The sequence below is a fragment of the Magallana gigas genome, chromosome 1 (assembly GCF_963853765.1).
Source record: "Magallana gigas chromosome 1, xbMagGiga1.1, whole genome shotgun sequence".
NCBI classification, from domain to species: Eukaryota; Metazoa; Mollusca; class Bivalvia; order Ostreida; family Ostreidae; genus Magallana; species Magallana gigas.
Window position 1 is genome coordinate 20,933,541 of NC_088853.1, and position 71,922 is coordinate 21,005,462.

The 71,922-nt window shown below is 31.8% G+C and overlaps 6 protein-coding genes and 2 long non-coding RNA genes across 15 annotated transcripts in view; 5 read left to right on the forward strand and 3 right to left on the reverse strand.

Moving 5' to 3' along the window:
- Positions 1-5,093: 5,093 nt before the first annotated feature.
- Positions 5,094-6,007, forward strand: LOC136276382 (uncharacterized). The gene is made up of 2 exons (XR_010714851.1): positions 5,094-5,225; positions 5,342-6,007. It is a non-coding gene; the product is annotated as an uncharacterized lncRNA (long non-coding RNA).
- An 11,379-nt stretch (positions 6,008-17,386) lies between these two features.
- LOC105322667 (endothelin-converting enzyme 1) lies at positions 17,387-24,428 on the forward strand. Its single transcript, XM_066088457.1, has 8 exons — positions 17,387-17,534; positions 17,966-18,069; positions 18,779-18,889; positions 20,618-20,685; positions 20,981-21,105; positions 21,373-21,540; positions 21,902-21,978; positions 22,518-24,428. The coding sequence occupies exons 3-8, from the start codon at positions 18,786-18,788 to the stop codon at positions 22,615-22,617; spliced, it is 642 nt and encodes a 213-aa protein (XP_065944529.1). The 5' UTR covers positions 17,387-17,534; positions 17,966-18,069; positions 18,779-18,785; the 3' UTR covers positions 22,618-24,428.
- A 247-nt stretch (positions 24,429-24,675) lies between these two features.
- Positions 24,676-27,456, reverse strand: LOC105331505 (cytochrome P450 3A4). The gene is made up of 5 exons (XM_066088462.1): positions 27,157-27,456; positions 26,836-26,924; positions 26,363-26,500; positions 25,589-25,751; positions 24,676-25,039 (listed from the first exon to the last, which is right to left on the reverse strand). Exons 1-5 carry the CDS (start codon positions 27,283-27,285, stop codon positions 24,962-24,964), a joined length of 597 nt encoding a protein of 198 aa, XP_065944534.1. The 5' UTR covers positions 27,286-27,456; the 3' UTR covers positions 24,676-24,961.
- A 342-nt stretch (positions 27,457-27,798) lies between these two features.
- On the reverse strand, positions 27,799-37,758 carry LOC117685410 (cytochrome P450 3A4-like). Of its 3 annotated transcripts, none has more exons than XM_066088465.1 (6): positions 37,592-37,758; positions 36,500-36,596; positions 36,047-36,099; positions 35,615-35,711; positions 35,255-35,371; positions 27,799-27,948 (listed from the first exon to the last, which is right to left on the reverse strand). In XM_066088465.1, exons 1-6 carry the CDS (start codon positions 37,663-37,665, stop codon positions 27,799-27,801), a joined length of 588 nt encoding a protein of 195 aa, XP_065944537.1. In that variant the 5' UTR covers positions 37,666-37,758. The 3 variants fall into 3 exon arrangements, 2 of the variants coding, with proteins under 2 accessions (XP_065944537.1, XP_065944538.1); XR_010714898.1 differs by lacking the exon at positions 37,592-37,758 and adding an exon at positions 37,336-37,440 and having other exon boundaries at positions 27,826-27,948; XM_066088466.1 differs by lacking the exon at positions 35,255-35,371.
- Positions 37,759-39,670: 1,912 nt separating this feature from the next.
- On the forward strand, positions 39,671-46,952 carry LOC105324300 (D-beta-hydroxybutyrate dehydrogenase). Of its 3 annotated transcripts, none has more exons than XM_066088377.1 (9): positions 39,671-40,291; positions 40,652-40,820; positions 41,017-41,129; positions 41,288-41,410; positions 41,795-41,898; positions 43,227-43,299; positions 43,857-43,889; positions 45,511-45,561; positions 46,637-46,829. In XM_066088377.1, the coding sequence occupies exons 2-8, from the start codon at positions 40,663-40,665 to the stop codon at positions 45,519-45,521; spliced, it is 615 nt and encodes a 204-aa protein (XP_065944449.1). In that variant the 5' UTR covers positions 39,671-40,291; positions 40,652-40,662; the 3' UTR covers positions 45,522-45,561; positions 46,637-46,829. The 3 variants fall into 3 exon arrangements, with proteins under 3 accessions (XP_065944449.1, XP_065944439.1, XP_065944444.1); XM_066088367.1 differs by having other exon boundaries at positions 39,706-40,291; positions 43,828-43,889; positions 46,637-46,952; XM_066088372.1 differs by having other exon boundaries at positions 39,706-40,291; positions 40,657-40,820; positions 43,828-43,889; positions 46,637-46,952.
- A 3,726-nt stretch (positions 46,953-50,678) lies between these two features.
- Positions 50,679-51,194, reverse strand: LOC136275711 (uncharacterized). Its single transcript, XM_066085515.1, has one exon. It carries the CDS (start codon positions 51,192-51,194, stop codon positions 50,679-50,681), a length of 516 nt encoding a protein of 171 aa, XP_065941587.1.
- A 723-nt stretch (positions 51,195-51,917) lies between these two features.
- Positions 51,918-71,922, forward strand: part of LOC136276472 (uncharacterized) — a 32,784-nt gene continuing 12,779 nt past the window's right edge. Inside the window, exons 1-3 of the long non-coding RNA XR_010714925.1 lie at positions 51,918-52,366; positions 54,419-54,480; positions 54,687-54,737. This is a non-coding gene — a long non-coding RNA (uncharacterized lncRNA). The remainder of the gene's footprint in view (positions 52,367-54,418; positions 54,481-54,686; positions 54,738-71,922) is intronic.
- Positions 54,839-69,258, forward strand: LOC136276320 (N-lysine methyltransferase KMT5A-like). 4 transcript variants are annotated; one of them, XM_066088089.1, is made up of 10 exons: positions 54,839-55,391; positions 56,596-56,698; positions 58,637-58,670; positions 61,141-61,176; positions 61,466-61,562; positions 63,036-63,189; positions 63,432-63,630; positions 67,054-67,128; positions 68,144-68,248; positions 68,490-68,612. In XM_066088089.1, exons 3-9 carry the CDS (start codon positions 58,641-58,643, stop codon positions 68,204-68,206), a joined length of 654 nt encoding a protein of 217 aa, XP_065944161.1. In that variant the 5' UTR covers positions 54,839-55,391; positions 56,596-56,698; positions 58,637-58,640; the 3' UTR covers positions 68,207-68,248; positions 68,490-68,612. The 4 variants fall into 4 exon arrangements, 2 of the variants coding, with proteins under 2 accessions (XP_065944161.1, XP_065944168.1); XR_010714818.1 differs by lacking the exons at positions 68,144-68,248; positions 68,490-68,612 and adding exons at positions 68,842-68,946; positions 69,188-69,258 and having other exon boundaries at positions 54,842-55,391; positions 67,054-67,143; XR_010714817.1 differs by having other exon boundaries at positions 54,843-55,391; positions 67,054-67,143; positions 68,490-68,599.

The following is a 71,922-nucleotide window of genomic DNA, read 5'->3' on the forward strand; positions in this document are numbered from 1 at the left end:
TTTTTAATTGGTTTATATTAAGACTGTAAATTAATTAATAAATCAGAAAGTTTTCAGATAACAGAAAAGAAGACGTTTAAGCTCCCGACATTTTTATCGGATCGTCAGTTACAACATCACGTGTGTTTAGAAAAAAAACACGATTAAATTGATTTGAATTTTGATTATATATCAACTGATTATTAAATATTTTTGGTGAATTTATTTCAATTTATATAAGAACAAATGAATTAAAAGGCACCCATTTACGTCGAGTTTTCAGATCACAAAAACTTCACTTCACGTTGACAGCCCCGACAATTTTCTAGGTCCATGCAACGTAAGTCGATATTTTTTTTTTAAATATGAAAAGGATCTATATGTTTCAAACCTTGTTTAGCCATGATTTATTTATTTCTAAACATACGCTATTTCTATCAAAGTCTCAGGTAACGATATCCACGGAGTAACACAGTGGCCACGGAGTTACACAGGCGGCCACGGTGCGACACGGTGCTTTTTCTTGAATTTTCCAATACACATACACGGTGTCACACCGTGTACACGGTGCGACACAGACCGCTTTCCACCGTGTTTTTTACACGGTGGGTGTCGGGATACTCGTGAGCTGTACTGTACATGTACTCTCCAATTTTGCGTACGCTCATCGTTCACAGTTTTGCACTCTCTGCTCGGCTCATTTAGCCCCTACTGTTCATAAAGCGTTCAAGGAACGCTCACGGTGCGTTCACTCGACAGTCGTTTGCAAATGATTATCGTTCGCTCACTGTTCAGGTTTAACTTATTTTTATTGCCATTCGGAATTCCGAAGTGAAAAGGTCACCATCTTAGAAAACATGCAAACAACATTAAGAATGTGTTTTAATACGGCTGGATAGTTCATTTAATACAGTGTGAATGGGGTTTTACTTAAATAGCATTATAACTAACTAATGGCAGGAAGAACATACATCCGATATGAACTGATTCGTTAAGATTCTTTGTTATATCGTTACCTCTTGTTCAATCTTTCTGACAAAATAAAACGTCGCTATGACATTAATGAAAAATTCACAAAATAACCATTTTATGTGAATATATTTTAACTATCTACAATTATGTGTCAAACATAATTTTGGAACTACACGTAATTCTATTCTTGATTTTTCATTTCACAAAAAATTACCCACACATCACTTGTAACAAAAAGAAATATAAATGTTAAACATAAGATAAGCAAATTGAAGGTACAGATCTACGTACATGTTGTTGCAAAGCAAATCAAAAATCCACCTCATAGGATTTAATATTTCCAGCACACAAGTAAGTATATTACAAAAATTTCATTTTCCTAATGGATAATATACTCCAAGTTTTTCGCTAGCACAAACTTTTAAACATTAATCAATTATCTAAATTTAAACTAAATAATATACATAGTAGTGTAAGTTTGATAGACTGCAGGATAAAACTGAATATTTTCGGTTATGGGGCACTGAACCACTTCTGACTTCTAAATCAATGACACTCACTGAACATATTCATTTATAATGACAACAGCAGGAATTTATGAAATTCTTTACGTAAGAGACAAGACTGTATGAAAAAAATGCGTTATTTATATGGCAGTAAAATGGAAAAGTAAGCGATTTCATGAACTCGGTTATTTTGATGCATACTATTCTACAGACAAATAATGAAATTCTATGTTTTTTAGCAAGTCCGTATATTTTTGTAAACACAAATCAAATAAGTTTTTAAGATATCTTTTGTAATAATTTTTTTTCATTTTTACTTAAGTTTAAAACGTTCTCTTTACTGGCAGTGAATTTATTATATTATCAAATATCAATAAAATGAGTATAGAGTATTTAATTTCAATGCTTGGCCAAATTGTAACGCATTAAATTGAAACCAACTGTTATTGCAACAGTTTGTACTAATAATCACGCACTTAAAAATTTCAATATGCATTTTTCCAAAGTAAGAGTCTGTGGACCCCCCCCCCCCACCCGATTGCTCCGAACAAATCTTCCATCTTATGATCACCGTGCGTTCCAGTGTCTGCTCTGGTCGCGTGCTGTAGGTGCTAACCGTTTATTGTTCAAAACCGCTCACGCAATTTCGTTCAACTTTCGCTCACCGCTTGTTCAGAGTTTGCTCACCGATCACACACCGTTCATGTTGGAAAATAATACATAATTTCAACATACATTTATATTACATGCAAACGTTTAATAATTCATACGTTCATAGCATAAATATTGTTTTTCCTCGGAATGAAATGCCACACTTTCAATGTTTAAAAATACAAGTGACTGTCGGATATATGTCCCTCTTCTGAAGATTTATATTCGGCAATATGGCCGACACTTCGCATTCTCATCTTTTTATTTTATGATATTAAAAAAAAAGACAAATCGTAAGTTATTTAAATATTTGGAGTAGTTGACCTTTGACATTACTTTACAATAATTGACCTAGCCTTTGAGTTGACAACACATTGTTGTGCCTAGAGGAATATAAAATATGGCAGCGTCGATATTTACCCAAGCCATTGCGGAGGTACAAAGACTTGTTTAAAATTTGATAGCAGTAAAACATGGTGCGTAGACAGAAATGCAGCAAATATTTTCAAAAACGGTTGAATGTTACATTTTGTAGAGTTCGACTATGTTGAATTGGACAAAATGAAAAACTTATTTCAAATTGATTTTTGAAGATCACCACATCTTGTGTAAAACATATTTTAGTTGATAGTTTTCAAAAAACAAAACAGTTTCTATTTTTTGTTACTGACTAGCTAAGGTAATATAAATCGGGTTGATTAATCTCACAGACGCTTCATCTTGCCACCTATAAGATTGATGAACCCGATATATTTTTGTAGGCAGTCAGTAACAAACCAAAAAAAGTAATGTTTAACTCTGTTGCCTTTTACTATTCGATATCTTGGATACCGGCATACTTTAAAAGATAATATGTACTGATTTACCTGGCCTCAGTTCTAATGTGGTAAGGCCTCAAAAATTGTCTCTAAATATGATAGGTCTCAAATAAAATATATATATATATATACATATAATACATACAGCTTACTCCACTTATATTGAAATCGCTTATTATTTTAAAATTCCGCTTATTTTGAAACAGAAACAAATCCCCAGTTGTTGCCTGTCATTTTCTTTGCACTGATTTAACGGATATAATGAAATCGACTATTTTGAAATGTCGCTTATATTGAAGCCACTGATTGGTCCCCATTGATGATAATTTGTTGTTTTTATAACGGTTATATTGAAGTACTCCCGGCTGTCGTCACGGTTGGTGACAGTGATTATGCCAGACTGACCGGCTGATATACAAAGGTGTGAATTGAAAAGTTCTCATTATGTGTTTTTATACTTCTTTCAAAAAGTTGAATTTTTTGTTTGTACGTACTTTACGGATGTATTGAGGCTAGACGTAATATGGAAACCCCACAGAAAAGAAAAACCTTATCTTTATATACCATGAAGGTTGTATGGGAGATTTGTCGATATTAATGTTGATTATAGTACATTCAAATTAGAAGACTTTCAGAATTTCCAAATTTTACACAATTAAATCAAAAATTTAAATTTTGAAAATTTTAGAGAGGTAAAACTCCGAGCGGGATTCGAACGCATGGCTTACAGATTTATAGTAAACCAACCAACTGCGCTACGCTGTTGGATGACTGAAGAAAAAAACTACTTATATAATTACACTTTATTGTTTATTTAAAAAACAAAATACGTACCAAAATACAGGTGTCCCATACAACCTTAATTTATATCCATTGGCATTGCATTTTGTTAAAAAAAATATATTTCTCCCAGAAACGTAGAAGGGTTTTATTATCAACATGAAGGGAAGAACTCTGGCAAATACAAACACCATTGGGGACCTACTGGCTGAGCGGGAATCGAATTAATTATAGTCCATTCAAATATGCCGTAAGAGATACAACAGGTACAGCTTCAAAAATTAAATGTCTAACTATTGATAAACAAATAGGTCAACAACGCATACGTATTTGTTTGTGTTTGTTTGTTATTTCAAACATAACGTTTCTTGTTTGTCTTTGTATTAGGCAATGGTTCCTATCTGGTTGATTGTGTATATTATTTTTAATTACTTTTGGTAAAGTTACACTTAAATCTTCACAAATATTATGTCACCTTATCAAAAGATTTAATTCTATGCCTTCGTAATAGATATTATATTCTTGTCACCAGTAAGACAGCTCTGCTGCGATTAGTGTAACAAAACTACTTTGCCTATTTCCCAAAGAAAAGCTATACACTCCTTTAGCTTTTAAAATAATGTATAATCGCTTTGTCTATAGGACAACATTAAATCGTTGTTCTGTTAACTGAAAATGACTTCCACGTAGCATTAGACCTGATGATAGGAGACGGTCACATGTTTCAATAAAATTTAAATTGGAAATCCCTGGTATTTGATAAATAATAATTTCGAATCGATATCTTTTATTAAAAATGTATAGTTCACGAACAAATGTTCTGTAGACATTTTGTCATTTTTAGAAAATGATTTCAAACATTTATATGTGAGAACAAATTAAGATTGACCGTTATGATGCAAACATTTTGAATGATAACCAGTACATCTTTATCTGGCATATTAAGACCATGATTTGAAACGTGATCATTTTTTTTCGAAAAATAATAATCAGCAGTCTTGTGAACGCTTTTGAATCTTTAGGATAGTTTTTAGAATTAGTCGTTATGTTATGTAAACCTAGTCGTGGTTTATAAAATAGTGAATTCTATAGATTTTAAGGAACTCCATTCGCCGTTTAATCTCTATTTGCAAGATGAAAAACTAACATAAATGAAAATAGCATAAAAAGACATTTGATACATTCACTTAAGTATCAAACCACATTGTAATAAAGTTGATTCAGTTTTGTATATACTGGTGTTTATATTTGTGTTCCTCTTTAATTTTGTTATGAATGGGTTACCGTATGTGAGTGACGAGTGTCGGGCGAGTGTGCTATTTTTAGATCGAGTATTTGAAGTGACCGGTTTGGGTGTAATGGTCAGTAGAGGGTCCGGTAACGACATCAGCCGGGTGCCACGTTTTGCAGCTCCTGTTTCAAGATATGGTGAATATCTCAAGTTAGCTTAATACTAAGTAGAAATGGGTAGCCATTGAAATTTTGGATTCTGTTAGGCGGGCACATGTTTTCCTAGCCGGTAAGGTTGTTTTGTTGTTATTTTGTACATTTCGCTGGTAATTTAGTTCTTAGTGTAATTGGTAGTATGTTTGTATGTTTATCGGGACTTTATTAGTCACAGAATGTTTTTTTCAGTGCGTAAGGGTGTTTGATACAATTACCTGAAATACAGACTGGTGTGCTAGACGAAAATTTTCCTATGGAAGGTCGTGGGGACAATTGACGAAGGTCGGGGACGCATTCTATGCTGAGTGGGGCGTGGCTTTCTATCCGGGCAGTGTCGTAGACTGGAAGCGAGAGACCTGCGAGTCCGGGGCTTTCGGTTAGGATAGCGACAAGAGGGACAGGAAATTTGACGAGGGCAGGAGCGTCTCGAGTGCATAGTGACCTTGAGTTCATTTTCAGAGAGGTTTTAAGTGTTAAAAAGCGACTGTTATTACAGGCTAATTTTCATATACATGCTTTTGAGCTGAAATTTGAAGTAATTGTAAATTCACGGTATTTTGAATTATTGAACTTTAATATTTTTTTTGAGTAAATTTTTCAACAAGAGTTTTATTGGTTGAAATAGCTTCTAAACAACATTTTGTAGTTTACTTCCATTTTATATCTGATACAGTGTGATTTAATCTTGAATTTAGTTGATAGTATCAGATATTTGTTCATTTGTTTAATTGAATTATTATTCTTTTTTTTTGTTATGTTCGAATGAGAGTGGTGTGAAAGGGGGAGTGAGAATAATGATTTGTTTTGTTTATTAATTTTTTTTTCAAATTAAACTTGTTTATTTTCTTTACAAAATCTTATTGTTCATTCAGCTGACAAAATCCAAAAAGAACTCATTACATATGGTGGCAGCGGTGGGATTGTTCTGCAATAAACTTTAATAAGAAATTAAACAATTATTGAACTTTTCTTCAAAAATCAAAAAATGTTTCAATCACAACGGATATGAATTTCTCAATTCAAACAAACATGAAAAATTCAATACAAAAAAAAAATCACTCAGCCTAAATGACAAAATCCCACCGCTGCCACCATATGTAATGAGTTCTTTTTGGATTTTGTCAGCTGAATGAACAATAAGATTTTGTAAAGAAAATAAACAAGTTTAATTTGAAAAAAAAACTAATAAACAAAACAAATCACTATTCTCACTCCCCCTTTCACACCACTCTCATTCGAACATAACAAAAAAAAAAGAATAATAATTCAATTAAACAAATGAACACATGATGTATGTGTTATATTAAACGTGGTAACAGTCATACTAATATAATAAGAACTAGACACGATCTGGTTGGAAACGGAATACCTTAATTATGTAGGAGAAGTCAAAAGAAGCCAACAAATTTTAATTTATTCCAGCACGTGTGATTTTGAGTCAAATGAATATCTGATCTAATGAAACTCTAGAAAAACTTGATTTACTATTATCTAAGATATCAGTAAAATCTGAATATCTTTAATACTCTATTGTAGTTTGAGACTAATCAATCCTTTGCCACGCACACTTCCTCAACCCTATTTGATTTACATCTCTTAAGACATATCAACTGAACTTCATTAGGAGTGTATTTGAAAAAAAAAAGTTGACCATAAAAAATAGTGGATACAAACATAATATAGATGTACAAATAATCCAGCTTACCTTTTTTCGTACAATACTTTTATCGAGTTTACAATTAAAAACTAGAGTCAGGTCTTGTTTATCTCGTTGCGTAGCAATTTCACAACATGATCGATCCAAACTTTAACCAGTCTGCATATTGTCAAGATCGATTGAGCAATGCAAAAATAAATTGAAATGCGCGGAATCAATTTACCTTTAAAAACCCATATATGCATTATAATGATAATACAGTCTGTTACCCGTCAAATGTTTAACTTGTGTAAAACATTGTATTTGAATGATTCGGTATTTCTTATTTTGGAAGTATAAATACTTAAAAGGTTATGGAGACATATATAAACAAATTCATAGATTTTGACTTTGGCTAAGCTCAAGATTTATTTTTTTTGTAAAATGGAAGAAATATAGACCTATTTTGACAATTTACGATAAAAGGTATCTATAACCGTTAATATTAAAATGCTATAAATGAGTCATACTTTGAAACACAAAATGATATGGGATAAATGCTCATTCATAAAATGTGATATATAAATATATTGAATGATCAAAATCGGTAAGCATTATATGTTTTTGTTACGGAATGGTTTTTAATTTGACGTAAAATAAGACCGATTTCTCATTGACTTATTTGTCCAAATGCTGTATGTTACGTGGGATTGTCACGGCTCTCTGCACGTGGTTTTGATATCTTAACCTGTGTACCAGTTTCATTATGACCGAAAATAATAATCAGCAGCCTTGTGAACGCTTTTGAATGTTTAGTAAAATTCTTAGAATTAGTCGTTATGCTACGTAAACCTTGTCATGGTTTATAAAATAGTAAATTCTATAGATTTTAAGGAACTTCACTTGCAGTTTAATTTCTATTTGCAAGATTGAAAAAAAATAGCATAAACGAAAAAAGCATAAAAAGACATTTCACACATTCACTTAAGTAGCAAACCACATGATGTATTTGTTATATTAAACGTGGTAACAGTCATACTAATATAATAAGAACTAGACACGATCTGCTTGGAAACGGAAGACCTTAATTGGTAGAAAAAGTCAAAAGAAGCCAACACATTTTAAATTATTCCAGCATGTGTGATTTTGAGTCAAATGAATATCTGATATAATGGAAGTCTTGAAAAACTTGATTTCCTATAATCTAGGATATCAGTAAAATCTGAATATTTTGAATACTCTATTGTAGTTTGAGACTAACCATTAATTTTCCACACACACTTCCTCAACCATATTTGATTTACATCTCTAAAGACATATCAACTGAACTTCATTGGAATGTATTTGAAAAAAAGTTGACCATAAAAAATACTGGATACAAATATAATATACATGTACAAATAATGCAGCTTACCTTTTTTCGTACAATACTTTTATCGAATTTACAATTAGAAAATAGATTCAAGTCTTGTTTATCTCGTTGCGTAGCAATTTCACAACATGATCGATCCAAAATTTAACCAGTCTGCATATTGTCGAGATCGATTGAGCAATGCAAAAATAAATTGAAAGGCGCCGTATCAATTTACCTTTAAAAACCCATATATGCATTATAATGATAATACAGTCTGTTACCCGTCAAATGTTTAACTTGTGTAAAGCATTGTATTTAAATGATTCGGTAAACACAATTAAATCATGCCAACTCATTGAAAAGCATCGGTGAATCGTGTAATTTTATCTTTAAAATTAAAGACGAAACTGGGTTTTTTTTAAATAAAAAAAATAATCAGTATCAATTTTTTGGTGGAAAAATTTGTGTCAAGAAATACATGAAACACTTTCTTAATAATTGTCAACAGTGACAACTATCGAGAAATAAACGTTTTGCATTATTAGAATCTTCCGTCTAAGCGGAAGACTGTTCTATAATTCTATTTTTTTTTCTCATTTTTTCTCATTTTTTTTTCTTTACAATTTTTGTGCAGGAGAATTCTCGGAGATGGGCCGTGTAATTTTTGTAAAATGTTCAGCATCAATTTCTTATTAACTGAAAGTTATTCCTCTAACTCGCTTTTGTAAACATCACTTCTGGTTTGGATTTTTCTGCAGTTGTTTTCCCATTTACTAATCTACTAATTTACGATCTTTGTAACTTTGAAAGGATGCAATTCATTCAAATGATTAAAGCATTTCCCTAAATGAAAAATGAAGGAATCCCAGCTGCTAGAATATTTTTAAACAAAGTAAATCTACTAAACATTGAATTACTTTCCGTAAAGTTAAGCTGAAGATTTAACATGTCGCCTTATGTTCAATTATATGCCTTCGTAATAGATGTAATATTTCTTGTCACCTGTAAGACAGCTCTGCTGCGATTAGTGTAACCAAAACTACTTTGCAATATTTCCCACAGATAAGCTGTACACTCCTCTAGCTTTTAAAATCATTTATAATCGCTTTGTCAATAGGTCAAAATTAATTCGTTGTTCTGTTAACTGAAGATGACTTCCACGTAGCATTAGACCCGGTGATAGGAGATGGTCACTTGTTTGTTTTAATGAAATTTAATTTGGACATTCCTGGTATTTGATAAAAAAAATTTTAATCGATATTTTTTATTAAAATTGTATTGTTCACGAACAAACGTTCTGGAGACATTTTGTCATTTTTAAAAAAACAATTTCAAACATTTATATGTGAGAACTAAGCAAAATTGTCCATAATTATGCAACCATTTTGAATGATAAACAGTACATCTTTATCTGGCATATTAAGACCATGATTTGAAACATGTGATCATTTTTTTTTTCGCAAATAACAATCAGCAGCCATGTGAACGCTTTGAAATCTTTAGGGGAATTTTTAGAATTAGTCGTTATGCTACGTAAAACTTGTCGTGGTTTATAAAATAGTATATTCTATGGATTTCAAGGATTTTTACCTGCAGTTTAATTTCTATTTGCAAGATGAAAAAACTACATGTTCGATCTAAAATTTAACCAGTCTGCATATTGTCGAGATTGATTGAGCAATGCAAAAATAAATTGAAAGGTTATAAAAAACATATTCATAGATTTTGAATTTGGCTAACCTCAAGATTTATTTTTTTAGTAAATGGAAGAAATATAGACCTCTTTTGACATTTTACGAAAAAAAGTTTTTATAACCGTTAATATTAAAATGCTATAAATGAGTCATACTTTGAAACAAAATGCTGTGGGATTAGGGCTCATTCATAAAATGTGATATATAAATATATTGAGTGATCAAAATCGGTAAGCATTATATGTTTTTGTTGCGGAAAGGTTTTTAAATTCAGGTTGTGTAGGACCAATTTCTCATTGACTTATTCATCCAAATGCTGTATGTTACCTGGGATTTTCACGGCTCACTGCACGTGGTTTTGATATCTTAACCTGTGTATTAGTTTCAATATGACCGACAATAATAATCAGCAGCCCAGTGAACGCTTTTGAACTTTAGGAGAATTTTTAGAATTAGTCGTTAATGTACGTAAACTTTGTCATAGTTTATAAACAAGTATATTCTATAGACTTTAAGGAACTTCACTTGCAATTTAATTTCTATCTGCAAGATGAAAAAACTAACATAAACGAAAGTAGCGTAAAAAGATGACTTCCACGTAGCATTAGACCCGATGATAGGAGCCGGTCACTTGTTTGTTTTAATAAAATTTAAATTGGAAATTCCTGGTATTTGATAAAAAAGATAAAATCGATATCTTTTATTAAAATTGTCATTTTTAGAAAACAATTTCAAACATTTTTATGCGAGAACTAAGCAAAATCACAGTACATCTTTATCTGGCATATTATGACCATGATTTTAAACATGTGATCATTTTTTTTCGAAATAGCAGTCAACAGCCTTGTGAGGAGAATTTTTTAGAATTAGTTGTTATGCTACGTAAACATTGTCATAGTTTATAAAATAGTATATTCTATAGATTTCAATTATTTTTACTTGCAGTTTAATTTCTATTTGCAAGATGAAAAAACTAACATAAACGAAAATAGCATAAAAAGACATTTGATACATTCACTTAAGTATCAAACCACATGATGTATTTGTTATATTAAACGTGGTAACAGTCATACTAATATAATAAGACCTATTTTTATTTAAACAATATTTTATTATGTAAAAAAATATTATATAATAGGATTAGGCAGCAGGCAATCTGCCTATTTGAGCCCTCTCCTTAAAAATAATAAGAACTAGACACGATCTGGTTGGAAACGGAAGACCTTAATTATGTAGAAGAAGTCAAAAGAAGCCAACAAATTTTTAATTATTCCAGCATGTGTGATTTTGAGTCAAATGCATATCTGATATAATGAAACTTTAGAAAAACTTGATTTACTTTAATCTAGGATATCAATAAAATCTGAATATTTTGAATACTCTATTGTAGTTAGAGACTAACCATTATCTATTCCACACACATTTCCTCAACCATATTTGATTTACATCTCTAAAGACATATCAACTGAACTTCATTAGGAATGTATTTGAAAAAAAGTTGACCATAAAAAATAGTGGATACAAACATAATATAGATGTACAAATAATGCAGTTTACCTTTTTCCGTACAATACTTTTATGGAGTTTACAATTAGAAAATATATTCAAGTCGTGTGTATCTCGTTGCGTAGCAATTTCACAACATGATCAATCCAAAATTTAACCAGTCTGCATATTGTCGAGATCGATTAAGCACTGCAAAAATGAATTGAATGGCGCCGTATCAATTTACCTTTAAAAACCATTATACGCATTATAATGATAATACAGTCCGTTACCCGTCAAATGTTTAACTTGTGTAAAGCATTTTATTTGAATGATTTGGTTTTTTTTTATTTGGAAGTATAAATAGTTGAAAGGTTCTGGAGACATATAAAAACAAATTCATAGATTTTGATTTTGGCTAAGCTCAAGATTTTTTTTTTTATTAAATGGAAGAAATATAGACCTCTTTTGACAATTTACGAAAAAAGGTTTTTATATCCGTGAATATTAAAATGCTGTAAATGAGTCATACTTTGAAACCAAATGATGTGGGATTAGTGCTCATTCATAAAATGTGATATATAAATATATTGAATGATCAAAATCGGTAAGCATTATATGTTTTTGTTACGGAATGGTTTTTAATTTGACGTAAAATAAGACCGATTTCTCATTGACTTATTTATCCAAATGCTGTTTGTTACGTGGGATTGTCACGGCTCACTGCACGTGGTTTTGATATCTTAACCTGTGTACCAGTTTCATTATGACCGAAAATAATAATCAGCAGCCTTGTGAACGCTTTTGAATGTTTAGTAAAATTCTTAGAATTAGTCGTTATGCTACGTAAACCTTGTCATGGTTTATAAAATAGTAAATTCTATAGATTTTAAGGATCTTCACTCGCAGTTTAATTTCTATTTGCTAGATGGAAAAAAAAATAGCATAAACGAAAATAGCATAAAAAGACATTTCACACATTCACTTAAGTAGCAAACCACATGAAGTATTTGTTATATTAAACGTGGTAACAGTCATACTAATATAATAAGAACTAGACACGATCTGGTTGGAAACGGAAGACCTTAATTGGTAGAAGAAGTCAAAAGAAGCCAACAAATTTTTAATTATTCCAGCATGTGTGATTTGAGTCAAATGAATATCTGATATGATGGAAGTCTTGAAAAACTTGATTTACTATAATCTAGGATATCAGTAAAATCTGAATATTTTGAATACTCTATTGTAGTTTGAGACTAACCATTAATTTTCCACACACACTTCCTCAACCATATTTAATTTACATATCTAAAGACATATCAACTGAACTTCATTAGGAATGTATTGGGAAAAAAAGTTGACCATAAAAAATAATGGATACAAATATAATATAATTGTACAAATAATGCAGCTTACCTTTTTTCGTACAATACTTTTATCGAGTTTGCAATTAGAAAATAGATTCAAGTCTTGTTTATCTCGTTGCGTAGCAATTTCACAACATGATCGTTCCAAAATTTAACCAGTCTGCATATTGTCGAGATCGATTGAGAAATGCAAAAATAAATTGAATGGCGCCGTATCAATTTACCTTTAAAAACCATTATATGCATTATAATGATAATACAGTCTGTTACCCGTCAAATGTTTAACTTGTGTAAAGCATTGTATTTAACTGATTCGGTAAACACAATTAAATCATGTCAACTCATTGAAAAGCATCGGTGAATCTTGTAATTTTATCTTTAAAATTAAAGACGAAACTGGGTTTTTTTTAAATAAAAAAAATAATCAGTATCAATTTTGTGGTGGACAAATTTGTGTCAAGAAATACATGAAACACATTCTTAATAATTGTCAACATTGACAACTATCGAGAAATAAACGTTTTGCATTATTAGAATCTTCCGTCTAAGCGGAAGACTGTTCTATTATTCTATTTTTTTCTCATTTTTTTTTCTTTACAATTTTTGTGCGGGAGAATTCTCGGAGATGGATCGTGTAATTTTTGTAAAATTTTCAGCATCAATTTCTTATTAACTGAAAGTTATTCCTCTAACTCGCTTTTGTAAACATCACTTCTGGTTTGGATTTTTCTGCCGTTGTTTTCCCATTTACTAATCTACTAATTTACGATCTTTGTAACTTTGAAAGGATGCAATTCATTCAAATGATTAAAGCATTTCCCTAAATGAAAAAATGAAGGAATCCCAGATGCTAGAATATTTTTTTGTAAAAGTAAACCTACTAAACATTGACAAGTATTCTGTTTGTCCTCTTAATGCCAATAAAAACTAACTAAGATTTAATGCACTTTCTTTATACTGTGTTTTCATCAATGGTCGTTCAATAGAAAATTTCGTATATTTTCTTCTTGTGTTGATAAACCAAATTAAATGTTACTTAGAGTGTAATTTCGTAGACAATATAGTATTGGGAAGGGAAATCAGCATTCATACAATTAATCTATCAATAAAACTGTTACTGTTGATAAACCACTTAAACTGATGCCAAAGAAAGAAATAACAGTTTAGCAATCAGAAAATACTGTACCACATAGGCAATAAATATACTGACCCTAGAGTCATTGAAGTTCATACTTCAATCGTCCTCAAATGCTACATGTATATGGGTATAGTCCACTAATGCATTTTCCATAGGCGGTAATGTTAACGTTAGGGTTCATAGCTCCGGCCCTAATTTTCGTTCAGCAGCGAGGGACCTCTTGAATGAAAACTCATCAAATTGTCTCTTTCCTATTAAGATTTCGTGGTTTGAAGTTAGATTCGTTATCCGGCAAAATACTTCTGTATTGAAAAACTCTGAAAATGAAAGTAAAAGTAGGAAATTTCTCAGTTTTGGAAAGGGTGTATATCGAACAATTTCAATTCTTTTCTTCAAATGATAATTCAATTTTGACACTTGTTTTTAAAATTGAAAATCCTCTTTTCTGACATGTGTCAAGCAATCTGATTTAAGATGTCCCAATAAATGTATATACGCTCTGAAAGTAAAGGGGCTATTTTGCTTAAAGGCACTACTTTGTTTTCCTACCGATTCCAAAAAATTAGTTAGAGGGATATACCCATATACAGTACAGTACAGAATCAGATTTGTCTGCCAACATATACAACTCATTTTAGAATGTTTCGTAAAAAAAAAAGGTTTTCTTCATTCTCTACAAATAGTTCAATTTGTTCAAATTAAATTGAGGGTGGCCAAATGTTCGTAGAATTTGTGGTTCTCACTCATGTACCAATTATTGACTTCCTAAATCGGGCAAGGAATGTAATTTATTTTTCAAACAATTTAAATAGGAATAAATCTTTGTAAACCACTTGAGAATTGAACAATTTATAAATTTATTCTTTCTTTTATTACTTCCTATCGGATCTTACTGTTTTTCTCACATAATTTTGATTATATTCTGTTAACGTTTTTACCAATTCAGATAGTACATATCATATGTAAACAAATCTTAAAATTTCAAATGTAATGTTTAATACATTGTAAGAATTATATGTTTTTGATATCTAGACAAATCCTTCGCCTTTAGACTACAAAAGACTTCGTTTTATTTGTTTAAAGTCGGTTACATATATAAATATATAAAGGATCTCTCATGATTTGTGATGATATATTGTCTGATTTTTTTTCTATTGCAGAGCCTTAAATATTAATCATAAATAATCGCAAATCTTTTGTTGAACTTCAATCTTTTTTTTATAAACACTATAGTTGTGAGCCGCACAACACTTTTACTAAAAGACATTAACAACGTTACAAATGAAAAAAAGGTCCAGAATAAACAAATTATTATAGGACAGCCTTAAATGCCTCACATTCATAACTCTTCACTTTTCAACTGATTAACGTTGTTATTTGTTTGATTGGACATCAATCATCCTACTTTTAATTAGAATTTAGATTTAAAATTTTTCTCTTTTTTTCTTTTCTTTTTTTTCTTTCCGAAAAAAACTACAACAGTAATTTCATAATTTGTTGCCACATGTAAGTTACACCAACCAAAGTTTATTTGCGAAGTTTTAGGAAAAACTACCCTCTGGTTCGTTTAAGGGCCCACTTAAAATACAGGTACATTTAGTTTTGGAATATGTAGGAGAATGTCATTTTTCGGAATTTGAAGCAGATTATAAATAAGTACTAACAAACAAACAATTCTCCTGAAATTGTAATATCTGATTAGTTTATGTGTATAACCTACTCAACTCTACCGTCTGGTTATAGTGAGGGTCATCTCAAAATATCAAAATGCACCAAATCTTGCTATATATTTGGATATTTTATAATTGTTTATTATTTTTGATTTATTAAAGATGATGGTTTATTTTAAACTTAACCATGTGATACGTAAACAATATATCTTGAAAGTGTAATACACCCTTGACATGAAACACGGATTTCTTTGGTTGCAATTCAAAAAATGTAGTAGTGCTTTGCTTCAAATTAGTGTCTTAACTATGTAAATGTTTTTGCAATTAGTGAATAGGTGGTGTATCATAAATATTGATGACGAAAGAGTTTAACCAACCTCAATGTACATTTCTGTGCGAATGATGGTTGTTCTTGTTTATATTGAAATTTCAAAATGTCATATCCGTGAAAATGGTGCCTAATGTTAACAGATGTTGGTTTGAAATATTATCAATTATTTTACGAGGTATTCGTATTTTATAAACGATACCCAAACTCTTCCCTGTTTTAACTCTAACTAAACTCTCCCGAATCATAAATTGTCCTAAAGGGAAACCATTACGTGTTTTGTCTGCTTGTATAATCTCCAATTTATCAGATCAATTTATGTTAAAAATACCGAATGGAATTATACCTTTCCCTTTAAAAATTCAGATGCATATATTTGACTATCAAGATGTTGACTTTCCACCCATTTTTCTTTTATAAGAATCTCAATTAAGCAGTCAATTTCACGCGATATGCTGATATCACGTGACAACATGATACGTATCATCTAGCAAAATGACATATGACAAAAGAGGTTATACTCTCCTGACCAAAAAAAAGCATAACACTTCTTTTTTAAAACGCGTTTGATTTAAGAATTATGAAATACAGCATATATGCAATTTTTATAGTTGTTCAAGGACATGTGTTGTCCCGTTATTCATAATTAACATAAATCGATGAAGTATAAAGATTGAGATTTTTTTACGAAGAATCCATACCACTAATTTAACCTGAGTATTGGTTCTGTTGATAATGATTGTGTTAATAAGATAAAACCAGAGGTCGTGAGTTCAAGCCGAGGGCGAGGTAGAGTTCCAATATGATGAATTACAAAGAACTTCATGTGGTGTCCTGGATACAGTAGTATAACCTTTATAATGTGTAACGTAAAAAGCTGAAAGAATACAAAATACAATTACAGCAATGTGACAATAGAGTAAAAATAAAATAATTTATGATCGGAACAGTGTTCCATACCTTTTTAGAACAAAAAGGGGAGGCGTGTAAATAATACAAATTTGCTAACAAATATCTCGCTAAATTACTTATAGATAATAGTTAAATCACTTACAACAAATTGTAGACATAATTTATAAGTAACACTTTCCTTAATGACAATAATCAAAAGTTGACTTATTAACCACGTGTAGTACATGTGTATAAAAACATTGAACATTTATTTTGCAGAAATTAGACACCTTGCATACAAAAGGTCGAATCAGAAGATAGCCTACATTCATATCTAATCATTTACACAATGCATAAGACAAATAAACATCTAACTTCCACTGTGGTAGGCCACAATTGCCTCGAACTAAAAACATAGATCAGAAAACATGGCTGACGAAAGTACAATGTACCTAACAAAGGCAATAACTCCAACGAAATGAAAAGAAAGATAACTCTTAAAACACAAAGGCAACACACTTCACTTATAATTTCATATCTATCTAGTTTTCGATAACGTGGTTTGACTATACATGTTTCAGAGACTTATAGATGTGTTGTATTTAGAACAGATCTCTGGACATTTTAATTCATTTATTTCTCTGAAACTATTAGATAAAGTAAAGGAGATAGAGGATGCATTCATCAAGGGAATCCTCCTTGTGTCATGGATGGATGACAAAACCAGGGAAACTGTCATAGGTCCAGAAAATTGTCCAGATGATTGGCTATCCGGACTGGATCCTGGACTCTGTTCAGCTGGATAAATACTATGAACATGTGAAATCTTGCCATATTATTAGCTTCATTATATTGCAGATGCACTATAAATTGTATGTACCCATCCTTTGAATGTGGTAATAAGAACGTCTTGATTGGCTCAATGTTGAACATTTTTGTTACGTCAAAATAGATACAATATAAATACATGCTGATAAAATTGCTTGAAATAATTATGATTTATATGTTAAATTGTCCTTCTCTGTGTGTACCTGGATTGTACGTGTTACTTGGTTTTTTAAGGGTGCACTTTGTTTTTGGTCAGTTGAAGTTTGAGTTTTAGATAATAGTTTTGATGCACGTTTTATGTACTTGTAACTAATTAGTCAGAAACTTACCCTGGATGAAAAGACCTTTTGTCAGCTATATGGAATAATTTTTAGATGATATAAAAACCCAAACTCAAATCTTTATTTAACTTCATGTGACAGGTGACCCTTGTGACTGGGGAGTTCCTGGTGAGTCATCTGAACATCAGAAGAGAGTCTGTGTTAAGGAACCACAACAAGTTGGGGACTGTCCCTGATAGATAAGAGTAAGAGATTTATTGTTTACCGTGGAATCATTAAAATTCGTTGGGGCCAATTCTCCTGGATTTTGGGGTTTTTGCTTATTTGTGGGGATGTAATTTTGTGGATGGGTCAGTTTTCCTTTTCAGTAAGAATAATAACGCTTTCAAAATTTGTTTACGTCGAGGATGTGTATTTGTGGGGGAGGGTTACCCACGAATACTACGAAAATTGAGCCACTACGAATTTTAATAATTCCACAGTAATATGTTTATTGTAATCCTTTTTTTATATTGCTTATCATATTATTTTTAAAGCTTATGTAAAATGTTAGAAAAAATGATTTTTCTCAAACAAGATACTCGATTGATCATCAATTTCAAACTAAGAGGAGATCACTTCCCAGAAAGGCTTCGAAACAAATTTTCTTATTTTTGTAAAAAAAAACCCCTATTAATGTAAATGCTACTATTTCCCTTGAAGAATATTAATCAAGTTTGGTTTATTTATGTAAATAAATGCTCGTAAATTGTTTGAATTAGATGAATGCCTTTAAGAGTTATTGTTGTTTGATATACAGGTGGCACAGATTGTCCTTCAAGACCAATTGCTACATGTATTTTCCTTTGAGAACTCTGTTTAGATTAAACTAATTTGAGCCTCTACTATGTTATACATGTAACTGAGTCATGTTCTTGGTGCCTGTAAGAATTACTGAGATGATTTGGTTTACAGGTGGCACATGATGCCGGTAGAGACCAACGCCTACTACTCACAGTCCAATAACCAGATAGTGTTTCCTGCTGGCATACTACAGAGACCGTTCTTCACCCCCTCATTTCCCATGTAAGTGAAATCATGACCTGTTTACATTTATTCGGGATTTCTTATTACGGGCCGCCGGAAGGCGGTCCGTTATTTGATATACATTTAGATATTGTTACTGCGTTTCTGCGGGATAGTTCTTGTTTAATAGAATTAATATTATGCTTATTTTTTATGAATTAAAAATAAATTTGCATGTAGAAATAGGTGTTATGCCTTTTAAAAAATATCACACATTTTTTGTTTTACTCGTAAATGAAAAATAGGTCATACTTAGTGAATTGTCGTGTTTGGCGCGTTTTTATCGAGACTATAATCTATTCGGAAAATTTCGGAGTTCTTCATTCTTTTCAAAACAATGCATCGGGATCGGTATGCGGGACATATTAAAAACCTGAAATACTAACGACCTGAATGTCATTAAATTTTATATAAATGATATATTTGAATTTCTATGTGCCGTGTCAAATAAAATGACTTTGTGTGTGTATTTATTATATTTCCACATAAAATGGGGTAGAAAATATCATGAAATGACATCCATATCAATTAGTTACGCAAAAATAATTTGAATTTACTGAAAAAATTGAACTAATCCATTTCTTTTTTATCACGTGGTTCCTTGAAATATTATAAACTAATGCATTAAGTTTTCATTCAATACGATGTAACAACAAAAAAACCAAAATGGTTTGCAATACATAATCTCCAAGAAAAAAATGATGAATTGAACTTTGTATTAGAGTAATGTAAAAATCAATGTGTTCTCCATTACTTTATCAGTTCCATCTTCGCTAGCCAAGGGTTTACGATCCGCTTCTCTCCTCTACAACGTTGTAGAGGAGAGAAGCGGATCGTAAACCATTGGCTAGCAAAGATGCATCAGTTCTTATATACTCTGACAATGATCATAAAAATACCGTTAGATATGCTTACAGTAACTCGATTCTTTATGATAATAGTAAAATGTTAAACTTCAAAACAAATTGCTGAAAGTATATTAAAAGTGTGTGTTTATGTAAACAACCAATGATTCATACAAAAATTATATTTTTTGCGGCCCTTTTGACGCTTGGGTCAATATGATTTCTTGTTCCAACTGTGATACCCATTTTTTAAACATCATTGACACCAACATGCTAGTAAATAATGCTAGGTTTGACAGTTGAATTAAAAATTATACTATAGAGACCATCCTTCACCCCCTTATTTTCCGTGTAATTAAATCATAGTGTAAAGTAAACCAACTTTTATTCATGACAACTTGTTTACAATTTACTTGTGATAAGATACTAGGCCAACGTTACCAGTTCTTTTTAAACAAAAACAATAGAATAAGTACTGGTTCACAGCAATCAGTATTTAATACAACAAGGAGATGTTCATGAATATGTAAAACTTTCGCCCTAAAAATTTTCACAGTTTTGATAATGAATGACTTTAATTCCAATGTGAAACATTTTTTAACCAACATGTCTGCAAAAAGAAAGCTTGGCTTGACAATGTCAGAGTAACATCTTTTTGAAATGCTAATTACAGTTGATTCAAAGTGTCTGTGGAAGCAGACATAGAATGAAATTGAACAAATCTTGGTTGTAGCAGGTTTTCAGCATTCTTTAAATTTCTGATTGATAAAACATCCTCTTTTAGAACAAATAAGATATAATGGAAGAATAACATGCACATAAAATGGGATTGAAACAATTCATATGATTATATGTATATAATGCTATGTACATTTTATTGTAGGTCTTTTAATTTTGGAACAACAGGGATGATTATAGGTCATGAAATGACTCATGGATTTGATAACAAAGGTGATGAACAGTTTTATTTTATTGTTTTGTTTTGGAGTAAACTATATTTGTTAGGATAATATAAACACATTGTCAAAATGAGAAATATTGTTGATACATGGTTGATGGAGATGATGTAATTGAAATGCCTAGTGGTATTTATCTTTATTATTTTAAAACGGACAAAACTTTAGAGTTTGTTGATACATGTATTTATATATTTTGAAATAACTTTGTAATACTTAATTTATCTATAACTGAAGATGGTATCAATATATAGGTTTGACTCCTAACGTAATGTTGGAAATTTTTCTAGGTCGGCACTATGACAAATATGGTAACCTTAACAACTGGTGGACTGACCAATCAGCAACCAGCTTTCAAAGCAAGACTTCCTGTATGGTCAGACAATACTCAAACTACACTGCAGAAAATACTCATGTAAGTGCATTATCTCCCCAAAACTTGAGAAATGGGAATCAGTGGAATGAGATGGTGGAGATTTGTAGTATTATACAAATGTTTTAGACCCATAAATTATCCCGAACTTTCCACTAACGAAATTACAAACCCAGAAACCAGGAAAAATTTGGCAATCCACGTACATTTACCCCCACGAATAAAAATGATTCCAGAGTAATTTTGTTTTAGAATTTGTTCTGAATATCTCTTGATTACTTTTGTTTAATTCTTGCTTATCAATTTTAGCTGAAAGGAGAGCGTGTATTGGGGGAGAATATTGCTGATAATGGAGGCCTTAAGACAGCATACATGGCCTACAGACACTGGTTCAAATCAAAAGACTCAAATGAGGTCAAGGACCTTCCTGGACTGACCTTGACCCAAGAACAACTGTTCTTTGTTGGATTTGGGCAGGTAACTATATATAATGAATTAAGGAATGCTTATTCTTCAGCGGTGGAGTGACAATTTGACTGCCTTAGGCAACATGTTACTTTAAATATTATTGAAATATTCAAATATTATATTTATTGTGATAGTTTTTGAATATTAAACAAAATATCATAATCGTTTTCAATGTATACTCTCTCTTATCAGATGAATTCATTTTATTGCTTTTGCTTTATTCATTTATTTGTGAAGAGATTTTTAATTGCAAGAATAAAGAAGATCATAAGCAAAGTTTGATTTCCTTCCGGACTTGCTGAAATATATATGTTTTTTGACAATTATTTAGTTTTCATATCTTTGTGATGGATGTATAATGTTTTCACAGCTCTGGTGTTCCTATTACACTCCCCAGTACACAAAGCAGGCCATTCTAACAGACGAACACACCATCAGCAAGTTCAGGTCAGAATTCAATCCGTCCTGTTAGAAATGAAATAACACCCAAACACCACTTAAATAAATGTATTCCTGTATGAAGTAATTTAAAGGAAAATATGTGTTAATGTGTGTTTATGTAATTAAGTGATTTCATTGTCTGGGACAAAGGATTTAGATTTATTAGATTATGCATATTTTCATCTTTGATTTATTTCCAGCAAAGTACAGTATATATACCTTTTCATTGATAAAAAAATCTTGATACAAAGTACAATGTATATACCTTTTCATTGATAAAAAATTTTTGATACAAAGTACAGTGTATATACCTTTTCATTGTTAAAAAAATTTTGATATCTTTATTTGTGTCACATTCCTTATGAATGTTTTGACAATCTTGGTTAGAGACATTTAAAGTGAAAAAAAGACACATAACTACAGATATGTATTGGAAAATTAAAGAATCTTAACATGAATTTTGATATTTTTTATTAAAAATCACCTAAATCTGTGTCTAAAGACTTTGGTTATTAATTTTAATGACAGATCCTTTTGCTTTTCAGAACAATTGGTGTTGTGTCCAATTCTGGGGACTTTGCACGAGCATTCCAGTGTGCCCCTAATACTCCAATGAATCCCCAGATAAAGTGTCAAGTCTGGTGAAGATAGGACTTCATTCCAACTTACTTGTCTGTGATCATAAATTTTTGACCAATGTCTGGTGACCATAAAACTTGGAACAGATCATGTACTTATCTCTTCTCAATGATATATTCCTTACATAATATTGAGACTAAGAGATCATCTATGTAGTATTGCCGTTGGACCAGGGTATAAGAAATGTTAGTTCTGTAAACAAGCCTGACAAAATTATTTTGGAATAAAAATGCAAAAGAAGTTAAGAGCATAGTGAACATTTACAGAGTTGACCATCTTCAGAGACATTTATACTGTGATGAACTACTGGGTAGTCTCATTTTGTGAACTGAATCCTTACTCAAGTTTTGTGTTCTTATTGTAAGCATAATTTTTTTTTTAAATTATCCAATTTGATTATGTTTATATATGTACTAATGTGATACAATGTAATTGATTCAAAGAGGAATTCAAATCTCACTAGAACGTGTTTTACTCTGTTGAAGTATTTTGTGACTGTTTCATAAGGTGACCTTTAATATCTCCATTTAAAACAATACTCTTTTGATTCTTGCACTTATATGCAAACCTTTTTTTTACTTTTCTTGCACCAAAAGAATCAAGAGCTGCACACAAAAATATAAAGTTCAACTAAATACAAAGATTTTATGGAAGGGCTTTGATTTGTGCTGAAGTTTTGCCAGTATACATGTAGTTAAGTACTACCCTTACCAGAGCCTGGTTGTGGAACCTTCTACTAGTGTACAATAATGTCACATTTACAGAGCTTGTGACTTTAATATTTATTTTTGTACTAATTTAATTCATGCATTCCTTTTTTTCACTAATTGTATTTTATTTTGAATACATTCCATTTTTCCACAGAAGCTGGCGCGTATTCTGGAATCCATTATTAAAATTTCTGTTAAATAAATATTTTGTTGAATTGCAGACCACTCTTCCTGCATTTTATATATGGTCTGGTGTGTTTGTGTATATGTGTGTGGTTGTGTGTGTGTGTGGAGTGTGTTTGTGTGCAGTTATGTATGTGGAGTGTGTATGTGTGTGGAGTGTGTATGTGTGTGGTTATGTGTGTGGAGTGCATATATATTCTCCACTTTAGTTTCAAAATTATGTCATTCAAGTTTCAATGAAAAGGTTATTTTGGAAACTTGTCTTTCCTTCTTTACATGTAGAAATCAAGAGATGAATTATATAGTGAACAAAGAAAGAGCTTTAGTTACACATACATGTACAGCGTAGAAACAACAATCTTTGGATCAAACTGCCTAAAAGCCTTATATAAAGTGTACTTGTTTGAATTTTATTATATAATGAATATATAGAAGAGGGTCAATGTTTTGGGATTAGTTTTTCCTCATATCATATTCATGGTTTTATTGTCGATAAAAATATTGAGAATGGTAGTACATGTAACTTACAAAATTGATTTTTTTGTTGGTAGAGTAAATGCTATTTTATAAAAAAAAGTTAATATATAACATATATACGTATATATAGGAAAACATGTTTTTTTTAATTAATTAAGATAAATTTTATTTACATAGCATGCATTGAAATGATTTTCCTTAGTTGGAATTGCCATATTCATATTTAAATAGTGAATAAACGACTTAAGGCCTCTGTGAATACTATTTAATTTACATTTCGACAATAACTTGACTATGTTACATATATGTGACTACGAAAAAAAGAGGGATGCATATCTCGTAATATTGTTAACTATACATTTTATTTAATTGACTCGTGGAAATGATTTTGTTTAGTTATGTTAAGTTGACTGTTAACTAAATTGTAATAAAAAAGAATAAAATGGTTTCTTTCTTTTTTTTTTGAAAGAGAGCTGGATGGCCATGGTCGTGGTCATTTAAGACCAAATAAATGTCCTTATGCTAAAGAGCTCTGTAAAATTTTAGGGGGAAAATTGAAGGCTTTTTCTTTACTGAATATAGATTTAAGGTGGATCTTATGAACAATTTTGATGATCACTCAGTCTACTTAAACACAATTTGAGCTCCTTTTAAAATCAGACTAACGACTTGCAATTTTGTTTCAATTGCATAATCATCATTACAAGTCCATTTTATTTAACATTTACTATCAAAATTATTACAAGCATTTCTTGTTGTTCATTACATTTTAGGAACAGAAGATGTTTCTATAATCTTACAAGCAGAAGTACTCCCTTTTCGTCAAGCAGCAATTTTACAAATAAAATTTTGCATAGATTTTGTTTTTATAATTAGTTGTTTTACATTGTTAAAGCACCATAATTTTCAAAAGAATTCTTTTTGCATGTTTTATGTATGTTTCAAATGAAACGTTTTTGTGATCCTTGGCAAGCTGTCATTTAGCTTCGTGACTCCAACAGCAGTTTGACGCCGTTTTCTGGCTTCAGAAGGTTTGCTTTGGAAAGCTTCAAAGGAATCTGGAAAATCAAAGTATATGTAAGGTGAAGAAACGATTAAATGTTATGGAATATGCCCTGCATTTTTTATGATAGTACTCAATTCGTATAAACGGTACACTATAAACATTCACATACGAAACAATTAAACATACAAATCTAGAAAAAAACCAAACCCATAAATCCGGTGCATTTATAGAGCAAATCTAAGTTTTATCAACATCTAGAACAAAACCAACTTTTTCATCCAACCAGCAGTCGCTTGATAATCTATGAAGTGATGTTTTTTAATCAATAAGAATTTCTTTAAGTTCCAGCAAAGTCACATTTTGATTGACAGCTAAGGAAGCCGTAGATCAAAGAGAGGTAATATCTGATTGGCACCGACATTTTGATCAGGCAGTGAAAAAGTGGGTTATGTTCTATTTATTTACATCATATTAAGTAAAATTTACGCTTCGCTCCCTCTTAATCGCGTAAATTTTACTAAATATGATCGAACTATTACATAAACGCCCGCTCGCGTGTCGAGTGTTAATCCAATCATAAAGGGTCTAGCTTCTTACACACTTCTGTTTCTTCACACGTTTTGAATCTGTATTGTTGTAGAATGGAGACAATCGCTAACCGCATCTCGACCAGAGCTAGGCGCATGCCTATACAGCTACGGGGACCATGTCCAAAGGGTAAATAAGCGCATGGGTGCCGCTTAGCCTTGTTTTCCGGAGTGAACCTTTTAATTAAATCATAATTGAATGACCCTAGGAATGTTTATTGATCAGTAAGTATATGCATTTAATAGATAATCATTCGGGATAAATTTTATTTTTTACAAGAAAGATAAATACAACACGACAACATTTCTCTTTTTGATTATTAAAACTTTAATAAAGGCCAATATACACAAAAACTACACATGTAAAAAATCTATTATGAGGTTAATGTGTGTTTTTGATAAAAAAGTTTAAGAATTCAACATTCACTTTTTTGTTCATATCCGTTTGAAAATACATTTTATATAATTTAAATTTAACTTGTTCTTTTGATTAGCTCACACAAGTTATGGAGTTATGGCTGATATATTACTTTATCATAGAAATGACATGTAGTGAGATTTATTTATTATTTATTAGTACTTTTTAGCATTATTTCACCACGTAGTGTGATATCCTTTTATCATATCTCAAACACCATTTCTGATTTAATCAATTTTTTGTTAAATTATTGATTTTACGTTTATATTGTATATTAATGTACATGTACTAAGGGGTGCTAATCCAAATGTGTGAACGACGTGTAGGTTTTCTGTCTTTTAGCTAGAACATATGCCGTATGAAATGGTACCTTTCAGGATCAAATTTGGTCGGATTTTCCCAGAACCTTGGGTCCCTGTGGATACTGTAGATTGGAAAGGAGATGTCCGTACCTTTGGGAACAGTGTATCCTTCTATCACAATATCCCTTTCTGCAAGTCTATGAGTCCTGAAAATGCCATTAGTTTATGTAGCTGTGCTGTTAAAATGTTAAGAATAATATAGTTAATGTAAATGTTATAGGTGATTGAGAATTATGGCATTCCAATAATTCTAATGGTAAATTTGATATTGAATTATTATATGTACTAGCTGTGATCTGTAGCTTACTGGTCTGTTAAAAAAACGGATGAAACAAATAGATCTACAGTGCCACCCATTGAAAAAGGTGTATGTTTTATTGCACACAGAAAGTTATATGGTTCTCAATTTATGTTAGTTTTTAAAATATATATAGCGAAAAGAGAAAAATTTATGTCTTTTGGCACTTGAGTTTAAATTTACCTGCATGCTGACGGATAAAGCCTCAGAGTCTCACAGAAAACTCTCTCTAGGTACTCCAGTTTTTGGACATTGTCGTAATTAGGTGGCTCCTATCAATGTATGTTAGCCAAGTCGTATGAAAGTGAATAGCGATCGTTTTGCATGCGTTTCGCTCGGGTGACATATCAAACAGTCAGTTTAAATTTTCGTATTGTAAAAAAGTATCCGTACTCGTAAAATAAATTTTGTGCTCTTATTTGTTATAGAAAAGAAACCATAGATTGCAATATTTTATTGCATAATAATCAATACAATAGTGTAAGATCCGCAAAAATAACAGACCTTGCCCAGAATGGCGTCTATTTCTTCGATGAGTTTTTCTTGACAGTCGGGGTGAGTGGCCAGATTGTAAGCAGTAAAGGCCAATCCCACCAACAGAAAAAGAATAGAATTACCCACAATCTCATCCATAGTAAGGCCTACAAATCAATAAAATCTTGGAAACCATGTGTAAAGTGAAATTCACTTACATTCTAATCTTCATTTTAATGACGCTCTATGGTGAGCAATTTCATCATTATATCTGCCTTAAACTTTTAAATATGATATGTTGGGCTATAAACTACAATTAAAACTTCAAAAAATCTATGTTTATAGTTCACTTTAAAATTGAACATTTCCTTTTATTTTTGCATAGGGTTCTTTGCTTATCTCTTGACATCTAAAACAAACAACAAACATCTAAAACAAACAAGAAATTTTGATAGATTTCGTGTGAAGGTATAATCATTTTGTTGGTCATAAATTCAATATTGTTATAAGGCGAAAACAAATGCGACGCATCGTACTTATAAATGAATAGATTCACCATATAGAGCTATACACTTCCCACAAAAAATGGGAATCTAAATTTGTACAGAATACACTGGAATACAAGTCTATACCATTTAGTAACATTTCTATTATTATTCAGCCACCATTCATTCAAATTTGTACAGTGCCACAAGAGTGTGTAATGATACTAGGTAATTTAATCATAACGTACTCTTTGAAGTCTATTGGTTTTCCTGTTTTGACCCTTTCCGTCAAGTTATCCAACAGTTGTTCATACTTGGCTTTAAACAAAGGCTCCATCTGAAATGCATGTATCTCTTATGATTTTATTATGTATAATACGAAGTCCAAGTAGTTTAAAAATAGAATTCTTAGTTTATTGCAAGTATACTGAACAGTTTTTGACATCAAATTCTATGAATAAAAGTATTTCTTTGTTACGTATATCCCACAGTTTTTCTATTGTACATTAACCTTTTACAGCATACATGTATATTGTATATAGGATTATTTTCGCGTCGTGTAATTTTTGCCTCTCTACACTTGCAAACGGTTTCGTCTAATAATGAATTAACCCACACACAGTTGTGTTATAGGATATAAATTTTGAGATATTTGAATTTGTCTGGTATAAAATTTGTCAATTAAAAAAAAAGAAGAATGGGAAAATAAAACGGGATCAGTCAACAACTGGTTTATCAATCATTACATATAAAAGCAGTAATAACTAGATGCTGTCATTAGACAGTAATACCCGCACCATGTGTTTGCCCCTAAATAACACTGTTTTGTACCAGTTTAATTAAAAATGAAGGCTACATGCAAGCTCCGGTAATACAATTAAAATTTATAATTTTCATAACTGAAGGATTCGATCCCTTCAGATATGATAATACACATCGTGACATGAGCAGCACTTTATGTGCAATTTAGGGTAGAACTGTTTGCATTGAATTTTCAGTTAATCAATAATCTTAACATTTTATGTCATAGAAAGTATAATGGTCTATATAATTATTACAAACAAAATTAAAAATTAAATTATGCCCCCTCCCCGTGGCGGTTGCCGGTTTTAGATTTGCTTCTGTGTGCCTACATGAACATCATCGTGTGCACAGATTTAGAGAAGGGGTGGGAGTGAGGGGTCCAGACCCCCCCTTCCCCATGAAAATTCATTTATATCAATTGTAAAAGTACCAAAAATACACCTTGGACCCCAATGCTCTTACAGACATGTAAACGCTCAAACCCATTGCGCTTCAATGTTAGGTAACATTATTTGGGGGGTAAATATTTAATCAATATTTGATATACTTTATTGTTTATCTCAATAGAAAGTATACATGTACATCACAATATGCAGGTGTCCTGCCCCACCTTAAAGCTGTTATTTACCTAATAAAATAGTGCAAGTGGATTTGAAGAATATGTCATAAAAATACATGCATGTTACAAATGAATGATCTTTGTCTGAAGTTACGTACACAATACAGGTCTGCATGTCTCATTAGCGGGTACTAGTTTTACCCAGCCCTTCGATTAGATGGGTTCACGTGTATACATACATGGGTGTTGCTAAAACGCGGAACGGAAAACGGAACGGAAGGGAAAACGGAAAATCTTATCTAATGTTATTTACCTCATTGATTTGTTAATCATGCTAAAACGATATACTTTATGTACCTTTTTTTTTTTTTTTGAAAGATTAGCAATATTAGATTATTTATTCAAGAATATTTATTTCCTCAAAATTAACAGTACATGCATTGACCACTATATTCTGTCCAGAAATATCCTCGATTCACTTTTTGCTGTATATTTATATATACCTCAGGGTTCAAGCGATTCTCTTTTAGAAGCATTACACATTCTCATTATTCTTTCTTTAAAACGTCCTCTCTAGCTTATCAGCTGGTATAAATACACGGCTAAAAACAAAGAAGTCTACGGGGTTTTGCATTTCAACAGACCCGGATTATAGTGTTGAAAAATTGTGCAAGGTCTTCTGAGTGACTTCCAAATGGAAAAAAGATGTCAACATTTTCCATTATAAATCGTCCAAATGTGCTGCATGAATATTTTGGGATCGACATACTATAGTCCCAATATATAATCGTAAAATCAAATTAGGCAACGTCTAGAGCTCTCTATTCGGATCATATGTATATAGCTGATGGAATAAACAACTGCTTAGTAATGCAAACGTAAACAAAATTGCATTGCTAAAAATACTAGTTTCACAAATTGCTAGTTTCACAAATTACCGGGTATATTTTAATGTTTTCTGTATTTTAATTTTTAATGTCGTCAGTCCTACGGGTTTTTTTCTTCCATCTCAATGATACTGTATCGTCTGTATGATAAAAGATCGTCTAGAACACCGGCAATTCAATTTTGATGTAAGTATATACATGTACATCATCATATTTGAAATATAAAAATACTCAAAACACGCATAAAACGCTTTCACTAACTGCGTACGTTACGCTGATATGCCAGCAATACCAAATAAGAAAAATAAGTAAAATGTTATAGCTAATTTACTCGTTTAATCATGTAAATGTTTCACAATTCGTATACATTTGATTTTTCCGTTTCGTACTCAACTAAAGCCGAATGAATACAATGCTATAATTGATAGACATTCATATGAATATTAATAAGATAACAACATGTTGATAATCATTCATTAGATATAAATAAAAGATACAAAGTAAATCGTTTCTGGCCAGTCTATACCCTTTTTAAGAGATAAACGTGATGCTATTTTCCATTCCGTTCCGCTTTCCGTTCCGTTTTTCGTTCCGCGTTTTAGCAACACCCATACATACATGTCTGTGTTTTCCGTATGCAGAAAAGGATTAGGCCCCTCGTTAAGATCAGCTAAAGGAATTCATTATTGTGTTTTAATTGGATTATCATTATGATGTTGACCAATTTAGGTAAGCATAATACATGTAGTAGCAGTAGCGCAATATAATGAGATGCCAGCATGCATATATAAGTTCTACTTTCACTTTCTAAATGTGATCTCCCTTTGACAGCATACTGTATCATCATCTTTTAATATTTAAATAAGCTTATCATCGTTACCTATCCTATCGCATTTGTAAAGTTTCTGTCATTTTAGTTGCAAAAGTTGTTTTTTTCATTTGTCAGACTGCATGATCATGCACTAGGCCTATTGAGTTGACCCCATTTTTATGGAACGCCAAATTAACATATATTCAAATATTTGTACCTATCTTCAAATAATTGTACCTATCTTCAATTCAATTGTACCTATCTTCAATTCAATTGTACCTATCTTCAATTCAATTGTACCTATCTTCAATTCAATTGTACCTATCTTCAATTCAATTGTACCTATCTTCAAATTGAATTAGAGATAGGTACAATTCAATTATACCTATCTTTAATTCATTTAAAGATAGGTACAATAGATTTGAAGATAGGTACAAATGCAATGAATTGAAGATAGGTACAATTGAATTAAAGATAGGTACAATTGAATTGAACCTATCTTCAATTACTTAAATATTGGCAATAATGAATACTCCCTGTATAGTACGTCATTTCCGTTACGTCACAACTGGCGCGAAAATTTATCAGTATCTTCATCCGGTTGCAAAAGGCAAAGGCCATGGCCGAGCAGCTGCAGAGTAATGTTTTGCCAGCAGTAGTTTGACATTACTGCTTAACACCTTCATATATTGATAAATAATAAAAATTAAAAAAAAGATTGAAGAAAGGTGACTTAGAAATAAAATCGGGATCGGGATGATAAAATAGGCCATATGATTTTGTCAACTTTTCGAAAGATTGAGCCTTAAAGCAAACAAAAACTCATAATAATTGTTACCGCTTTAATGAATAGAGTGATTATTACCTGAATTATACATTCTTTGATAAAATTATGGAAAAAACTAAAGCCAGATTTTTATTTAGGTATATAGTGACCCGAAATGTCTTCAAGGGAGCGTTCATTATTTTCAACAATACACAAAACGAATTGAACCTAGGTATAATTGAATTGTACCTATCTTCAAATCCTTTGTAGATATGTCTGAATTGAACCTATCTTCAAATCAATTGTACCTATCTTTAAATGAATTTTACCTATCTTCAAATGAATTAGAGATAGGTATAATTCAATTGAACCTATCTTTAATTGAATTGAAGATAGGTATAATTCATTTGTACCTAGGTATAATTCATTTGTACCTAGGTATAATTATTTAGAGATAGGTATAATTATTTACACCTATCTTCAATTCAATTGTACCTATCTTCAAATAATTGTACCTATCTTTAATTCAATTGTACCTATCTTCAAATGAATTGAAGATAGGTACAATTAATGGAAGATAGGTACAATTATTTGAAGAAAGGTACAAATATTTGAATATATGTTAATTTGGCGTTCCATACATTTTGACCATGTATAAACAATTTCTTATTAGATTTGTGTATTACATGTAAGTAGGTGTAGACACTTATCATTTTTATATGAGTTATAATAGGAAGGAAGGAGTATTTCTTTCCTAATGTTTTATAATGCATCAAATACAATGTAGGTCCTTATGGGACTGTTCTGACCCCACGAAACAGGAAAATACAAAATATCTTCTAATGTCATTATGCATGCATGATTCATCAAATGGTGTAAAGTACATTAATGACCCCCATGTGTTGTCTTTAACCCCCCAACCCCCATAATAATGTATTTTATCTTATTCATATGTTAAACAGTAGTGTTTGATCCATGTGGGTAATTCCTAGCCTATTGATATGTCACTGGTTTGTTTAGCAGACTTTACAATTGCCCCAAATAGGCGAATACACATGGAAGTGATGCATATAACATTTTGTTTATAAATCTTAAAAATTGAATTAAGCAATTTCCAAAATGTTAGTCACAAGAGAAAAAGCAATCAAGAAATGATTTAAAATGTGCTACTGTGCAAATGTAAGAATGTATTAAGAAGACTGAATCTTTTTAACCAGATTAGATTGGGGGGGGGGGGGAGTGAATGTGGATATAAACATTTATAATTTGAATAATTTATTGTTATTAATTTTAACTGTCAATGAATACTACTTATTGATCCCAAGGTAGAAATATGACCTCTGATCATATCTCAATAGATCATTTGTCAATTATGCAAGGTGTAATATAATTTTTTTAAGAATAACATTTTTTACCAGTTTATGTAAGTTTTTAGACACCCAAATTATATTTTGATTTTAATAGATCATTCGACAAGGGAGGGGGTGGGGGGGGGGGGGGTTGGGGGAGAACAGTTTGTTTGGGAGTGGGGGTTCCAAGTCATATATTTGACAATTTTTTAATGTAATTTAAAATAAGACTAAGCCATACTACAGTCATGAACATGAATAGTATAGAAAAAAACTAATACATATACATGTATATATACATAGGAAGTATTACAAAACAGATGATTGATCTATATCTGTGTTCTTAAATTGATCGATCATATATCATGTACATATTATATTATTGTTTCTTTGTTCAAGGCATTTAAGATGGTATGTAGGTCATGATCCCAAGTGCTCTTCCTGAAATTATTAAATATCATAAAAACCATCCCCACCTTAATCCAAAGATATTATTCCTCCTTAGGTCATGCAGGCGCATCAGATCATTATGGCATGTAAGTCATGACCCTAAGGGGCCATCCTGACCCCCTTAGAATCAGAAATTGTCAATTATCTTTAAATTATTGATGTTTGATGATCCTATCTCTATTTAATCTTTATTATTAAGTCTCCCGAATAAAATTTGAAGACTTATTGTTTTTGTACGGTTCTTAATACATGTATTATTATTCTTCATCTTCTTTTTCTTCTTTCCTGCTCTGAACTTGTTTCTTAGAGATGGCTGAACAGAATTGTACAAAACTCTAGGATATGATAGGCCTGCATATCTAGTTGTGCACCCTGGTTTGATTTTTTTCATTTTGGGTTAGACAACCACTTTTCGGGGGAGGGGGATGTCAAAAGGGTGTGGGGTCTAACATTGAACCTTGTAGGAAGAATCGTAGACTCTATTGTAAATGGTAACTTGAAAACGGACAAAGATAATAATATAGGGTTTTCATAATCATATATTGGCTGTTACTGGCAATATATAGGGTTTATTAGATCTGACCCCTGGGGTCATCCCCACCCCCCAGGAATTTGAAATTACTATATATCTCAGAAACTGTTATAATCATGACCCCTAAACCATATATATTCATGTTTCTGATGTCAAGGGGCATCAAATGTTATGTAGGTCATGGGCCCTGTGGGTGGTCCTGACCCCCTCAAACAACAAGTCCCTTAATATCTTCAAAACAGTTTAGATCCCCACCCTTAAACCATATATATTCTTGTTCCTTGTGTCAAGGGGCATCAAACGGTATGTAGGTCATGGGCCCTGGGGGTGGTCATGACCCCCCTTGAACAGGAAGTGCACGAATATCTCGAAAACGGTTGAGATCCCCACCCCTAAAGCATATATATTCTTGATCCTTAAAGGGCATCAAAAGGTATGTACCGGTAGGTAATGGGCCTCAGGGTTAAATTTAATTCTTCAAAACCGTAATGCACATCTATGGAACAGTTCCTATCATATCCCAAGATATGATGTGTCTATCCATTAAATCATAAAAGGATTTCTAGGATCTATGTTTTTTTGAAGCGATAAACGTCAATTTTCTGCTACTTTTTGACTCCCTGGATGAAATTTAAATTTTTAAAACCTTACTGCACATCTATATAACAGTCCCTATCATATCCCAAGATATGATTGTCTATTCATTAAATCATAAGAGGAGCTCTTGGATCAATGTTTTGTTCTTTAGTAATAAACGTCAATTTTCTGCTACTATTTGACTCCCTGGATGAAATTTAAATTTTTAAAACCTTATTGCACATCTATAGGACAGCCCCAATTATATCCCAAGAGATGACGTAGCTACTCCAAAAGTTGTAAGAGGAGTTCTGGGAACCATATTTTTTTGGCCAAAAAACGTCATTTTTTGTTGCCCACTGATCCCCTTAATAAAAAAAAAATTCTGGAACCTGATCACGCCTCAATATGACACCCCCAATCATATTCTAGAAGATCATTTGGCTACTGCCAAAAAAAAGTGACGTTTTTAAAACCAGTTTTTTTGTAAATTTTTCAGCCATTAAATGCCCCCCAGGACAAAATTGAAAATTCCGAAACCTTATTGCGCATCTATAGGATACCCTAAAACATATTCAAAAAGATGATTTGTCTACTGTTGAAAATGTAGGAGGAGTTCGAAGAAGAAGGTTTTTTGTGGAAAAACGTCATTTTTTACCAATTATTTGACCCCCAGGACTAACAGAGAATTTTTGAAACCTTTTTAAAAAACAACATGATACCCCAAATCAAACTCCAAGAGTTCAGTTTGCTGGTTTATAAGATGTAAGAGCAGTTTGAGAAAGTAAAAAGTGACAGACGGACGGACGGACGGACGGACAGATAGACAGACGGACGGACGGACGGAACAGGGTAACAACAATATACCCGAACTTTCTTTAGAAAGTGCGGGTATAATAAAACATGTACCATTCTCATTTTGCCGGAAGAGAATGTCGGTAGAAGTGTGTTTCTTAGAAACCGCCATTGGTCATCGTCGGCATTAAGGAGTGAATATTTCATTTCATTTCTAGGTAAGAATGTCTTCTACAAAACACATTAGAATTTTGCACACAATATATGTACTCTAAATATAATCCAACACATTTTGTCCCACATTTTAATTTAGTTAATATGGGTGTTAACATGCCCACATGAATTTGTTTGTTGTATGAATCTTCACAGATATTACTCATTCTGTTCAATCAACATACCCATACTTTAAGAGAGAGAGAGAGAGAGAGAGAGAGAGAGAGAGAGAGAGAGAGAGAGAGAGAGAGAGAGACTTACAGGTCGGTTTGGTGTTCTTGAGAACTCTTTTACCATGATGGCTTTGATTGTGTCAGGGTTGGAGACTAACAAAAGGGGGCGGTGACCCATATATACTCTGTAAAACATCATAAGCAATACAAGTGACGATGCAAATGAACATGCCATAATCCATTAAGACTTAAAGAAGACACAATCGAAAACACCGAAAGCAAAAAAGACCTTAAACAAATCACAGCTATCATTTTCCCAACAGAAAGAAAGAGGAGAAAACTAGTACATTTTTAACAGCTCAAATTTAAATATAAGCGTTGTGTCATAAGTGCCAATCAAATACTTCAGATTTAATCAGCTCTTTACAAATACTAAGAACAATGGAGTATATATTAAGATTTGAAGATCTGAAATGAGCCATACCCTGTTTAATGTAATTAACATGTAGTAATTACTTACCCAACTATATCACCATATTTCCTTGCAAGCTCTTTGTCTGTAAGAGCAACGCCCTGCAAAATGTAGATACACATGAAATCGGCTTAATTTGAATATAAATCATTATATGTTAATCTGTTCATTTGATAAGCATAACATATAATATATTCAAAAACTAATCGAAAAATAGTAAATTCGGAAATAAATGAATCGAAAAAAAAATTGTATGAGTAGTTTTAGAACTCCATATAAGATTTAACTTTTTTTTCTGCCGTAAACTGTAGTTTACCAAGGGGAAGATTCATTTATCTTGGCAAAAAGTTTGCATATTTTCCTATATGCTTATATAAATAAAGTTTTTTAAAAGTAGATTAACATTTTAAAAATGACAACGACCATGGAGTTCTCGGTACATTGTAGTTTTCTTGGTAATAACTGTCTTCATTATGTATTCTTTACTCATCATATACTTACCGTCCTTCTGTATTTTGGTGAAATTCCTACAAATGGTGTTGGCAAGGGACCGGGAATTCCGTACTTCCGAAACAAACTGTGCTCCCATCTGGAATACCTGAAACTCAATAAAGCCTAACAGTTTTCCTTATTTTTAAAATACGAAATACATTATCTTTTTTCTGTTCAGGTTATCTATTCAATTTTGAAATTTTAAAGTATTTTTATGAGGTAACATGGATTTGATTTTATGGCTCAAAATGAACTGCATGAAAACGCTTTACCGCATTCTTGAGATCGAGTTCTTGTTACAGTGATTTCTTGCATAGTCAATCCAATATATTAAGGAAAAGACTTCGAGTTGAATAAATAACCTTATGCTTTGTAATCATTTTCATAATTATATTTCTATGTCATAGTCTTTGATGCTGACCATTTATTATTATATGGTGTTAAGAACAAACACATCGCTCAGATTAATTTACAAATAAAGTTGTATGAGTGGTCAAGGTCAAGTTTAAGAATGATTCATAAAAATGAAAAAAACCACCTGTTTTTACAGTTCTTAAACCATTTATTATTCTTTGGTGTTAAGAATAAACACATCGCTCAGATTGATTTACATATAAAATTGTATCAGTGGTCAAGGTCAGGTTTAAGAATGATTCATGAAAATGAAAAAAAATCACCTGTTTTTACAGTTCTTAAAACCATCAAAAGGGCATGGTCACGGTTAGTTTTAGATTTCTTTTTTCACTTTAAATTTTAACGTCTACAATGCTGAACTAAAGCTCATGTATTTCAAATAATCACCAAGTTTTTACCGTCAGTTTTCAACTAATAAGTTAGACACATACCTCTTATTTCTTTGTTAAATGGACAAAGCTCGTGTTATGTTTACGTTAAGTCACGGGTGAGTATAATTTGTAAATTCATAATGCCATTTGTCTCAGTATATAAGTATGATTCATGCACATTTTTACTGTTTACATACATCTTAAATAGGTCACTCTAGGCAGATAAAAATTGGGGTTGCTTGAATATAGTTCATTGACGATATTAACACAGCAATAAAAATTTATTGTTTTAAAGAAATAAAGAAAGTAAACTCACAGATATGCTAACATATACAGCGAGATACAAACTAATATCCAGCCGTTGAAACACACTTTGCCCAACATGTCCATTTTGTGTGATTTGAAATCCCAAGGAAAGGAAATCAAAGTATATTCGTCGTCTGCAAAAGCTAGTGTTATTCTCGACCCACTGATATCAAAACAGAAAATTTAAACGAGAGAATGTATGTATATGTGTGCACAATGCACAACACTCAACTATACGTAAAGATAGAGACCATTACCTAAGCAAAATGACGACGGTGTTTTTTCATATTTTAAAAACGGTTTATTTTTCAAGCATTCATTAATTTTTGATGTTTTTGACTTAAACTAGCCTGCAATAAATTATCCTTTCTCATCATTTTGAAGGCAATGGTTTACAAATCCTTTCCCACTACCATTACATTAAATATAAGAAAAAAAAGAACGATGATTTAGTAAAGAAGACATTACAAATAGAAATTGCTCTGCGCCGGGCATGTTTTCATTGATGCGCTAGCGCAAGAACATTCACAATACTACCCAGCCATGTCCAAAGGATTAATAAACTTATACCAATCGCTTACGTTTGTTTTCTGCAACACATGTTAATATTGTATGACCTCAGAATAGCTGATTAAGCATTTAGTTCAAATTTATAAATTGAAACAAAACTACAATATTAAGTATCGTGTTGTGCAAGTGTATTGTCTAATTAGAAAACATACCTTTTGTAAATAGTTCATTGACTTGAGGCGACTACACTATATATATACAGACCCTGAAACGTGCTACTACACCTCTAAAACGAACTGTACCGCTCCGTACAAGAAACGAGCCGTACCGTTCACAAAACGAAACGTACCGTTCACAAAGCGTACCGTACCGTTAACAAAACGAACCGTACCGTTCACAAAGCGAACCGTACCGTTCAAAAAGCGTAACGAACCGAACCGTGCAACTGATGTAGGAGCACGTTTCAGGGTCTGTATCAAACTATAAATGCTATGTTGGTATAACACATGCAGAACACAGCGATATTGTTATTGCATGTACTATACTGTCTTCTATACTAGATTGTGATAAGTAATTGTAAAGTTTGACTGTTGTCGTATCTTTCAAACGAGTATTTTCAGAAATCTAAAACATCTGCTATTTAAAGCATTTGATTGGACATTTATTTAAGATACAGAAATCTCATACATGTACAATACAATGAAATAAATACACGTTAACATATTTGACTCAAAATTAAAAATGAATGTTTATATTGAATTATTTTGCAACATTATCTCATAATTATTATCCTGTTTACACTTCAAGAACCGTCTTACTATAAAAAGTCAATGCTTTCGTAGTAAGGAGTTATAGAACATATTTTATCACTGTTTTAGAAACTTTTATTTAAGGATGACGAAAGCAATTCGATTTGCGCAGATACATTGCGCACATATAAATTATATTCAAATATAAAACATTTGTTTTGATAAATTTAATCATTTCTTTTGATCTTATGTATCGAAAGAAAAGAAAAAGAAATAACATAAATAAAAGAATATAATTGCATATGCTGTCTTTGTCAATAAATATGCTTCTTGATAGACATTTTATTATTCTAGTTTCGTGCACGAATGTCTCAGTTATTTGGTCTGCATATCCGCTGCGTGAGAAAAGCAGGAGATAATGCACAATCTTGCAGTCATATGACTCCTAAAAGCTAAGGGGTCATTGATAGCAAGGTTACAAGTTACAAAACAGTAGATAAGTATCACCGGTTACTGCACCTCTTGATACAAGAAATGAGGCCATTTGCATCGTGTTTCTGCGATTTGCATGTCTGGAAAATTTTTGAATAATTATGTTTTCTAAAATAAACGATAGCTGTAATTGTTTGTAACGATTTCCTCCTGGGATCTTACCGCAAGATCATATCATTGTTAAATCATATTCGCAGAGTGACATGATATTCATTTACAAATATTTTTGTAAATGGTATTATCTTCTTTCCCTTTGGCATTTATCGTTTTCTTAAACAGAAAACGTAACGAAAATCACACTGATATTTGTTTTTAAGAAAGGTGGTGTTAAAAAATAAAGTTAAAAGGAAAAATACAAAATTTTTAAAAAACAGTACCAAAATATTTACAGCAGACTACATGTTCATTTACGTGAAAATCAAAAGTTGGAAATATAATGGAATATGACAATTACAAACTGTCAACCATCTCAAAAATCCATAAAACGAAATACAAATTCAAAGCAGAGCAACACGGACCTCTAAATAGATAGAGGTAGGATCAGGTGCTTAGGATGAGTAAGCATCCTCTGCAGGAAGATCACATTTGCCATGCGCCCAATGTCATATAGGTAAAAATGTATTTATCGGGAAAAATGTCGTAATTTGGGGAAAATATCATGATCGGGATAAACGGAAAAAATCCGTGGACAATTCGTTATTCAATCAATAGTCCAGAACAGAACAATCACGGACCTCTGGAAAACCCCAGAGGCAGGATCAGGTGCCTAGGAGGAGTGAGCATCCATTAAACATGTTTTAAAAAGTTGTTATCTCAGAATGTGAAATGTATGCATGATATTGCATAAAATCAGAACAAGGACATTTAAATGACGTCACTGGTCTATAAAATAATGTTGCATAACAATTTGCTGTTTAGTCGAATTCAGATGACGGTGTTTTAGACGACACGAAACTCAGGTAAGAAGTTTTCATGTAATCAAACTTATGTTACCTAGCTGCTAACTATTACTACTATATCATTAAATACTCGTTACTTATATATTAAGGGGCTTTAAAACAATGTTGTTCGTGTATAATATGGGATGATGTCTACACAAATTTAAGAATTTGTTGTTCTTAAGCAATATGAGATGCCATACTTGCCATACTAATTTTTTATTGCAAGATTTATTTTATTTTGTAAACAATAGTAAAAAAAGCGTATTTATAGAATCTAATTAAATTAAACCGAACAAAATCAAATCAAATCTTTGTTACATTGAGTTACAGTTGAAATAATCTTAATCAATATATTACACCTTAAAAAACGTTTGCAAGACCAGGTTGAAATGGAACTTCAAGGCAGAACAGCACTTGTGACGGGCTTCGCTGGCGCCATTGGATCGGTGATTGCTACATCTTTAGCGAATGCCGGATGTGACGTCATTGGGGTAGACAAAGTGAAACATGATATTGTACGGATGTCCATCGATGAAATAAAAGCAGAGTAAAGCAAATTTATTTTGAAATGTTTAAACATAGACAGATTAAACTTGCTTGGTGTTCTGCTTTAAAAGTTAAGATTTTGTTTTCCTAATCATAAGCTAATGATTATAAGACGGAATGCCAACATATATATCATTATACTCTATAAGCAATTAAAAAACATTTCTGTGGGTTATATTTTCCCATTTTTTCCACAGAAGTAAACGGAATGTTAAGTACTTCCAATGCGACCTTATAAACAAAGAAGACATCCATAAGGTTTTCCAAGATCTGAAGTCTGGAGATGTTGACATTTTAGTTAATGCAGCTGGTATATATTCATCCATCCATCCATCCATCTATCAATCTCTCATTTATTTATTTATCTATCCATGTTCACCTATTCTTTTAATCATCCATTCATCCTTTGATTCATCCTTCCAGCCAGCCAAAAATAATTTACCAAATCATTCAGATATCATTCTACAGGTCGATTATCAATCAACAAGATTGAAGATTTGTCTGATGATGTTTGGGATGAAGATATAGGCCTCAATTTGACTGCACCATTCGTATTGATAAAACTGGTTATTGGCTTAATGAAAGATAAAGGTAAAATTAAATAACAAAAATATATGTATTCTATGTTTATGTTTTCAAGCTGGCATAATAAAATGGATTGTATTATATTTAGAGACAAATTGCGTTACTCTTGCATTTAAATTGGGTGAAAGTAGGATATTATTAAAAATGAGCGAAAAATTGCCCCAGGTTATGTTCTGACCGTGCAACAAGAAATTAGAGTAACTACTTAACAGATAATATATGCAACAATGGAAACAAAATTCGTCTTGTTGGTGTTCGGCTTCTAATACATTGTGCATAAATGTACCGAAAAGACGATTTTATTTCTATTTATCAAAAATAAAAGGCAGTTTTTATTTTATAGTATATAGATAATTTTTTTCCTTTTTTGCTGTATTTTTCTAATTTCAGGTTGGGGAAGAATTATAAACATTTCTTCTATTATGGGAATAAAGGCAACAGGAAGTATCTCAAGTTATATTGCCTCTAAGACTGGTCTTATTGGACTCACGAGGGTAAAACTTTACTTCTTTCTAAACATTTTCTAATAGCCTCTTTATGTGTTGTTTTATTATGTTTCTTTTAATGGAGTTTTTGATTTAGAAAATTTTGTTTGAAAAATCCCCAGCCTGTTTCTTCAATATTTCCTAACAGCTTCTTTAATCGTGTATGTAATAACATTGTTAACCTTCCAAGGGAAACATTCTCGTCTGATTTTAGAAATAAAAAAAAAAAAAAAAGAAAAAAAAAACAAATTAACTATATTAAAATGTTAGGAAATCATTAGTTTGAGCGAGTAGAATTGGTTTTTTTTTTTCATTTTTCACAAGTGAGTATAAATCGTTAATTAGTTTACCCCGAAAAATATATTTGAGATATCTGTTCTACTTTGCATTGATCGTGAAAAATTTCGGTTTTCATGACCAATGAAGAATATGTTTAAGGAAGAGAGAAAAATAAATTCGAAGACATTCGGACTAGCGAACATAAATCTTAGTTAAAACGTTGATAAAAAATAAAAAGATTATTCAATATGGGTGAAATGATTTACCAAAAAATAATTATTTTATATCAGAAGTTTTCAATTATTCTTTTGGTAAAGGAAAATGTCATTTCTCTCCAAGGGAATACTTTAATTATGGTTTATGGTTTCAACATCTATGACTTGATGTACTTTAAGTTTAAAAAAGACATTATGTATACACATCCTTATCGTGTTGTTCTAATACTTGCTATGGATTTGTCATAAGGACAAGTGTATAAACGCCTTTTCCTATCACGTAGATATGAAACCAACGGCAATACTAGACTTTGACCAATATTAAACTTTTAATAGAACAAATTTCAACATCTTTAAAACTGTTTGTATAAAACGCATCAATAGTTCAGATTAATATAATCTATAACACAGAGGAGCAGTCTGGCCTGATTTAGCAAAAAATGGTGGCATGCAAATATATCTGCTATGCATTTGTACGTTCTTAGTCAATCAAAAATAGGAACCCATTAATAGTTATCCGTTATTTATTGCCATATATATGTTTTCCATTGCTTTTTCACTTCTGACAAAAAAAAATAATAAAAAATATATGCATTGATCGCATATTGTGGATTCATTTAAATTCTTGGGGGCCAATGTTCGTTGATTGTGGGTATTTTATGCTTATTTGTGGGGATGCGTTTCGTGGATGCGTCGTTCTTTAGTTTCAGTTACGATGATAACTCCTTTTAAATTTGTTTTCATTGAGGATGTAAATGCGTGGGAGAGGGATACCCACGAATACCACGAAAATTAAGCCACTACGAATGATTATAATTTCACACTATTCTTTTATGTTTACAGGCAGTTGCTGTAGAGTGTGCAGATAAAGGCGTGACATGTAACGCCATCTGTCCTACGGTTGTGGACACACCATGTAAGTTTCTTTTTTTGTAATCATAGTAAGGTAACTTGATTCTTTGGTGCATCAAATGTTTGTCGATAGCTACAATTCAGCCTTAATGATTCTACTTTCTAACAGTACATGTAATACAATGTGCCCACACAATTTGAAATATTAGACCTGGTCTTGTGTTGATTTTTTGTTGATTTTTTTTAAAATGATAATAGATATACCTTTCCAGTCATTCATTTAAAATGAAAAATCACATCACAAATCAACTTTTGCATTTGAAAAACGAATACATGCATATTACAGACATGCTTTATTTTTTCAGTATGTCAGTATATGTGTCGTGTTTTGGTCGGATGGGGTATTTATCCTTTAAAACACTGTTTATTAGTGAGCGTTTTTGATGCATTAGACATACATTGTACAGTGTATTACGTTTTAATTTTTAATCTACCTTTAAGCAAGTTTCTTAAACTGCATATGTAGGCATACAATACCCAGATATTTCAAGTTCTGGTTTCTAATACATTATGAATTTTATTGCATCTGTAGTTAATAAATCTTTTCTGGAACACCTACAGACAGCTACTGGAAAGAGCTACGAGGAAACAAAGGTACCTTTTTAGAGTAACTTGCATCAAATTATTTTTCATAAAGGTCTATGGGCACACGAATATTGCGGGTTTTTTGTTGTATCATACGATCTCAAAAAATTGATATGATGAGCGTGTCTGAGAGAAAAACATGAAAATGGTCCAGAAGCTTTTGTAAGCTATACGTGGTATATATGTATAGAATTCATACAAAGTAACTTTTCTCACATGATAAAGGTATAATGTGCATGGGTCTGTTACAAAAAGAAGCACTACGGACTCCAAATGAAAACTGGAATTACACTGTTTTATCATTTATTTATTTATTTTTTTTGGGGGGGGGGGTAAATAACACATCTGAAATGAATTCAAATTCTTAATTGTTTGTTTTGTTTTGTTTTTTTTAAAGAACATGTAAATACTTATTAAACATGTAGTCAATACAACTGATATTCCTTTAGACTAAAATCAAAAAAAGTTATAAAATTGAAATTGTGCCCCATTGTATATGTTTGGTGGGCTATAAAGCTTAAGGTCAAGATCTAGTAAATGAAAGGTGTCTACAGGTTTAGGAAATTCAAGATATAAATTCTTTTAATGATGCTTCATAACAATATCTTTGTTTCATAGGGTGTACCGGGGCTTAAAATGTTGGTAAACACTATGAAAAATCATGTTTTAAACAACTATTTTCTACTTAATATGAACGGTAAAAGTAAGGAATCTCGGAGTTTTGTCCATTTTTGACTAATGAAATATATCTGGAATGCCTACAGTCTCTCCAAAAGCAGCACCAAACAAGCTCTTGACCTTCTCTCTAAAAAGATGTCAAATTGAGTATAGGTACAGGGATTAGTTTAAATATAGAATGTCAAAATATTGTTTATTTTTCACACAATTCCTTTAAAGCCATTAAATACAGGAAAAGATTCATTAAATTGATTATGACGTCATAATGGTTCTAGCACCAAAAAGACACTCTAGAATCATTTGCTAGATCTTGACCTTAATTATAAATTTAAAAAAAATACAATCAATGTAAAAAATTAATATTAATCATCTTTAACATATACCTTAAAAAAGGTATAATTAGGTTATAATGCAACAATCTTTTTGTAATGATGAAAGATAGCCCTGCATTTTTTTTATTACATGTACCAGCGTCCCTTAATTTGCAATTATATGTTTAAAAATATATTGTTGTCACTAAGAATAAACACAATGGACGAAATGTTTAAATGTGCTTAAACCTTTAAACATCATCGATCTTTTATATACAAAGCCAAATGAAAAAGTCTATGAACCTTTTTGAACTATTTAAAATAAAAAAAGATTTTGCATGTTTTTCTCTGAGACAATCTTTTTAATTTTACAAAACTGATAATTAGATAATCATATTCGCTAAATTTATAATGCAGATACATGACAGCAAACATTTTGCAAGACGTAAATGTACAATTCCATTTATGCACAACAGTGATGAAATTATGTTCTGTAAAATTAAATTATTGAATGCTCATTATCTTGACTTCGCCCATATAATTAATAATTACAATGCTAACTGTAGTTATAAAAGTTTCCTCTTTGCATAATTATAGTTTTTTGTTTTTTTTAAAGTTTATTATTTTTTGTGTTCTCAAAGGAGGCGGCTAGACAGTCACACCCAACAAAACAGTTTACTACACCTGAACAGGTAAATATAGTACTTATGCACTTACAATCACGAGGTTTTCTAAATCACAAGAACAAAATTAAAGACACATTAAAAAAATGATCTTTTAAGAATGTTGTCATTGCCATTTTTTAAAAACCACTTTTTTATTCTTTTGATAAAAATATGTGTCTAAAATATATAGAAACGCATATTTATTTTAAATTAAAAGTTTCGAATTGTTTTATACACAAAAAGTTTAGTTTGTGGTTTAAATATAAATCTTTAACGTTAAAGACAGGTCTGATTGGTACCATGTCAACCTTTTTTTATTTACTTGACATTACGATGGGAAATTTTGAACAATGTTTGAAAACCCGTTTTCTTTCACTGAGGACACTATATTAATATATAGCTATTGCATTTTGATGACCCTAAGTGCTTTCCTAATTATAAACCATTTCAATATTGAAAAAAAAATGATTAATTGAACAAAAGAAACAATCAATCAATTAATCAATATAATTTATAATTATCTGCAATAATTCTTTACTTAATTCTTCATAAAGACAAAACAAAACAACAAAAACAAAAACATCAAAAATCCCCAATTGCTCTTTTACAATGTATCACCCCCACCCCTCAAATTTAGTTAAACAATCGCCGCAGGTTTTTTTTCTTATTTCTCACCTTCCTGTTGTTAGAACCATTAACAGGTTTTCTTTTGTTTTATATTCTTTTCTTTTAATAACCTGTTTACTGATTGATTTTTTTAAATGAAAAATAGAGATATTGAAACTTGCCTAATGTCGTTAGTTCACATTGAGGGGGGGGGGGGGGGAGTCTTTCAATTGCCTTAAATTGTTTTTTAATTTCAATAAAATCACTTACAACTTTAAGATTTAGTCGAAGGGAAATCGTTTGAATCATAAACCATAAACTAAGTTATTAGGCGGAAATACCTTAATTTTTAAGAAGAATTAGGTTTTGACTTTCTATATTCATTATTATGTTCAATATGGTAGGGAGTGTCAAATCAAACTTGAAAAGAGTATCGTTGATAACACACCATCATTGAAGTTGCATTGCTGAAAGATCGGTATTTTTTCCTATTTAGATAGCTGACTTAGTGGTGTTCCTTTGTTCCCCAGCAGGTCAGAATATGACTGGGACAGCTATTCCCATAGATGGCGGAGTAACCATCCGCTAAAGACAATACGGCTGAAAGCGACACCTGTGTAATGTAGAAATGATATATACATACAATCACCATTTCGTGTACTTTTAATTAAAACCCGTACAATCTTCAATTCCAAATCACTGAATATAACTCCCACAGTTATATAGTGTTATTAAACACATATAGAGTGTTTGCAATGGTGTTCACACATTCGATTAACGAAAACTAATAAAATTTATCATAGACGACAGGACATAGTTTTGTGTTTGTTGTTCAAACATTGCTCACATTTGTAAAACATTTAAACATATCATCGAAAGATAGATATTTTTGATTGCCAACACTTTTTGTTTTCTTTTAAACAATGTGAACATGATGATGATAACATTAATTCATCTTTAGGATTTAACTCTGTTTAAAACAAATTACTTTAAAAAACTTAAATTAAATCTGCCTTCAGCATACGTTTGAAAAATAATCCTTCCACGGTCATTTAAAGGAAAGATTATCACACAAGACATCGGACAACGAATACGATACTATTTGGACTAACTTAAGAAAACCCCCCAAATATGCCTGTTCCCAACAGTCTACTAAAATGTGAGAAAGGAAACCAAAAGGTGACTAAAAGTACACAAACCCTTAAATATTGCATATTTTTGTCATTAAAATTCAATTTTGAATTAATTCACAATATTTTGAAAGTCTCACTACAACGATTTACATCTGTAAATCAATTGACGTTTAATATAAACAAGGAGTGGGTTTTATGTCCTCAAAACTGTACATGAGAACAAAACTCATGTTCAAGTATTTATAATCCCAAGCCCGAAGTTTACATAACTGTCACAGATTGGCCGTGCTGGTTGTCAGAAAGAATAACTAGTTGAATAATTAACTACATTTTAATGTTCAATACATTTGTTTATCTTGTAATTTAAGTTTTACAAAGAAATATAGTTTTTTGTATGTCACTTATTGGCTGGTCCGTAATGGCGACCTCGGCGGGCTCAAAAAACCATCCGTCCGTGTATCCGTGTAAGACAGGCCAAAGTTGGTGAATCTTGACTGTTGAATAGTTGAATGTTGACTGTTTATGGTGGTTCCATTTTTCTAAAGGCTGAGTTCCTTGAATACTGAATACTGCAATACTGGGATCTAATAATAGTATACATTTCATAACTGTATATACCATACATTGGGGTTATATTCTATGCACGTTTTTCCACATACATATACATTATTTTACACACATATTTTACATGTATTTACTAGTATTATACATGCATACTTTTACTCATGTTTTACTTATATATTTTTACACTCGAACTTTACACATACTATATACATTATACAAATAGCATGTTAACATATACACTGAATTCACGCAATTACTATACACACTTTTTACAATGTTTACGGAGCATTGTTACTTCACAGTTACTTTGTATACTATATAAACATTACCAGTTTTTATGTACTTCAACAATATGTTAAGTTTAAAACAACTCTATGGAACAAATGAACAAAAACACAAAAAAGGAACTTGGCTGTCATTGCAACTGAAATTAACAATAAGAAAAACTTTAAAATAAAACTCTCTTACCTCAGAAGTGAGAAGAACCTGGTAAGAATATGCTCAGATGTAAATATTTTGTAGAACAAACTCTATTACAGGACAGCAAGTGCTTCTCAGGTGCCTGCTACGCCCAAACTGACCACACTCGCACGGGTATTTTAAATGCCTAACCAGTTGAGTGAGTTTTAGGTACTCAAAATAAATCTATGGACACCTGATGTTGATTAAAGTATATATACAGGTAAAAACTATGGCAAACAGTTTGGACACTAAATGTGACAATAACCAATATGCAGTCTTTAATCCGGAGATTGTTTACACCGCTAGTAAAAATCCAAAGGCATCAAAGTAAAGATGATTTACATTAACAAGGTTGTGCCAAAATGATAAGAAAACTGAAAATAACAAAAGACACTATAACAATTGAATCTCAAGTACCAATACTCTAAAAATAATCATACAGGATTGTGACGGTTATTGGTGACCATACTTTCTAAATTTAAACAGACATTCCCTTCAAAATGAACAATTGGAACAGGATATACCCATAAGAATAATATATAACTTTCTTACTTTAATGGCTTATCAGCATGTAAACAATATGCACTCAATATCAAAACACAATTTCACAATAAACATTTGCCACACAAAAACATATGTAGGAAAATACAGAAGTAATAAAGTTTAGAGATGCATCAAAGATCAATATAGATGAAATGTATCAATATATTTTGAATACTAAGTAGTTATGTTAAAAGATAAGAAAAAATATATGAATACATGTAGTACAATTATGTACCACGATGAGTTCATTCCGAATTTTATCTTACTATTTAAATACTTGCCTGGTATTATATATTTGGACTAATAAGTAAACTATAATTACAAACTTATAATTAAGAAAATATCATGATTTACACTTACGCTTTGCAGGGACAGACTCCACTACGATAAATCTTGCTATCAAAGAGACATGAAATGTAGGAATCGTGCTCGGAAGCACGTGCTTAAACTAACGCAAAACGTTTGTACAACGTTTCTATATTATGAAAGAAAAACACAAATCCGGACGAAATTGAAAATTATTCCGGAGACGGAACACTCCCCGTCTGATATCTTAATGATATTACATCAAACTTAAACTATTGTCACTTAACCTAAGATATATTTTTATACAGAAATTGAGTTTCAATTACACATACTGTGTATGATAAAAACTAAATAGTCATACAGATTTCAAAAGTACACAAATGCCTGAATTGTGCAACAACAAGAACAACTAAAGTCCATCACTGTTCGAGAAGAACAACGATCTCGTGCACTGGTCGGATGTATGAATTAACTCTTCCATTCCGGCTAACCTTGAGCTCTACTTTACGCACTAGATCATCTTCTCCAAGAAACACTTTGGTGACAATTCCTAAGGGCCAATCGTTACGATGCACGTCTTTATCTTTAAGTAAGATGACATCATTAACCTGGACATTCCTCTCTGTCTGGTGCCATTTCCTACGGTTCTGTAAAGTGTGTAGATATTTCTTTTTTCCACTTATCCCAGAATATAGTAGCAAGATGTTGTGCTCTTTTCCACTGGACACGCAACAAGTCTTTGGAATCTGTCTCACAGGAAATCCTTTCATGCATGGAATCCGTTTTTTGCGCAAGTAACATATTTGACGTATTAGAATGAATGGTGAATCTGAATCCGATGAAACAGCCGATAGAGGGCGATAATTGATAAATGCGCTCGGAAAGTGACCAAACCTTCGTGCGTCAGTCCAACTATGCCATGATCTAGTAGCATATTATCGAGAATTCGACGTGTCAGACCGATTAGCCTTTCCCACACACCACCCATGTGGGAAGCATGGGGCAAATTAGATTTCCAAACAGTCCCTTCATTGTAAAGGTATTTTTTTCACTGGGGTATCTACGACACAGATTGCATCTATGCGTAAGGATCTATGGCACCAAGAAAGTTTGTACCCCTATCTGACCTAAACAACTTCACTTTTCCTCTTATAGCGGTGGACCGTCTTAGCGCATTTATGAATGAGGATGATGACATCTCTTCGAGCACTTCTATATGCACTGCTCGGGTCACCAGACAGGTGCTGTTTGCAGAGGATCCTCTTGTTTAACATGTAATAACGTCCCACGGTCCGAAAATGTCTACGCCCACAGAGGTAAAAGGAGGTTGACCTGGAATCAAAAGATCTTCTGGTAGGTCAGACATCTTCTGCGATTCACACTGTCGTCGCATCCTCTGGCGAATCACACACTTGTGCAAGATCGAGACAACGAGACGTCTACATCCCGTTATCCAATACCCACTGGATCTCACCTTGCCCTCTGTGAAGTAACGACCTTGGTGACGAACTGACTGATGACACTTGACAATCAGCAGGGTAGCAACATAATGTTCCCCTGGTATAAGCAGATGAATTCTGACACCTCTGCTCCGTGTGTGCTCTTGGATATCTCAGCTATTTTCTTCAGGCCATATGTTGCGACAGCTGGAGATGGTCTATTGCCAAATATATGTACGTGCATACAGTATTCCTTGAGATCCCTGTCGACATCACTGTCTTCATGCCAGAGAAATCTTAGATATCTCAAGTGTTCTTCTGTGACTTTGAAACAATGTAACATGTGATGTATGTCTCCAACAAAGGCAACCATTTCCTTGCGGAACCGAAGTAGTATGCCCAAAAGACTGTTCGTCAAATCGGGTCCCTGAAGTAGGACATCGTACAGGGATATGCCATTGTATGTGGCGGAGGAGTCAAACACTCCTCGTATTTGGTCAGGCTTCTTGGGGTGGTAGACCCCAAAGAGCGGCATATAACAGTACTCTTGGTTCTCTACAAGTGGTTCTGCAGGACCAGCATGTTCTTTGTTGAATATTTTCTCCATGAATGCGGTGAAGTGCTGTCATTTGGTGTCATTCTTGCGAAGACTGTTTGCGAGAATGGTAGCTCGCTTTACCGCCTGTGGTTTGTTGTTTGGTAGTTTCTGTCGGTGTTTTTTGAAGGGAAGAGGGGCTTTCCAGCTCCCGGTGCAGTCCCTTCGGAACCCTTATCCATAAGTCTGATGAATTGTCTATCCTCCTCAGAAAATCCAATCTTCTCATCGTGGATGGATCTAATGAATACGTCATGATCAACAGCATTCTGAACAATAATCGGTTTGATCATGGTAGACCTGCTGCTGGTTTCCTTGACTTCAAAACTGTTGTTGCAAGGTAGGAATGAAGATGGACGTCCATTTCTAAGTATGTTTATCTATAAATTTTTTACTCAAAAATACACATTTCTACTTAATACTGTTCGTGATAAAGATAAACGTCTATCACGGACAATGTTAAGTAAAATGCTGATATCCTCGATTTAAATACCAAATATGATAATAATTCTATATGGGTTCGTTTTAAATTGATATGTCAATTTTTCAAAAATCAATGAACCGGTATTAATCTATCCAACTCGTGTTAAAAGATTTAAAAAGAAAGTAACCAAATAGGATTTCGTTGCTTTTCTGTTAAGCATTTATCCTCAATACGTTCATTAACTTTGTAACATTGTATTTTTTTTATTCATTAGTTCTAATGTTCAGTTGAAATTATTCGATATTTTGTTAAAATGTACAACGTTTTAATTTTTTAAATTTAATTTGTTATTAAAACAGTTAAAAAAAAAATATTTTGTGACCCCAAAGTATAAAGTTATACGACCGACCTATTCTGTAATCTATGAAATTTAAAAAGATAAAAATCATGAATCAATTCTGTTTATATTCTTTACACAACAACTGATTTTTTTAAGATAAGCTGTTCTTATTCCCTAAACTGAAAGCCAACTGAAAGTTATTTAAGGATTTGAGAGTCTAAAAACGGGTGACTGAATTGCCAACTTTTGCAACAAGGTCTCCTGTTAGTCATTTTTTCAGGTTTCAATCTCGTTTTACATGTAAGGTACTTACTGAGTATCATTGTATGTTTTTATTTCATTATCAGGCAGTGGCTCTTGAGTCAGCAGAATTCGGTGTAACATGTAACGCCATTTGTCCTTCAACAGTTAATACTCCTCGTAAGTATTCATTCCCTGTTATGCATTAATAAAACATTGAGTCCATAGATTATCAAGTTAGATGTGCACTATGAACATATTGATATACAACTTAATAAAAAAAAAATCGTTCTAAAGCAGATATTTTTTATATATATGTTAATGAGATATTACATCGCGTGCATTTAAACCAAAAAGGGAATAAGTATTTTTTTTTGTAATATATAAACGATTAAAATACATACAATGCTTCGATATCGTATTGAACCAATGTAAGCATTTTAAACGACAACCCCCCCCCCCCCCAAACAAACTTTAATACTATACATTGAAATTATTATTGTAGAGCAGTACTATAGGTTATTATTTTTAAATGTTATTAACGATTAAATTTATTTGACAGCTTATAATTACCTTATTATTTATTGGTTGATTTAAAATTCATTAGTTGGGATACACAAAATGTGTACGTATTTTTCACTTTTAGTAAAATGTCCGCATGAAATACAGTATTTTTTTTTTTATCTTTTACGGTACTCTGTAGACTCTTAAGTGTATAAACACGATGTTGGTACTACTAACACAGAACTTAAAACGACAAATAGATATAATAAAGTACATGTATTCAATTACACGCATGCTTATTGGAAACACATTTATTCTCAATTCTTTTTAAAAATCAATTTCGCGCATAATTTATTGCAAGCGCTGTAATTTAACAAATGAGGGTATTTGCTTGACAAAAATATTCCAGAAAAACCTTTGAGTCCAATTAACTTTAGCCTTTTTAAACGGAAAATAATGTTAAGTACAATTTTTATGATTTTAAAGTCTTAACTTTAAGCATATTTTATTTAAGCTTCGTTTACAAAGCAGACCTTAAATACAAGAACGACGAATAATTGCCGTGGACACTAGAGAATTCGCGTAAAAGATTTCGGAAATTATACATAAATCATATTTACTTCTCAGTTTATGTGTTAAATTTAATTATGAGAAAAAAAGACTTCAAAATTTAAAAGAAATATATTTACAGCATACAGGGAAAAACAATTTTATCATGCCTATCAAGCAAATATATCCATTTTTTTAAATGTCGAAAACTAAAGGTCGTAACGTTCAAGGCTTTGTTTCCACAATCGTGAAGGGCAAGTTGTATATAGACAGTTCGTGCGTTGATGCAGACATTTATCTTGGAAAGAGTAAAATTCGAGGAAAACATTGTTTTCCGGGGTAGAGGTTCTGTTTTTGAAGTTTTACCCTGTTTAATTAGATTCTTGCACTTTGATTCGTCTGTAGTGTAAAATACATTAAGTATATGTGTATGTGAATAAGTATAATGATTGTTCCGAAAGTGACCTTTTATTGTTGTGTGCACAGCATGAGTGTTGATCGAGCATGTGATCGACAGCCAAAGACAAGCTAAATTGTTGACCAATTGATTTATATGTATTCAATTTTTTTATTATTATGTGTGGATAAAATATAAAGCTGTAATGTAATTTGCACATTAACTTTAAGACCGTAAAAGCACGTAGTAAAAAATAAATGTATATAGTAGTACAAATACAACATAAATAATCACTTTTATTTTCTTACTAATGAACGGTCTTAAACGCTACGAGCAATAAAAATGAGGAAATGGAAGAATTACTTCATTTCCCACGCATAATTTAATTGGGATCACCTGTGCCATTTAGAAAAATTATGAATAAGCTATTGAACAAATCCAAATCCTATCAAATAAACACTTTATTAACTCAAATTCAAGTTCTACATGATCTCAAAAAATACGAGCTAAAAAGACCACCTATATTTCGATGGAATTGGTTAAATACCCACGACACACTTCACATAAAAAATCATGTTATTTCCTACACGTTATCGCGAGTGCACTGTGGGGAAAAGGATAACGTCATACAACAAAAGTTGACGTAAAGTTACTGTAACGTCACAATGATCGAAAGAGGCGCAGAGTTAATAAGTAAACATACTGTGGCGATACTTGCATAAATCTTCACCATATGAATTGTTTTACAAAATCTAAGAGGAGGTGTATTGGTTTAATTTTAGTTGTAACGAAGATGATAAAAGATTTTCAGAAGACTTCTACCAAAAGCTTTGACGAAATAAAAGTAAGAATTGCCTTATTTATGTCCGAAGGATGTGATCAAATGAATCCTCTCAATGAATATTGTTTGGTTTTTTCTTAGTAAGTTGGAGATCGTTTCAAGTAGAGACTATTAAAATGACGAAATAATATTTTTGACTTATATTATAGTTAAATTATTCTTAATGTGTGGTACGTAGGTAATTTATGTCATCATAAAATTTCTTGAAGGAGGAATATATACAGTGTATGCCTACAAAACGGTTCACAGAGGCTAGCCAGGTAGTAATATACTATATATATATATATATATATATATATATATATATATATATATATATATATATATATATATATATATATATATATATATACCTGACTTATGCATTTGGTAGACCGATTGTATTATTTTATCTTTATTAGGGAGACCAAAAGATTAGGGAGACATATTTTGGTCTCCGTATTATTTTGACCTTGTCTAAAATGTAATTGGCTTATCTTTAAATCAATGAACGGTGTGTCTTTGCCTAAAATGCATCAATGTGTCTATTATTTGACGTCCAATAGTTGCCTTTTGTCTATATTATTTCGTAAAAAGGAATTCAATCTGCCTCCACTGTATAATTTGCAAAGACTATTTTTCTGCATTTAGGAGACCGAAGAAAACTTGCAATATTGCAAAAAATCTAACATATATAATTTGTTTAGCCTTTAATTATTCTAAATGAACCTGTTTTCAAAATACTTTTTCACTTTTTATGTATAAAGCCTCACTAGGAAAAAAGTCGATAATTCCTAGACCATGTTTGAACATTTTGGCAAGTGCTCTCCGCCATTTGTTCCGAGTACTCTCGGAACGTCTCGGGTTAAAACAATTGACCTTTTAACAATGTTTAACGCCAGCGTGTTGCCTTCAGGGATCAAAGCTATTTTATGGTAAGTACTTTTGATAATCCTACTACAATTAAACAAAATTATGTTATTTTTTATTAAGTTTTTTTTAAATATAAAAGAAATAGGGCGATAATGTGTGCAACTTGACTATTTTACACCCATTGTTGATTCATCTTCGAGGACATTCGAAATGAAGTTAATAATAAAAGCATAATTTTCATTTTCCCCTGTACGTTTGATGTCATATGTAATTTAAGGATTTATCAGTACCTCCTCCGGAGCAAAAGTCGGCCCCATTCCCCATTGGAAATAGGTTCAACAGCTGTCCAAATTTATAGTATAGCAGTACCCTCCCCCCATGGAAAATAGTCCTTATGTTTATTTCTTATTTAAAAAATACTTCGTGAAATAACCAAAATGCCCATAAATGTTCTCTATTAACAAATGATTAAACTCATTTAGCAAAACTGCAGTCATAAAAGTTTCAAGACACGCTGTAAACATCGCCAACTTTTAATCCGATTTTCCTCTGTGTTTCTAAAACATCGTAATTTTGTAGAAGCCTATACTGTAAATGAGGCATGTTTTTTTTTTACCACACACTAGACTGATATATAAGTAAAAGGTTATTGTTATGAACTATTTAAAAAAGAAAAATACATTATCAATTTTAAAGGCGATGTTTGATAAATTCAAGTTCTTAATGTAACACTTTTATGACCAGTGTTAAACGTGTTCATTTCAGGGGAAAAAGACTTGTTCTAATAACTAAATATAGAAATATTACACAAAAAGATTATATTGTGAAGTTAGATATTCTATTTAAAAGTCTAGCTCTTTGATTTTCCATAATAAAGTCAGAAATCATGATGTATGCAACGTATGATTTCTCCCAACTTCATGAAAATGTCGATAAAATTTTCCCAATTCCAAAAAATAGCATTTTCAAAGTAAAAAAAGGCTGAAAATCCCAGTTATTATATAGTTTATTAAAAAAGGACAAAAAAGTTAATCGAAGAATGTCGCTTTATATGTAAATAGATCGACATGAAGAATTTTCTATGTTACTATTATGTACCAGTAATATTGTTTTAAATTAATTATGTACGTAATGTAGACATATGTGCATGTACCCTTTGTTACCTTAGCCTAAATAAATTAAAAGCAACTTAAGATCAGTTGTTCTTTTTCATTTGTATAGTGGAAAGATAGCCGACTATTCTATGTACGAATTGACTTATTATAGGTAAAATAGTCAGGCGTCCATGTTTAGAACCGGGATGCACACCCTACATTTACAAACGTGACATCTCACTATCGCTCTCGTTTGGCTTTCCGGATATCATCAGGTATGTAACAATTTTAGCCTTTTGATGATTAATAATAACGTAAACAATGTGTCTGCAGATTCCACGTTGTTTACTCTCTTCTCATTATATCGTGGGTTCCGTTGTATCGCGGTATGTTCCAAAAAATAGGATTCCCGTTTTTTCCGCGATTTTCCACAATGAGTTTATGCACAAACTGCAAAGAAGGTTGTTAAATATATCGGCAAATATAATTTTTCTCACAAATAAAAAAATTTCCGTAGAGAAAGCAAGTTCAAAAGTCAACAATGTATTCTGATGGAAAAAAAAAACACTAAATAAAACGCATAATATAATGTATATTTCATTCCCTAACCAGTTTAAGTGACTTTGCTTTCATAAAGAATCATATTTTATTTGTAAAACATAGGCGTCGGAACCGGGGGGCTAGGGGGGGCTTAGCCCCCCCCCCCCACTTTTTTTGCAAAGTTATACCTAACCATTAGAAACATAGCTTGATAGAGGGTTCAGCCCCCCCACTTTTTCTCGCAGAAAAGATTATTGTTCCTAATTGTTCCTAAATTTACCTTGAAAGATTGAGAGGTTAGATTCAGAAGCATACATAAAGAATCATATTTTATTTGTAAAACATAGGCGTCGGAACCGGGGGGGCTAGGGGGGGCTTAGCCCCCCCCCCCACTTTTTTTGCAAAGTTATACCTAACCATTAGAAACATAGCTTGATAGAGGGTTCAGCCCCCCCACTTTTTCTCGCAGAAAAGATTATTGTTCCTAATTGTTCCTAAATTTACCTTGAAAGATTGAGAGGTTAGATTCAGAAGCATACTAGGGTTCAGCCCCCCCACTTTTTCTCGCAGAAAAGATTATTGTTCCTAATTGTTCCTAAATTTACCTTGAAAGATTGAGAGGTTAGATTCAGAAGCATACATAAAGAATCATATTTTATTTGTAAAACATAGGCGTCGGAACCGGGGGGGCTAGGGGGGGCTTAGCCCCCCCCCCCCACTTTTTTTGCAAAGTTATACCTAACCATTAGAAACATAGCTTGATAGAGGGTTCAGCCCCCCCACTTTTTCTCGCAGAAAAGATTATTGTTCCTAATTGTTCCTAAATTTACCTTGAAAGATTGAGAGGTTAGATTCAGAAGCATACTAGCCCCCCCCCCCCCCCCCCCCCCACGGATTAGGATTTCCATGATTTTGGGAATTACTTTTTTCTCAATATTTCTGAGGATTAGTCTAGCCCCCCCACTTTCAATTTGCTTCCGACGCCTATGTAAAAAATAAAAACTGTCCGTTATAACTGAACCAGGCTTCCAGATTTCCCGCGATACAATAGAACTCTCTAATTTTGAAGGTGAATAAAACTTGTGATTTTAAAATAGCATACAAAATAAATTACGTAAGTTGGGAAATTGATGTTCCTCAGAAAAGCTAGTCTAATACAAGCTTTTTGAACAACACTAATGACATGTGAAAATGATAACTTTAGGGAAAAAAATAAGTACCGCGATATTATGAGATACCTGTATACGTCTTAATTACACAGCACAGCTTTGTGTACAATGTGCTCGCAAGAACATTCAATCCAAAAGCATGACCAATGTAGCAACACTTTTAAAATTACTTTTTATAACTTGTATTTTAATGGTAATGTGCACCCCCTTTCCCTGTAATTGTTGATTTGTTAGAATAACATGACATGTTTTATACATATAAATGATTGATGGTTGTAAGATATTTTGTTGTTTACAAATTTAATGTATGTTCTCACTAGAACATGCACATATGATAATATGGTAGACTATATATCAAGTTCAACTCTCTCTCTCTCTCTCTCTCTCTCCAACTTTTGATAAACATTTCAATATTTATTTTTCTCTCTCTTTTATGAAAAACAAACACATTTCAACATTAATAATAGTCGCTTATAATAATACCATGATTTTTTGAATTTGTAGACTAATGGCGAGTTTGTCAAGAGGAAAACGAATGGTATGTTAATGTAATTATGTACAACTATTAATGCATGCGTTGATGAATACTGGTCAGTTGTATTTATTATTTGGTACGTTAATGTCTGAGTGTATTTTTCTCCAGTTCTGAAATATTTGCTGTTGTGGGGCAAAACTAGCCTTATTTGGTAATGGAAAATTTGCATCTAGTGCATTTGTTTTGTTGGTATTTGATTATGATTTAAAGGTTGAATCCTTTCAGGGCTCGACATTAACGCTTGTCCGCTTGTCCGGTACCAGTTAAAAAATATACGGACAAGTGAATATTGCTTGCCACTTGTCCGACTGGACAAGTGCATTTTTATGTAAAGAAGTCTCCAACATTTTAAAAAGTAAAGAAAGTTTTGTGATAAGTTTATCTGTAGTCCCGTTATAAGTTTATCAATTAGTTATTTTGAATTTGATCCTGACTTCAAATTGAATCAATTGAGTTACTCTTGATCGGGATTGAAGTTCACTAATTACAAACAACTTTCAATATTGATCTGTAAAGATGTGGATCTTAGTTCTTACACAGTACCAAACACACATGTTATCAAAAAGAAAGGAAGAATAGGTAGCAAAGATAAACTTAAAAGGATTATGGAAAGAAATGTAATTTACATTAGGTTTCATTCATCATTGATAGACTATGATGACTTTTTATGTTTAGTTTAAAAAACAGATGAGAAATCAATTTAAGAGTTACATGTATTTTAAAATTTAAAATGTCTTGTAATTTGCCATGACAAAGCTACAGCTGACAAATCATGTTTAATGTTATATGGAACCAATACATTTAGGAAAGACACTTTAAGTTTCCATTTTAGAAGTCAGGTTATTAATTATGGCAAGAATAATCGATAAATGACTTTATTTTAGTAATACAGAACTGTAGTTTTCAAGTTGACAATATTTGATCTTTAATACTGAAAATTTTTTGGACAAGTGAAGTTGAAGTTTGGACAAGTAAATATCTTGGTCACTTGTCCGAATGGACAAGTAGGAAAAAAAGTTAATGAAGAGCCCTGGCCTTTAAACTCTGTGATTAATTAGTTCCAAACATACAGAAGTCTATATCGAATTAGTAAAACAATTTTGTCTGGAGGTTTTTTTTTTATTATATTAGATAAAATTGTAAACTTCAGTGCAAAATCCTTCTTTGCTGTTATGTCTTTTTAGTTCGTTCATTGTATTTCTTGAATGAGAAGACGGAGCGTCAATCAATAAAATAATTTCTTTCCAATATAATATTCAATAATTTAATGCTGGATGTAACGCAGCATTTGATCGGATAGGAAAATTAAAATAAATTTGTATAACCTGGTTTGCATGTCACAAGACACGTCACAATGCACCAACATCAAAAATGTACTAATCCACTTGACATTACGTTTGAATTTTGAACAGATTAATATCATTTTTAAAAGAAAAATAGACTCAATTTGAACAGTAAATTACAAAAAATTAAATTATAAGGAATGAACTCAATATCTACCCAAGTTATACGAGTATAACCTGGGTTGGAGCAATTTACCCTTTCGCAGATTATAAAGCGTAAATTGCCCCAACCCAGGTTATACTCATATAACTTGGGTAGACATTGAGTTCATTTCTTAATTAGGTAAGTTAGGTACCATTTATGATTAATTTTATTATAGATAATGTACTATATGATTTAAGAGTGTTATTGTTAAGTACTGGTATTAGATTTTTTTTCAGTTATTTGATAGAAATTCATAAATCATTTGTTGTGATGATGTAATGCTTTATCTTTATATGTATTTATTAGGGATGTCAACGAGTACCCGGTTAACCGGGTACTCGATCGAACATCTGAGTATCGGATACTAAAATCGGTACTCGGTTACTCGGATGTATATTTTTTAATATTTCTAAGTTTATTTAATAATGCATTAAAACATCGGTTTTAAAACTGAAAATGTCCATTGCACTTGTACATACAGTAATTAGGATTTCCTACGCCTCTAAATATGCTAAATGACCGTTATCGCCTGTGGCAGTGTTTATATAGTAATTATCGTGACCAAACACCTGTTACCTAGCTTTTCTCACCTTTGGCTGTCTTCTACCATTATTTTTAGCTTACTTTAATGATTTGTTTTCACTGAACATCATTTATATAGTCTATTATATAAATTAGATAGCACACAGTAGAGAAATTGAACAGACCTAAAATGCTGCCACCGACTTCAAAGGTCTGGAAATATTTTAAAAGAACTGAAGACCAAGGTTTTACTGAACTTTATCAATGTACTTGTTCATATTTATTTTCTTTCTTACTGAGTACCTGGGTACTCGATCGGAAAAACGTCCGAGTAACCGAGTACTAAAAATTGTCCGATTTGACATCCCTAGTATTTATTGATGGCAATGAAGATATGCTCAATTGAATAAGCAATGTCATATTTAAGCATGACATTAAATAGCAATTATATTTGTTATTTCAGTTAAAGGCTTCACTGATAGACAGAGGGGACTGCAAGGTATGCTTATTTGGCATTTAATTTGTAATTTAGTATGGTGCATTAATTTATAAGATCAGGTTGATTTTGATTTGTTTATTTAATAAATATTTAATTAGTTTTGAGGACATAACATTTTTATTATATATCTGAATTTTGATAAAAATGTTGTCCTTTGATACACTTTAACCACTTGTCACCAATAAGTTATCAGAATATCTTTTAAAATTAATAAAAAAGATATTTATATGTTATTTACATTAAAGAAAGTTTTCTTATTAATTCTAATGCAAGGAACCTTTTTTCACAGAAAAGTCGCCTGTCACCAGATGCTGAAGCAAAAATTTTCTGTGAAGCAGGACTAGATAAAGATGGTTTTGATGTAAAATACCTATCCGACTACAAAGGTATATATATGTATATATTTTAAAGGACATGATTCTTGTGACTATTTTAAGACTATATCAATCTTCTTTTCAAGAAGAGCTTAATAAAGATATAAGAGAATGTTGAAGTACTTAATATGTTAAGAATTTTTACTCTACTGGATAATAGTTTACTGTTAGAAAAATAGTATTCAGATCAAATGGATAAATATTAAATGATTGAAAAATCTAAATATTGTCTATCTGTAAGTTAACATTTTTTATAGTTATACACATTTAGGTATATAGGATCTATAGTCATTACATGATTATTTTGTATTACTTTTTGATTGGGAGCAAAGTGGACCGAACACCCTTGGCAGTGTATACCGGTATTATCAGAATGATAGATATTTGAGTTATCTTACAAGAGATGATGACCAGGCCAAACAGTGGTTCTAAAGCCTCTTTTACAATTGGCGCATGATCAGAAGCAACAAAATATTCGTGCGACTGATAAAATTATATATGAATCTTAAACTGTTGCCGAACTAAATGCATTTGAAAAAGTATTAGTACGATCTAAGCGTGCGTTGTAAACGATGTAAACGCATTAAATCTTAGGATATATCTTGCGTCTAAATGCGACTGATCTGAGTGAAAGGGGCTGTTGAAGGATAATGGGATAGGATCGCACGAGAGACCAGGTGATCGGATGATTGGACATGCGCCAATGCAATGGGAAGTGCAATCATGCGTTGAACTTCCATGGTACAAATCCTCGTGCGAGTCAGGAAGGGGGGGGGGGGTATATACTGCCTATTTCTGACGCTTTCCAGTAGACATTGTTGAAAGCGAGAGAATATGCTGCCCAAGAAGAAACAAGGATGCAGCAGCATTTATGATTACCTCAATATGATTATTCTATTAATATCTGATTGGAAAGTCACGTGACACGGGATTTCATAGGAACGAAAAACGCCGAAATGAGCATACAATGTAGACAAACATGATTAAACCAAAAATACTTAGTCATTTTGATTCTCTTTATACTACAAAACCAACTTAACCATCTATGATTCAAAATTATGAAAGAAAAGTGAGACAGAAACATAGGAAATCAAACAATCACAACATTATTGCTATTGAATAGTCAGACAATTTTAGAAATCAACATGTTTTTTTAAAACGCTCGTACTATTGTTTGCGTGTTGCACTGCGATGATTTGGATCGCATTTGGTCGTGTCTGAATAGTGTGCATGTCCACTATTTTGAGGAGACTTGATGTGAGCACTAAAACACATGCAACGAATGCGAGACATCGTGCAACGTAGGCGAGAGCTTGTGCAACGTATGAAAGAGCTTGTAGGAATCTTAAAAATTCCGATCTCAAAGTGTTGTAAAGTACTTGTGCGCCAATTATGAAAGGGGCTTAATGTGGATGTTTATGAATCCAAAAGTTTTCTTTGCATTTATACAATGCTTTCACACAGGTGCTTTTGATTTTAATGTAGGTTTTGGAGTTATTAGCACAACTGTTCATGCAAGTGGAGATTTTCTCCTGCAGTATGCAGGAGAAACATTAAATGGACAGGATGGGGAGGAGAGATTAAAGAGGACAACGGAAAACAAAATATTTTTCTACAGATATAAGGGAAAGGAACTTTGGTAATATGATTTAATACATATTTACCTGAAGCTGGAGGTCTGTAGCTCCCGGTGTGAAAAAAATCTAATCAACGTTTATCTAAAAAAAAATTCAGGCCAGGAGATACAGACCTACAGCTAAATGTAATATTTTAACATTCATGTAGGGCAGTTATGTTTCTAGAACTATAAAAAATTCTAAGTCAAGCAAAAATACCAGTAATTATATGCTTCTTATTTAAGGTTGATTTCTTTTTATGTAGTATTGATGCTGAAGGAGTGAACGACCATATCTGCCAGTTTGTAAATGATGGCAAAGATGATGCAAACTCCACCATGAAATTAAAAGTGTATAATGGAAGGGAATACTTATGTTTGTTTGCCAAGAGAGACATTGTGGCAGGGGAAGAGATACTTTATGACTATGGTTGTGATGGGAAAAACTTGTGGTGGCGTAGCAAGGTAGGAGAATGGTTGGATTAATTATACACAAAAAATAACTATAAAAAAAGAGTTTAGTGATTTACAATCAGGCTTTGGATATCTTGTGAACTGGATTTGGTTTTTTTTTGCGTTTTTTTCGTACATTGTTTTAAACTAATCTAAAAAATAGATTTTTCTCAAGAATTTAAAAAGTATCAGAATAGATAATTTATATGTTTTTATTGAAAAACAAACCTATAGCTTCTGTTAGTGTTGTTAAAGGACATATCGCATGTTTCTAAAGTATGGGACATTTTACATTTTTTGGCTTCCTTGTGTATCTAATAATTACTCCTAACAGTTTGTTAACGGTATAAAAGCGGTAATTAGCCATAATATCAATTTAAATTATAGCCCCGATCGTTTAAAAACTCGTTAATTAGATAGCGTGTCACGTGGTACAGTGACGTCACATGCGACCTTCTTCGAACAGCTTATGGTAAACAAATATGTAGGATTAGCATTATCTCCTTTTAATTTTGACATTTATTCACCATGTACGTTGTTTTTTTACACGCTGACTAAATAAAAAGAATCTTGTTATACAGTCGTACATGTTTGAGCCACCAGTACGGATAAAAAACGATGAAATTGCCGAAGAAGAGACGATGAAGTCGGCAATGGCGATCAGATTGATCGACGTGTAAACATTGTAAACACAACTTAGTAATGGTTGAAGCTCAAATAAATCGGTTAAAGGTGTTTATTTATTAAAATCTACAACAGTCTTGTTTTTTGCCGTTCCTAACGACTCAAAATGTTCATTATTGTAAAACTGTGGTGCACAAGAAGTTTGTCGCATAAACATTCAATATCGACAACTCGATCCTTGACTTCTCCCACAAAAAAATAAAACTCACAGAAATCTCACCTACCGTACTATAATGATATTAATATGATTTCTGCAGATGTGAGCTACATGTTCGAATGAAGAAATTATTTTTACAAAACCGATGCATACATGAACGTATAGTTTAACAATAACAATGAGAAAACAGCTAATGAAGCGAGGCGGTATCCAAAATGGCGTCCCCTCTCGTTATTTTTCTCCGATGAACTTGCGTTTTGTACACAGGCCCCTGTTCATAAACTTCAATTTTTTCTTTTTGAAAAATGAATATGATTTATTTATAAAACTATGATTACAAAAATATACCATATAATTAATGATATATATGTATTGAATGTTTATTCATAAATCCTCTCGTCGACAGATAGACCACTATTTGTCGCAAGATTTCCGCATACTTTCGTAAGGGAAACTTAAAAAAACAACAGTCCAAATCCCCATTTCCGACGACTAGAACACCCACAGGAGGCACAAAACACCATCATGTCCCGTTATCGGCAATTTAATAGGTGATAATTAGTTTAATTGTCGTTTAAATCTAATCGAATTACAAAGATGGCTGACAGCACCTTCTCGCTCGAGGTCGCATATGACGTCACACATCATGGCGGGTAGATCGAGAGAAAAAATATGCATATCGCGACATTTGAATTTCATCGCTTTCAAACTCACGAATTAGGCAGAATATTTTATGAAAACGTTTATAAACTTCATTTCTAATGAGTATAGAATGATTTTATTTAAAAAATTCCGAAAATTGAAAATCATGCGATATGTCCTTTAAATAGGTTAAAAATCATGATCCACTAATCAGCAGAATTGGTTGTCTCTTGCCATCTGATGATCGGTCAATAATCGAATCGGTAACAAATTATATTAAATTCAATAAAATGGGACACTAAATTTTATGCTATGGTCTAATTTAAAATACAATGTATATACTAGTAAGTGATATTTTCGCTTACTTTTAAAAGCTTTTAGCTGTATTTTTATTAATTAGAGTGTTACACATCTTTTGAGATTAAAGAAAAAATCCAGTTCACAACAGTTTTCATTTCATTCAATACAGATTGAAAACAAAATGATAGGTATAATATTAATGTAATAAACCCATTATAATTGATTCTAAAATCTCAAATTGAATATGATAAATCGACAACCTTTCCAACTGATCATTGATTAAAAATCAATCATCGTGACCACACTAGCTCCTGTTCATGTACTTGTATTTACTAGTTTTGATTGATTTCAGAAAAAGGCTGATGATCCTTTTGATTTTGGTAATGGGTTTTTGGTTTTGTTATGTTTTATTTCACTTAATTTTGTTTTAAGTTCTTTGATTTTCTTTCAATTTTAAGGTGGCCCTATACACCAACTGTTTATTCCAATTTTCAATAGAAGACCACATATACTTATCAAATATTAAAATGATGATAGGGATACTATAGGTATTTTTAAAGAATATTTTAAATGTTTTTTGTGTTTTTGTAAAATATTTTTAAATAAGATAGCTATTAACAAATTGAGAAAAAAAAATTTGTCATGTGATGGATATTTCCTTCGGACACAAACAAAACATATAACACTTCTTAACATTAAAAAATGTTATTATTGCAATTTTTTTAGTATTTCCCCAAAACATAATTTTTCATATTTTCTTACTCTGTTGACAAATCATTTGAAAAAGTTGCTTGATGTTATAAGAAAATGTATTTTAATAACTGTGACATAAAAAATTGAATGAAAATCATTGCAAATAAACACAAAAATTTTTTTAAATTTTATTTGGTATGAAAGTTCCTAAGTCCCAAGGCCCAAACACCTTGGGGACTTTTCATTTCTGAGTTGAAGAAAATTTCCTAAATATAATGTTGGAATGATAAATAATATGTATTTCATTATAGGCCTGTATAAGTGAATATATTCGCTTTAATGCAAAACTAAGTCAAATGAATAAAGGGGAAAATTGACTAGGCTAATAGGATTTATGTATCCCAACCTGAGAGAAATTCAAAGCAACCCTTCCATCCCATTAAGGTTGTAAGGAACATCTGTCGATATTAATGTGCATTAAAGTATATTATAATTGAAATACGTTCACTGGTTTAGAATTTTCTTTCACAGTATTCAACCAAAAAATACGTTTTAGAAAATTTTGGAAAGTTAAAAAATGTATTGTTCTCAGCGGGAATCGAACTCAGGACCTACAGGTTTGTTGTGAACCCACAAACCCACTGCGCTACGGTGTAACATATCGATGATGGGAAAGAAACTATTTAAAAAAATTATTTGTTGATTTTATTGTTTATTTCGATAAATAATGCCACACAACGTGAAGGTGTCACATACCACATTAGTTGTTAGTAATGACCAATTAACAAATTGAATCTATTCATTTAATAATTTTTTTCAAAAGAGCAGTCCCCATACAATTCGCCTCAGTTTAAATCAGCCAGTACCGGAATTGCATGCTTCCAGATTTACTTTTTTGTGTACAGCTTCATCAAAAAGTGGTGTATAGAAAATTTCTATATTGTTTTAATTTCTTTCAGTTCCTTCTGATGTGGATTCTGACCCGTTTAGTGTGTCAAATTACTCCCCAAGTTCTGATTCTGAATCGGATGAAAGTAAGGAGGTTTTAGGTAATGTTATTATTTAAAGACTAATTTTGCATCTGCAGTCCATTTTCACTTTGCAAAAAATACCTCAAAGAACAAGAGGCTGAGAGCCCAGTCATTTTAATTCAGACTAAAGTAAATCCATTTATATTATCTAGATATACTTTGAAATAACATCATAATTGGAATATTGTATATTTAATCCTGTTTTCTGTATTAATAATATTTGGTCTCCATAATGATCCTTTTATGCAATTGGTCTCCATAATCTATGATTTATTCATTATTATTTAATATATAATGTATGCAGATAAAATGAATGATTATTTGATTATCCTTCAATTTTGCTAGGTTTCAAAATATATGATTTTTTTTATTAAATTACACAAAATTGATTTAGATAAAAAAAAAAAAATAATATGCAAAAACATATAGCTTCATACATTGGTTTTAATAGGTCTCCTAAATACAGTAATTAGGCATTTGTTCTTGTTATACATGTACATAGTATGTGTATAAATGTAGAGCATGTTGTTATTTTAGGCATACAGAATAATAATTTTATTCTGGTTGTAACGCGCTTTCTGATTGGCTAAAACATTATGATTTTATATCTTATAAAGAATGTTGCCTACCTTATAGTAAGACTAACCTCAAACACGCATCAATACGCTTTACGTTACGTTTAAATGTTGTACAATTTTACGTCATTTTAAAGGTCAAATGACTGTATTTAACTACTATGATGAGTAAAAAATTAAATTATAAGCAATGAATTCAATATTTATTAATTTTTTACGATATAAAATAGTTTGAAACAGTTTACGCTATTTTATAAATCGCTTTACGGTTTATAAAGGGTAAACTGCCCCAAACCATTTTATATCATATAAAAAAAAAAAATATTGAAATCGTTCCTTAAGTTAAAAAAAAAACGACTAAAGTTTATATCATATTTCTAATAGGTGAATGTTTAATTTGTGAGGTAGCACTTATATTTCTCTACTGCATGCTTATTTTGCAGAGTATGTGCCAGAATCGTTTGAAGTCCAGACCAATTCCATTGTGCAAGAGGAGGGAAACTTAGCTGCAGAGGAATCTACATGTAATAGTTTTCATTCAAACAAAGGTAATTCTTTTTGGATTCTCTAGATGCATGTGTACTTATAGAGTACATGTGTATTTATAGTAGATAGAGGTTCTTTGATCTTTGATAAACTGCCCCACACCATATCATATAAGACAAATAAATATTCAAATCATTCCTTAAGTAAAAAAAAACAACTAAAGTTTATATCATATTTCTAATAGGTGAATGTTTAATTTGTGAGGTAGCACTTATATTTCTCTACTGCATGCTTATTTTGCAGAGTATGTGCCAGAATTGTTTGGAGTCCAGACCAATTCTATTGTGCAAGAGGAGGGAAACTTAGCTGCAGAGGAATCTACATGTAATAGTTTTCATTCAAACAAAGGTAATTCTTTTTGGATTCTCTAGATGCATGTGTACTTATAGAGTACATGTGTATTTATAGTAGATAGAGGTTCTTTGATCTTTGATAAACTGCCCCAAACCATTTTATATCATATTAGACAAATAAATATTGAAATCATTCCTTAAGTAAAAAAAAAACGACTGAAGTTTATATCATATTTCTAATAGGTGAATGTTTAATTTGTGAGGTAGCACTTATATTTCTCTACTGCATGCTTATTTTGCAGAGTATGTGCCAGAATTGTTTGAAGTCCAGACCAATTCCATTGTGCAAGAGGAGGGAAACTTAGCTGCAGAGGAATCTACATGTAATAGTTTTCATTCAAACAAAGGTAAATCTTTTTGGATTCTCTAGATGCATGTGTACTTATAGAGTACATGTGTATTTATAGTAGATAGAGGTTCTTTGATCTTTGATAAACTGCCCCACACCATATCATATTAGACAAATAAATATTGAAATCATTCCTTGAGTAAAAAAAAAACCCTAAAGTTTATATCATATTTCTAATAGGTGAATGTTTAATTTATGAGGTAGCACTTATATTTCTCTACTGCATGCTTATTTTGCAGAGTATGTGCCAGAATTGTTTGAAGTCCAGACCAATTCCATTGTGCAAGAGGAGAGAAACTTAGCTGCAGGGGAATCTACATGTAATAGTTTTCATTCAAACAAAGGTAATTCTTTTTGGATTCTCTAGATGCATGTGTACTTATAGAGTACATGTGTATTTATAGTAGATAGAGGTTCTTTGATCTTTGATAAACTGCCCCACACCATATCATATAAGACAAATAAATATTCAAATCATTCCTTAAGTAAAAAAAAACAACTAAAGTTTATATCATATTTCTAATAGGTGAATGTTTAATTTGTGAGGTAGCACTTATATTTCTCTACTGCATGCTTATTTTGCAGAGTATGTGCCAGAATTGTTTGAAGTCCAGACCAATTCCATTGTGCAAGAGGAGGGAAACTTAGCTGCAGAGGAATCTACATGTAATAGTTTTCATTCAAACAAAGGTAATTCTTTTTGGATTCTCTAGATGCATGTGTACTTATAGAGTACATGTGTATTTATAGTAGATAGAGGTTCTTTGATCTTTGATAAACTGCCCCACACCATATCATATAAGACAAATAAATATTGAAATCATTCCTTAAGTAAAAAAAACAACTAAAGTTTATATCATATTTCTAATAGGTGAATGTTTAATTTATGAGGTAGCACTTATATTTCTCTACTGCATGCTTATTTTGCAGAGTATGTGCCAGAATTGTTTGAAGTCCAGACCAATTCCATTGTGCAAGAGGAGGGAAACTTAGCTGCAGAGGAATCTACATGTAATAGTTTTCATTCAAACAAAGGTAAATCTTTTTGGATTCTCTAGATGCATGTGTACTTATAGAGTACATGTGTATTTATAGTAGATAGAGGTTCTTTGATCTTTGATAAACTGCCCCACACCATATCATATAAGACAAATAAATATTGAAATCATTCCTTAAGTAAAAAAAACAACTAAAGTTTATATCATATTTCTAATAGGTGAATGTTTAATTTATGAGGTAGCACTTATATTTCTCTACTGCATGCTTATTTTGCAGAGTATGTGCCAGAATTGTTTGAAGTCCAGACCAATTCCATTGTGCAAGAGGAGGGAAACTTAGCTGCAGAGGAATCTACATGTAATAGTTTTCATTCAAACAAAGGTAAATCTTTTTGGATTCTCTAGATGCATGTGTACTTATAGAGTACATGTGTATTTATAGTAGATAGAGGTTCTTTGATCTTTGATAAACTGCCCCACACCATATCATATAAGACAAATAAATATTGAAATCATTCCTTAAGTAAAAAAAACAACTAAAGTTTATATCATATTTCTAATAGGTGAATGTTTAATTTATGAGGTAGCACTTATATTTCTCTACTGCATGCTTATTTTGCAGAGTATGTGCCAGAATTGTTTGAAGTCCAGACCAATTCCATTGTGCAAGAGGAGAGAAACTTAGCTGCAGGGGAATCTACATGTAATAGTTTTCATTCAAACAAAGGTAATTCTTTTTGGATTCTCTAGATGCATGTGTACTTATAGAGTACATGTGTATTTATAGTAGATAGAGGTTCTTTGATCTTTGATAAACTGCCCCACACCATATCATATAAGACAAATAAATATTGAAATCATTCCTTAAGTAAAAAAAAACAACTAAAGTTTATATCATATTTCTAATAGGTGAATGTTTAATTTGTGAGGTAGCACTTATATTTCTCTACTGCATGCTTATTTTGCAGAGTATGTGCCAGAATTGTTTGAAGTCCAGACCAATTCCATTGTGCAAGAGGAGGGAAACTTAGCTGCAGAGGAATCTACATGTAATAGTTTTCATTCAAACAAAGGTAAATCTTTTTGGATTCTCTAGATGCATGTGTACTTATAGAGTACATGTGTATTTATAGTAGATAGAGGTTCTTTGATCTTTGATAAACTGCCCCACACCATATCATATAAGACAAATAAATATTGAAATCATTCCTTAAGTAAAAAAAACAACTAAAGTTTATATCATATTTCTAATAGGTGAATGTTTAATTTATGAGGTAGCACTTATATTTCTCTACTGCATGCTTATTTTGCAGAGTATGTGCCAGAATTGTTTGAAGTCCAGACCAATTCCATTGTGCAAGAGGAGAGAAACTTAGCTGCAGGGGAATCTACATGTAATAGTTTTCATTCAAACAAAGGTAATTCTTTTTGGATTCTCTAGATGCATGTGTACTTATAGAGTACATGTGTATTTATAGTAGATAGAGGTTCTTTGATCTTTGATAAACTGCCCCACACCATATCATATAAGACAAATAAATATTGAAATCATTCCTTAAGTAAAAAAAACAACTAAAGTTTATATCATATTTCTAATAGGTGAATGTTTAATTTGTGAGGTAGCACTTATATTTCTCTACTGCATGCTTATTTTGCAGAGTATGTGCCAGAATTGTTTGAAGTCCAGACCAATTCCATTGTGCAAGAGGAGGGAAACTTAGCTGCAGAGGAATCTACATGTAATAGTTTTCATTCAAACAAAGGTAAATCTTTTTGGATTCTCTAGATGCATGTGTACTTATAGAGTACATGTGTATTTATAGTAGATAGAGGTTCTTTGATCTTTGATAAACTGCCCCACACCATATCATATAAGACAAATAAATATTGAAATCATTCCTTAAGTAAAAAAAACAACTAAAGTTTATATCATATTTCTAATAGGTGAATGTTTAATTTATGAGGTAGCACTTATA

What these genes read in the sequence shown, in the direction of transcription:
- LOC136275711 (XM_066085515.1), bottom strand. Translation starts at nt 51,194, where the DNA reads ATGGAGAAAATATTCAACAAAGAACATGCTGGTCCTGCAGAACCACTT.
- LOC136276320 (XM_066088089.1), top strand. Translation starts at nt 58,641, where the DNA reads ATGGCGAGTTTGTCAAGAGGAAAACGAATG. An exon ending in ATACCTATCCGACTACAAAG is followed by an intron (nt 61,563 to 63,035) that starts GTATATATATGT and finishes ATTTTAATGTAG; the next exon opens with GTTTTGGAGTTATTAGCACA. An exon ending in TATAAGGGAAAGGAACTTTG is followed by an intron (nt 63,190 to 63,431) that starts GTAATATGATTT and finishes CTTTTTATGTAG; the next exon opens with TATTGATGCTGAAGGAGTGA.
- LOC117685410 (XM_066088465.1), bottom strand. Translation starts at nt 37,665, where the DNA reads ATGGACATGTTGGGCAAAGTGTGTTTCAACGGCTGGATATTAGTTTGT. An exon ending in CTGTATATGTTAGCATATCT is followed by an intron (nt 36,597 to 37,591) that starts GTGAGTTTACTT and finishes ATTGAGTTTCAG; the next exon opens with GTATTCCAGATGGGAGCACA. An exon ending in CACCAAAATACAGAAGGACG is followed by an intron (nt 36,100 to 36,499) that starts GTAAGTATATGA and finishes TACATTTTGCAG; the next exon opens with GGCGTTGCTCTTACAGACAA.
- LOC105324300 (XM_066088367.1), top strand. Translation starts at nt 40,663, where the DNA reads ATGGAACTTCAAGGCAGAACAGCACTTGTGACGGGCTTCGCTGGCGCC. An exon ending in GTCTTATTGGACTCACGAGG is followed by an intron (nt 41,899 to 43,226) that starts GTAAAACTTTAC and finishes TTATGTTTACAG; the next exon opens with GCAGTTGCTGTAGAGTGTGC. An exon ending in TACGGTTGTGGACACACCAT is followed by an intron (nt 43,300 to 43,827) that starts GTAAGTTTCTTT and finishes TTGCATCTGTAG; the next exon opens with TTAATAAATCTTTTCTGGAA.
- LOC105331505 (XM_066088462.1), bottom strand. Translation starts at nt 27,285, where the DNA reads ATGGATGAGATTGTGGGTAATTCTATTCTTTTTCTGTTGGTGGGATTG. An exon ending in ACCAAATTTGATCCTGAAAG is followed by an intron (nt 25,752 to 26,362) that starts GTACCATTTCAT and finishes TTTAATTAAAAG; the next exon opens with GTTCACTCCGGAAAACAAGG. An exon ending in AAACGTGTGAAGAAACAGAA is followed by an intron (nt 25,040 to 25,588) that starts GTGTGTAAGAAG and finishes TTGATTTTCCAG; the next exon opens with ATTCCTTTGAAGCTTTCCAA.
- LOC105322667 (XM_066088457.1), top strand. Translation starts at nt 18,786, where the DNA reads ATGATGCCGGTAGAGACCAACGCCTACTACTCACAGTCCAATAACCAG. An exon ending in TTCACCCCCTCATTTCCCAT is followed by an intron (nt 18,890 to 20,617) that starts GTAAGTGAAATC and finishes ATTTTATTGTAG; the next exon opens with GTCTTTTAATTTTGGAACAA. An exon ending in ACACTGCAGAAAATACTCAT is followed by an intron (nt 21,106 to 21,372) that starts GTAAGTGCATTA and finishes TATCAATTTTAG; the next exon opens with CTGAAAGGAGAGCGTGTATT.